The following is a 72,089-nucleotide window of genomic DNA, read 5'->3' as shown; positions in this document are numbered from 1 at the left end:
GACTCAGCAATTGTTGCATACCTACAGAGCCTTATTTATGTGGTTTGTTTAATGGATATCAACATTTTGTAAAGTAGACAGTGCAAACTATATGGAGCACATTTATTTTTCTAAAGTAAGCTTTTTTTTTAGGGCATACATGGGGAATCCATTATTGGCCTCCTCTTGAAAATGCTTATTTCCAATCTATTATCATTTATGACTTTCTGGCTTGTATATATTGGTCAGTAGAGTCAGTCATTCTTATGGTACTACTCCTAGACCAATGACTTACAGTTCTGAAGAGTGAGGATGACTGACAAAAACAGTAGTGGCATTGTTTCAAAGTAGACCACTACTAAAACTGGCTAACCACAAACTGATCTTGCCATTATACCTAACCATTGAGTAGATAATGAATTTCTGGTTTGTATGCTTTCCATTCTTTTGGGACATTCAAAAGCCAAACTAATTTGTTAGTAGAGCATACATTCATATCGTGTATGGTGGAATGGGCAATTAGTGGGGGTTAAGCGTGAGGTTTTCTGTTTCAGGAGATTGTTGGATTGAAACCTCATCTCATGTATGGAGGTACTGGCAACTTGTGAAGTTTTCTGTTTCAGGTGATTGTTGGATTGAAACCTTTAGAGACCTGACAGAATTTCTTTACCATATAGTCTACGCATAACTAACTCTGTCCAACTTGGTAATGGAAACACAAGCCCACTGCTCACACATCATACGTACTGTATGAATGGCAATCCAGTAGTTATTATAGTACTGCTCTCTATGCTAAGCATGTTCCATACACATTTACTGCAATGCAAAATGGTGGAAAGTGTGCAGTATTGAAATAGTCTTCTAAAACATGTTTTTCAAAGACAATAGCAGATAGTAAATTAGAGAATGAAACTCAGAGACATGTCTAAAGTGAAGTTGAGGAAGGACCATTCTGTCAAAACCACATGTCACACATGGATAACATGGTCCGAGATGTTTGCAGGAACATTCTGGACATCTAAAAAAAACAAATACATGGGTGCACGCTTTATACTAATAATTTTGCATGGAAATGTTGTCAGAACATGCTAGGAACATACTAAACACATGTCATTTTCTGTCAGGGACATACTGAACTAATGATGTGCTCTATGGGAGATATTTTAGGAACTTGACAGTGACATTCTGAACACAAGCTTAGCGCAAAGAGCATTCTGCTACAGACAGGATAGACACAAAAAAAATGCTAAGGACAATGGATGGAAGAATCCTGAACATGTGTGAATCTTTATTAGAAACATTTTGAAAAAAAATTGCTAGAAAGATCTATCTATGCACAAGATGCATGCTGTGTGGACACGTTCAGCACACTGGGCACCTCACTTTTAAAACTGCTTAGTACAAGGTCAGTCCATTAGGGAAATCATGAGCACATTTATACATTATTTTAATGAATATGCAATTTCACTTATATTAAATGTGTTCTATAAATACACTTACATTTAAAGAACTTTACATTTATGACCTAACTTTTCACCTTTAGGTACAATGAAAAAGTGGTAAACTCAAGTCCAGTGATGATGTCACCTTGTCTTCATGGTTCTTTCATTACACGAAGCAGTTTTAAATGTGTCATGGAAAGGAACAGGGTGGCAAAACAAATAATGTAAAATGCAATCTAGTACACAAAAATAGTTTAGAATGTGTGTCATTGGTATTTTATTCATGCAATAGGGGAGAATAATAAAAAAAACACTTTTGCTACTGTAAATATATTCAAAAACTAATTTTCAAATCTTTACCATGAACTATACATAGGATACATATATAATTATATCATACCTAAATAAAATTGAACTGAGAAGAAATAAAAACTATTTATATCCCACCTATGTCCCCAAAAGATTATTTGCTAACAATTAAGAATATTTGCTAAATGTTTTCATAGCCATTTATGTAAAAATGTGTCAACCCAGGTGACTGTTTTGCACTAAAGACCCCAAATAGGTGTGAAAAACCTTGTAGGTTCTCATGCGTGAACAAAAAGTAACTTAAATATACACTATGCAGTTGAAATATTACATTGGATCTTGTTTATTACTTACTTAATGATACAAGACCTGGGCAAAGCAATGGATCTATCAAATTATTCTTTACTGAGATTTACAATATATTGTATACATTTCCTAAAAGCATCTTTACAAAAACTGTCTTGTCTTCTGTAGCGTAAAATTAATTCTGTGCCTGATCACTTGAAAAAGAAACTGACACTTCTAACATAATGCTAAATACCTATGACCATTTCAGGGATAGGAAAATATGAAAAAAAGTTATAAATGTGATCATTATATTTAGCTTAGCATTCACAATAAAAATATATCTAGACCCCAAACAAAATGTTATTTATTGCAGCTTACCAATTCTACTTGCAATAGGTTTCTTCACAAGCTTTCCATTTTTTCACAATGTAATTCTACAAATAACACAATTTATGTCATAGGGCAGCTATACACCCTCCTCTACTTTATCTATGGGGTGAGCCAAGATTTTCACCAAGGCTAGGGCTCCAAACATGTCTGCATTAGTTCATCTCCTTTACATAATAGATTGATGGGACTTATAGTTTACACAATAAATATAAGGTGTTTGTTTTATTTTAAAGTGTATGTTAACCCCAGCAATAAAATGTATATATCATTGTGTATATGCACAATGCTTTATCTAAAACTCACTTCTTTTCTTTTAAAATACTTGGTTGTGCTGCCAGATTTGTTAGTTATGTTTGTTTTGGATCATGTCAATCATAGAAGCCGATCCTAGCTGCTTTGGCTAGTTTGCAAACTTGTGTTACATACAGAATGCCATACACATAGCATGCCTGTAGCTTCCATAACCCATTTTAGAGCCATATCTCTGCTAAGCCTTATGAGATGCAGAGATACAGAACACTGCGTGGATGCACTGCAAACCTTTAGTCAGTTTTCCAGGCTTTTGCAATGCAGCATTCACCAATGGGTCCTCATTTTGTGGGTAATGATTTACAACCGGTCCTCTTTCTAGGCAGATAAGCTCCTCTGTTACGTAGAAAAAGGGGTTAACAGTTTAGATACATATTAAACATTGGGGATTTCAGCAAACATTCACAATCTAATCTTCAGTATACATTTCCAGCTCTGTTTCTATGGACCGGATCCAGTTTGGTGAGTGGTAATCATTACATTTTTTCCAATCATGTATGGCTCCTTAATGGAAGGTTCAATACCAGTCTTTTATTTTGGTGCAATTGCATATTACAAAATCTATAATGAACAAAAGTATTATTGGCACTTCTGTATTCTCTTGCTTTATTCATATACACTGGTACCTTGGTATAAGTCCGCTTTGAAATAAGTCCAGCTTGGTATAAGTCCTGTTTGGACACAAAAAATGTTGCTTGGTATACAACCTTTGCTTGGTATACAACCTTTATGCTAGAACTTGTATGGGTCAAAATGAGTGATAACACCGCGTGCTACCCTTATTTACCTCTCTCGAGACAAAGCCACGGCTGCCCACGAGCGTCAGTACACCAGTTGCCACCATTCAGTGAACAACCCGCGCTATAACTCTCTGTGAATTACATAACATCTCCTCCTCCTCCCTTCTCAGCACCATCCTAGTAGGCACTCAACTCTTCTCAGCAAGGTAAAGTGAGGTTAAATTTCATTTATTTCATCTAATTGCTTTTGTATTTATGTATTTTAGTATTAGGCAGTGTTTAAATTATGTCATACAGCCCCATCAATGAATATTATGCCAATAACTATAGGATTTTTTTTTCATGGGACCGGATTAATCATTTTCCTTCTATTTCTTATGGGAAAAATTTGTTTGGTATAAGTCCTGTTTGGTATAAGTCCAAGGATTTGGAACGGATTAAGGACTTAAACCAAGGCATAACTGTTACTTTCACACAGCTATTCCTATTATGAAGTGTGTCACACGTACCTCTTCCACTGTCACCTGTCACCTCTCTCTGCTCTCTGCTCATACAGGAAGTTCTGAGCCTCCTCTTCCAAGTTTTATCAACATCACCACTACCGGGAGATAACCTCTTGATCGCCCTTGGCTAGTTAGTTAGCTCAGACAAAGCGCTCAGCGTTCACACAAAGTGTTTTCACTAGTGCCAAGCCCCCTAGCTCTGCTGAGCATGTCCCATTCACCTGCCGGTAATTGATTGCTTTCCCAGTCCACCTCCTGTGCTAACCGCTTGTTGCCCAGTCTTTTTTTTCATGCCTATTCCCCTGTGCTCTTCCAGTGTTACTTTTGTCTTCACCCCCTACTGTCTCTTCCTGTGTTCCCTTGCAACTTCAGTGAATCCAGTGTCACAAGTGCCTCCTGTCTCTTCCTGTGTCTTCTGTGTTCCCCTGTGTCTTTGGTGACCCCTGTGTCACCAGAGTCTATTTTCTGGATTTCAGGTTCCAGACCCCTGCCTTTGTTCTTGAACTCTCTTGTTTGCCCCTTGCCTCAATCCCAGCCTTCATTGACTTTTCCTTTGCCTGGCGATTTGGTACACAATGTTCTGCCCACCTTTGGCCCTACTTAGGGTTTACATGATTTTTGAGCCAGCCATTGAGCCCCCTAGAGCCTCCGTCTCTCCAAACATGACAAAGTGTACCTAAAACCAAAAAGTTTTTAAATAATTTACCTCACCAGTACCTAAATGTGGTGGCTGAATTGTGTTGAACCTTTCAGTATGACTGACATTACCTTTTATAGGATGATAACAATCACTCAACACACTGTATTTGTGGAAGAGCAGCCTTGTCACCCTAGATCAGCAATTCTTAACCAGGGTTCCATGGAACCTTAGGGTTCTTCAAAAAGTTTCTAGAGTTTGATGTGCTGGGATTAATTAACCTTTCATGTGGTGTTACCTTGAAAGTTTTTGAACCAACAGCAATGTTCCAACAGCGATCATTTTAGCTGTCTTGTAGGGTGGCATTCACCACATCTTGGTAAGTAGAACATTCCTCCAGTTTATCCTTAATGTATGGGACATTTTTCCTACTGACACCTAATAAATAGGTTTAGCGGGAGTTCACCAAGGCTTGAACATACATTTTAGGGTTCCTCTGCAATCATGTATTTACCGTGTACACAAGTTAGTAGGACACTGGATCTCTATTAAGACTTTTAGTTATTTTTCTGTACTTGCATGTACTAACATGGATATAACAACTAATGCAACCACCACATCTATTGACTATAGGAAATTTATAGATTTTTTGTTCTTGTTTTATATATACTTTAAACAGAATTTGACTGCAATATGATGTTGCCTGTTGCCCCATTAATAGTCGATAATATTTTAGCTACGCTAGTTTCTTTGTATAATGGCAAAATACTGGCAAAAACATTACAGCTTTATCTAATGTATTGGTCAATGTGATACACTCTTACCACATCTAATAATCCTTACATTTTGTCCTCCATCTCACAAAAGCAAAGAAATAATGAAAGCCTTCTTGAATAAATACAAAAACACTATTTGATTATAGTTGACATTTTACTAAAAGCCTCCCTTACACCACAATCATTTCTATATAATATTTTTTATCAACAACAAATTTGAATCTTTTCAGTTTTCCTTCACTTGATAAAATGTCACATCAAGTGAATAAATTACATATATACAAAAGAAGTGCCAATGCAAAATAAAGCTTTGATGTATAGTTTGTGTGGAGGTTTAGAAAACAATGTTAGTTTGAATTTAAATGGAAAGAATGAGAACACATGGTCAAAACTCCAGTTAAATATTAAAATAAATCAATACATGGATATTTTGAGCAGTTATGGGCATTAGGGACAAGTGAACTGATTTACACAAATAAGTTTTCTGTAAATTAGGTATTTTGAGTGATCAATACCGCTATGATTCATGGCATTTTGCTACCAGAGTGTATTAGTTGCGTAATAACAACATTACAGTTAAATTTGTGAAAAACTTGGTCATTTGTAAAGGTCAACACACTTTCTGTCTCCAAAAATGATTGCATAAACAGCATCTTCTGTATACATCAATAACAATTATAGGAAACCAAAGTATCTGTTGAGTTGTAGATTTATTGCTGTGCCTAAAAGTTAGTTTTTGGCTTGATTATGGTAGCTCAGAAGTCTCCAGATCCCCACTTCTGTCGTTCTGCCAACCTGTTCAATTTTCTAATCAAAATAATTGGGGGAATTGGATACAGCAGCCATAATTTTGTAAAACCAAAATGTAACATATTTATACATAAAACCATATAAAAACAAACCATACAAGCAATAATAAAAAAGCAACCATAACTATGTCATGCCCTCCCCAGAATTTTGACTGTCTCACAGACAACGGAAAATTCACCCTATCTGTCTATAGTTCATCAATTTCTTTCATGGCAAGACCTATGAGGTAATCACCAATAAGCCCATATAAGAATATGTAGTCTCATGGTCACAATTTATGAATGAACATGCTTTATTGAGATGTTTGTTTTCTAATTTTTCTATATTCGCTGAGGAAGCAATATTGTGAAATGTGTTGGGATATTAGGATTAGCTATAAAATAAAAACAATATATCTCATTATATCCCTAAAGTTGGACCCATAGTATAACTGCTGATGCACATGTAAGAAATAGTTACAAACAGTTGGTCATTTGTTTGCTAAAGACGTCTCTAATAAAGTCTTCTCTTATATATAGTCTTTTGTAATCACCCATGTTTTTGTTTTTACACTGACAAACAACTATAAAAGCTCTCTTTTTGTTCTATCAAAACCTGCTCTAGGTTTACTAGTCCTTTGAGTTGTGTTATTTTGAAAGGGTTGGTTACGTAAATACATATTTCCTAAGGTAATTCCCTCACGCTCCTTACTTGCAAATACAGATTAGTTAAAGAGGTACTTAACTTAAAACTGCCTAAAACAAACAAAAAAAAACACCTACCTTCAATACCGCAGGGCATTCCAATCCATCCGGAGTTGTCTTCCAGCGCCATCTTCACCTCTTCTTCCAGGTTCTTCCTCCTACATCACCTGAGCCAGACGCAAGATCAAGGATGTAAAAAAAAAACTTGCCGATCTCACTACGCATGCAACTTTTTCTTTTTTCACGAAAAGGCTTCTTCAGTGCATGCCGGAGATGCTCGGGCATCTGCAGAAGGAGCACCCAAGAGCCTCCCGGAATCTCTGACGTACGTATCCCGAGAGGCTTTGGGCTCCCATTCATTGGCGATTGAGAATTAGGGGGCGGTGCTGCACTTTTTTTTTTTTAAAAAAGGGTGTTGCACTTAAAAACAAAGAACAGACTTTTTACTTTACATAAAAGGGTTGTCTTATGTAAAGTGAAATTTCTGAGTTTAGGTACACTTTAAGTTTTTGCAGGATAGTTTGAAACTGTGTTGGGGACACATTTGGACCTAACATTATTGAATAATCTGCAGAAATACATGAACTGATGATCGGAATACATAAGATAACACTGATTTTTTGTATTATTATTATTGAACAGTAGTTAAATAGTGCCAACATATTACGCAGTGCTGTACATTAAATAGGGGTTGCAAATGACTGACAGATACAAACAATGTAACAGGAGGAAAAGACCCTCCTCAGAAGAGCATAAGATTTATTCTATTTAGTGCTCTCCTTGAAGTTGAAAAACTCTGATTCATTTGTGATAAAAAGCTAATCACAGATTTCCATCAAACATATGTAAAGATATATGCTTACATAAACCCATAAAATATATACATATAATATTACATATTAAATTTAGGCATAGATTTCTGTCTATTGGATCACTATTAATTTTTGATATTACAAGGACAGACAGAACTGAATTCAGGTAAATTGCAATCCTTCTGGAAATTCACACGTATGCTCTGTAGAAAGACTACATGTCATGAGATAAAAAGTAACATTAGTGTTTCAGATTTTAACAAATTCAGATCACCGTCTGTTTCATTCTTTATGATCCATGTGGTCTGCTTCTGCTACCTTTTTTCTATTCTTTTTTTTGAACATCTATAATGTCTATTATGTAAATATTCCCCAGACATCCTTCCTTAAAATCTCTCTATTATTTTTATATTATTTTCATTTTTGTATCTGCCATCTGTTCTGCAGCTTGGATTTTGTGTGCCATTTGTACTGAGTGTCCTATGGGATCTTTCCAAATGTCTATGCATCCGCCTTCTGTGGTCCCTCTGTTCCTTCCCAAGAAAATATTCTGAAACGCAGACTATGTGACAGTGCTCTTGTCCATGGCATTGTTCTCATGCCCTTGTGGCATTCTGTTACCTTGCACAGTGATAAGTCTTTGCTGTTTATGCTACAGCTTGGTAGACAATGAACTCATATTGTGTGAGATAGAATGCAATCAGCCTTTAAAGAAACTATGACCTAATCAGCTTTGATTATGTTAATTTTGTTCACTGAACATCCTGTAAGGGGAAAATACATCTGTATATATAACTTTAGTTTTTAATTGTGTTTGTGTGTGTTAAAAATACATAAGGACAAGGTTAAAAGGAAAGTAGAGTGTATTCTTAGCACATTTTGAGATGCAGTTGTGATCTTCGAACAGTTTCTCCATATTTTGTGTTAAAATGGAGATTTATAGACAAGCCATTAAAGACAGCAAATGCTTACAAGTGGTTGAAACTTTAACATGATGATATAACTATGAAAATAGCATAGTTTTTTTCCCCTCAAATAGTCCCTGTTTTTTGCCATCCTAGTGTTGCTGCCTAACTCCTTCAGCATTTTCAATCTACGTGCACTGTCTCCATTACCGGCTGCACATCAATATACTACGGTCTTTCTAATACTGACAACAATGGACAATGCCTGCACAATATGCACTGAAATTGTCACTTGTAGTGCTTGCTTGAACAAGGATCTAATAGTAGATCGCACTTATGCATCATTATAAATCATTTAGGTGTAGTTGCAAGCATGATGATCAGTAAACAATTTTTTTAGGTGATAAGACAGTAAATTCACTAAAGCATGGTATATGCTATCTTTTTATTACAAGGTATTAATTGCTATTTGCTACAGCCAATTACATTTTAATACACTTAAGAGCTGATGGATGTCTTAACAAGAAAAAAAAATCATATCACACATATTAACCCTTCAGCTGTTATTTCTGCAACTGAACTAAAACAAGAATCCTGATTTGCTGTTTGGATCAAGTACAGTTTTATGCATAAGCACCTCCAGTTTTCATCTCACATATTGCTAAATTTTAATTTGTGCACATTTTATTATCAATTTTTTATGTATAAAAGTTGATTCCTAACATAAAACACAAAGATAACCCCATGCATTTTTTTGCATAAAAATAACGTTAGTTTTTGACCACTGGTAATAGTTCCAATCAGTGTAGATTAGAATCAGCTCCAATCTGAGTACATACCAACTGTGATTGGAGCTGTTCCAACCTCGGATCAGAACTTGGAACTGCTGCATCATTAATAGGTATAGTAAAGCTCTGCTGTTATCGTCCAGAGACTAGATTGACTGAATCATACCATAGCTGTCATTGACAGATATTGTTCAGCTCATCGAAAAAAAAATAATTCTGACTCTGGATTTCTGAATCCAGCAAAATTTCAGATCAATCCCACATTATTTTTTTATTCTTATTTTTTTATTTTTATTATAAATGTCAAAAGAAAGTACAGACTGGAAACAAATAGATACCCAACATCCCAGGAAACAAAGCAGGTCTCTTAGGCACACCAAGGAGTTAGAAAGAAAGCAATAGCAATGTTCACATTAAAGAAATCAACTCAAAATAACATCAATAAAAGTATTGCATACATGTAAAATAAAACACCAAGCTTTTATCCCTTATTTAAAGTGCAAGTCAAAAAAGATGATGGAAAGAAAAACAAGTGAAAAGAAAAAGAAAGGGGAAGGAGTAGACAAGTAGTGACTCCAATGCAAGAAATAAAAAAACATTAGCTAACTAGTTTGTGGAATTCTGATGACTCTGCAAAAACCAGCCAAACAGTTTATGTTTCTGTATGGGCAGTAGGATGATCCTGAAGTCGCCCTGTCACCAATTCATGTTATATATACAAGAGAGTACAACTATCCATTTCACAAGTGTTGGCACTGTGCACACTCCCCAGTGGTGAGAATTAACCATCCTAGTGGCACAAATTAAAAAGCACAGTAGACCGTTCTTAGCAGAATCACAGATTCCGTAAGGCCCATAATAGTACAATTACAGATCAATCCAACAAGATTTGAGTTGAAATTTTACCTCTACACTTCTTGAGGGCCTCTACTTCTATTTGATAAAAATTAAGGAAACAAAAACATTTTAAGTGGTTATAAAATAGTAAATTATGGATAAAATAGAAATTCTTAATCAATAGGAATCTGCAACAACTGAACAATGAATACTTAAAAAAATACGACTTGTATACCAGTTGGAAATGTATGTTTGTAAACATACTTTGATGATAAAGGTTATTAGGATAAAATGATGAGTTCAGTAAGATGACTATCTATCTTAGTGAGTTGGCCCTTAGTGTTCTGGAGGTATGGTCAAATGTGTCAAAAGTTTTTTATGCTTGGTTTGAAGTCTTTCAACTAGTAAATGTAATCAGTATTTTAATAACATCATCCTAATGAAATATGGAGCACCTAAAATCAGTTGTATGGTTGCGCCACCATGATTTGCTTTACAAATGTCCTTTTTGCTATACCAGCTTCAAGACTCTGGAACTGGCACAGCATATAAAAAATTATTTAAGATTAAAAAACAAAAAAAAAAAATACAAGTAATGCAGAGCTTTTTTACCTCTTCGGCTTGTGAAAAAGAAAAGCAGGTCACATGAGCCTTCTCCAAGAAGGCTTTTTCTAATATAGAGGAGCTTCACTATCTATACCACAGTTTTTATTAATTAGCTATTGTGTGTATTGGGTGCAGGGGTTTTGCAAATAGAACAACAGACAATAAGTTAGTAAGTCATCCATCTTCTTCAGAAATCTAGAAAAACTAATTTTGTGAATTGCTTCTATTTATAGTAAGCTTTCTATTTAGTTCTTGGCCTGTTATTACATACAGATGATAAATGAACTAATGCTGAGATATTAAACTCTTTGATGTTTTGTATTGCATTAGAAGGGGTAGCATTACAATCCATTCTAACACTGGGAATATTTATTTAGAGTACTGCACATTAAGCCTAAAGGACTTGGAACTATCAGCAGGTGCTAGCTCAGCAAGAGTCATGCATAAGTTCAATCTATTACAAACACATCTACAAAAAGGCACTTTGCTATTATGACCATTTTTTGTAATACTTTTGTTTTTCCCCTTTATGTGTGTAAGGTGCCCTATACATAATAACTCTAGTCAGGTGCAATCAATGCTCTCTTAAAAGAGCTTACAATGTCATTTTTAGTACTGTGCACAGCAAAATGCAGTTACACAAAACTGGTGTTGTGTTCTGCCTAAAAGATCCTAATGCAGCAATAAAATGCCAAGGACATCCCTCTGCCCTGATCTAAATCTTTGTGTTTCATTAATATTAGTTATTCTATTCCTCCATTCTAACTTTTTAAAGAACTACAAAAAGTGTGGACAAAGCTACATGCTAAAGTATTAGGGGTTTCTGAAGTACACTCAACTTAGTCAACTTGTTCAGACCAAGGTAAGGGATTACAGTAAGTGCAATGCAAATGGCATGGTTTCACTTACAACTTTCAAAATTTCCTTTGTATAGCCTTTTTTTAGAGGACCCCATTCACATAATGAATAAAGAGGAGTGTCTGAAAAACTAATACAAACATAACACAAACATTTCCCAGCAGACTTACCAGCTAGCCAGCTAAAAAACAGCCCCTAAAACATCTAGGTATACTGTTTCAACAAATTGCATTAGATTTTTATTGTGTTATTAGCTGGAGATATTTGCAAATATGTATGAAAACGACAGCAAGTCCTCGAAGCAGGTGTATGTTATAGAAATAGGATTTTCCATGTTGTAACAAAGTGGAAGTATTTGTAGGACTAAAAGTGCCAAAAAGGGTTAAAGAATGACACAAAAATCCCAGACCGTGCCAAATTAAAAAATAGTACTTATTCTTATTAGAATGGTCCAAAACAGTTCCAATGGTTCAAAAAGCAGGATCACATGACTTGGTTTACCCCAGTAAGTGCCCCAATGCATTTTATTGGTTCATCACAATGACAGCATGTCTGACTGACCAATTAGAGTGTGCAGAAGAGAGAAGAACATCAAAGTACCAAAATTTAGCCAGATTAGCCATGAATTCCTTCACTTTTTACCTGAAGTTGATTTGTTTATTCCTAATGCCAAAACAAATATAGTGATATATTCATGCTGAGCATGACCTTCAATGCAAAGTTCACCAACTGTTACAGATAGGCTTTAATAAATTTCTATTACTAATACATGGATGACAAATATGCACTGACGTCTGGGACACTTAACACTTCTTTTAAATTTTACCTATGTTGGTAAATTTGTTTTGTAACTTTGTAAATCCTAGTTTACATTTTTTCCATTCTAACTTTTACATACAATTTAGCAAATTATCTGAAGTGGTAGCATGATAGTAAAGCTGCACTTTCCCAGAGCATGTAGTACTAATTGAAAGCAAAACAGGGAACTAATTATTAAAATGAAGTCATGGAAATTGTTTTAGTTTCAGCCAGAGAATCAAAAAAATGAGAAGCACCAATTAGGGATCAGAGTGACTGAATTATCAGCCTCTGATTTACTTCCCAGAATTCATCTCCCGTCTGTTCCACCATTAGATCATGGATGCATCGTTACTGTTTATCTGGTATCTGTCACTTCAAATCAAAGAGGATTGCAGGGAGATGTGTTTGGAAAGAAATGGTTTTAGGTGGATTTACAAATGTAAATGTAACTTTTTTATAAGTTTTAGATAGAGCGGGGAAAGATTAAAACTCCTTTCAAATTTGAATTGCTGTCTGTGCACATTTTTGGTGGATTTGCCAACTGTGCAGTATATGTCCTGGTGTCTAATGTTACCGGGACAAAAAGTATTAGGAGATTCAAAATCATCACCAGTTTAGTTGGTACATTTCAGTGCAAATTGACTGTGTCTTCAGAATAAGAAGCATGTTGCTTCTCCTTTTTATTGTCCAAGCACAGGGTGGGATGATGTTTGCCATCACACTAAGCACATCTAGTTTCAGAAAATAACGTACTGATATGAAAATGTCTGGAATAAAGAAACATATTGCAACAAAAACTTTTTTTTTTTAAATGTGATATGCTTTTGTATCTAGTTAATTTTGTTTGCACTAGAAAGATTGGTATGTTGTCTATGTAAGGCAGAATGACAGAGACTCTTGAAAGCACTCCAACCCTCCTCTTTCTCCATCCCACCTACCTTTACCTTCCTGGTGCTCCCATCATGCTTTATTTGTTAATTAGAGCCAGAGAGCAGAAGTTAGCTTCATGTCTGACAGTAAATGTAGGAGCTAGTACAGGGTTGACGTCTTCCTCCTAATTATGTGACAATGGCCTCATAATTATATGACTTTTTATAAAATTATGACTTGGTCATTTGTGCCCATTCAGAAATCTCTGAGCTACGGTTAAGTGATTCTGTCTAGGCCAGAAGTTGAGAAACCTAAGAGAATGATGTCATTAGTCTGTTGCAGAAAATTAATTTACCCCAGTCTCCTTTTCCCTCATCACTCATGCTGTAAAATGTTAACTCTGTAATCACTAAAATTAAAGAGGAAGCAGCAGAGAGCTAGCATTTGTAAGATAACATTTGTAAACACAGAAGGAACTGCACAGGACCAGGATGTATATAATGGTATCATCTATGGGCAAGGATCCCTAGAAGAAATGTAAACCCTGGATAATGCTTGAACAATAATGGCACTACATCTGTTTTTTTTGCATTCCGTTGGTAATAACCTGCCTGTATTAGATTTGCACATTTCATATAATGCCTGCTTTTACTGTACTGTAAAAATATATGCGGTGCTTGACCTTGAGTGATCTGACATCACAAATGTCCACTTTGTCACTAAACATGACCCATGCTATTAACTGCTGTATATCATAATCCACATACAGTACCAGCCACCCAAATATACCTTAGTATGAGAGCTAAAGTAGAACTAAAGTTTTGTTTGATCAGGCAGGTCATTATTGCAGACAGGAACTGTCAATGTTCAGGCTTTACCTGCCTGATCATTCTGGGTTTCGGCACCAGAGCTGAGCTGTGTCTGTGAAGCGTCAGGTTTGGTTATCTGGGAAACCCAGCAACTAGTGTTGTTGTTCCAATTCAGGTTGTGCATATATTCGACCCGAATATGGTTGTTCGAATTGGGAAAGACCTGACCCAAAAAACAATTTGACACATGTGGGTGGTCTAGGTGTGTGCTTATTGAATAAATTGTCCAGGGAAATGTCCAGGGTCATACATGTCACTGATGTGGATTCTAAACAAGTGCATCTAATATTTTAATTTAAACTGCACCTATGTGGATAACTATTGGGTGGAATACTATGTGGATGGCAGGAAAATCTTTTAGCACATTGGTCATAAAGGGGCTTTGTTTCACCCTAAAGCTAAATTTAGGATGTTAATGCCAACAAACTGTGAGATTCAAAAGCAAAAGTAATAGGCATTTCTAATATGAAGGATCTCAAAATTCCAGATCTAATATTTGTGACTCAAAACATTAAAATATGTTCATTTGTTTTAAACAACCTAAACATTACAAATTAATGAGAAATTAGGAGGCTTTTTGGAGGTTGAAATAAATGTATGTATTTATGTGCTTGTTTCATTTCCTGCAAAGCAATTTTTTTTTATTGGTATCACATTTGTAAACATTATTTCCATATGTCAGTAAACAGTTCCTCAGTCATCCAAAACCTTTACTTTACAAAGATAAACTAACAGCATGGCGGGACATTTGAGTGTCCATTTGAGCTTTTCTGGTTGTTATAGTTGGCACCGCTATGCAAAAAAAGAAAAAAAAACAGCTACAAATTACAAAAAGCTTTAGATGGCAGTTTTTCATTTTCTTTTTTTTATGTAAACTAGGCAATTTGCAATTTACATGTTCAGGTCGACAGTCTTGTGGCATTTGACAAAAACTTTTTTTTTTCATACAGTCAAGTGGTTATTATGAAAGTACCCTAAAGCTAAAACCAGACATGTTGGGAAAGGACAGTAGCAAGAAAGGTAAATTTAATTCAGTTGAACCGTCAGGTGTGGGCAGGATACATTCAGCTGGGACCTTGTTAGCTAAGATATCAGCAGTCTTTACAAACAGCTGACGTGGTTCCAGAGAGCTGCTCCACACATTCCCACTACTCTCACGGGAGATCAAGTTTTGATTCCGTTAACATGCGCCCTGCAGAACAAATGCAGCGAGGATTCACACAAACACAGTATAAGAATAAGAAAAGACATCAGCTTTGGAAAGTCATTAATATTGGTGTTGGAATCATAACCCCAGGAAGCCCTCCTCTACTGTCACATGCCTTTTTAAAGCTGTCTAGTTAATTATACACTTAGCTCTATCAATAGGAATCAGCAGTCTTTATTATTTAATTATCAACCTAGGTTGGTGGGTGTTCAGATTTAATCTATAGTTTACTGTCTTAGCAGGATTCTCACACCTTTTCTGATATTTGTTTTGGGGGGAAAAAAGAAGAAAAGCTTCTTGTGGTTTGATTTCTTTTTGATTTGTTTTACAAGGTTGCAAGATAACAAAAAACTTCTTAAAATAGAGACGGGCCTAAAATATGTTCTTATTTGTAGGCAAATCTCTCATATATTTATTTAGGATGCTCTGTTTTTATTAGGGATATCAGGTACTTTTTTTTTTGCTGCAAAAACAAAAAAAAATTTTCTGAGCAACAATTTTTTTTTTACATTAGGGAATATTATTCACACAGCAAAAATCTGTTGTAGGATTGCCAACTGTCTACTTCTGCATTCTACCCTAGTCACTTAATGTGCTCTATTGACCCTTTGTGCTCCACTGACCTGTATTTTTCAATGCCATTGGGTTCTATTGACAACTCTACAACAGTGAAGTTTATTTGTTTAGCAATTTTGCAAAACATTTCATGAAAATGAAATAAAGTTTTAAAAAAGCTACTGATCTTGCTAAACCTCATGTCCATTCTGCCTCTATTAGCTGGTATATGATACCATTGTTTGCTATTTCTGTGTGGACTACAGAACAGTTCCTTTGTATGGTAATGGAAAGAGTATCAAATACCCATAAAAAATTGCAGAGTGGAGCTGTATGGAGTAACCATTAATACAAATCATTACGCCGATTGGAGATGTATGTAACACAAAGCACATCATTCTTCAAACTTTTGGAAATTCTTTGTCAGGAATTTTCTAACACTTAGTAGTTTTGTGAAGAAATTTCCAGGGACAAATCTCCAAAATTTGTTACAAGAAGAACTAAATGGATAAATCGATGATAAATCTAGGTAATAAAGCAGATTTCATGAATGACCTGCCGCTCAATGCCTCAACATCATACCTATTCAGCAACTTGTTTTTTTAAACAGATGCACAGGATATGTACACATATCACAGATTTACATTACAGTAACACCTCGGCTAACAATGATAATTTGTTCCGGAATCATACTCGTTAGCCAAAATCTTTGTTAGCTGAAACAAAACTAAAATACAGCTCAATACAACTCACCGCAGCTGCAGTTTGTTATCCCACATCCACAAATGCATTCGTTAGCCTCATCCATTCATGAGTCCATCTGCACTAGCTGAGGCCGAAACTAAAAATCTTTGTTAGCCAAAAATATATTATAAATATAAAATAAAATATATATGCACAGCCGGTGGAATTATCCTGTCAGTGTGGGATCCCCGGGCACTAGAGGTTAAATGGGGACAAGTCTCCCCATTCATCACCTCTAGTGCTCTGTGATTGGCTGAGGAAAGGTAAACCCTGATGACAGCTCAAGCATAATCAGGACTTTCCTTTCCCCAGCGCAATCACAGAGCACTAGAGGTGAATGAATGAGGAGACTTGACCCCATTTAGCCTCTAGTGCCTGGGGATTCCGTGCGACTACTGTGTTCTTGTATAGAGAATCTCTATCCGGTCCCGGCCATCAGGGGTCGGCAACCTGCGGCTCCTGAGCCTCCTTGTTATGCCTTCCTTCCCTATTTACCGCAGCCGGCTTTAACACTTCCGCCGCCGGGGTAAGGAGACATTCACTCTCCTCCGTATGCATTAGGAAAGAGAGGGATTTCCCTTCAGGGGCATTCCCCTGAATGGGGACTCGAGAGAAAGACCGACCTAGTGTGCCTTCTTGACCTTCTAAAATGGCCTAGTAGCCAGAAAAGTTTGCTGACCCCTGCTTTAGATGATGCTTGGAATTAGGATCCTATTTGCTTACATAGTGGAACTGTCCAGTGGCATCCCGTTTCTGGTCTCCGGTCTTCCACTTCCTCTCTAAAGTGTTTAACAAACAAATTCCCATGGACCCGCAACATGCCCTCCTCCCTCTTAAACCTAGCTGTCTAACCCAAAATCAATTCAGACTTATGCAGCATATAATTATTGCAGCTAGGCAAACTATGGCAAAGGCCTGGAAGTCTCCTTCCTTAAACTTCAGGAAGGGTACAAAACGTGTTTCCTGGATTCTTACACAAGGAAAATTTAAAGCCCAATTAGAAGATACCATGGGCACATTTTATTCCTTTTGGTCACCTTGGATCAACACCTGCCAATCCCCATCTCATGACCCTGAGTATTCCTTATACCTAGTCATCATATACTCTCCTGTCACCCTCACCATTTTTTTTTAATTTTCCCCTTATCCTACCTTCCCTACCACCCCAATCTTCTGAATATTGTAAAAATAAAAATCTGCTCATGTTGCAATGCTTACCTTTAGTTTGAGTTATCACATACAAAACCTTTTTTACCATAATATGTTCTTCATGTTTTAGATGTCACTTACATGAAATACTAAGGACATACTGTGAATGCAGGGTAACCTGGGCTTGTACCCGGAGGGGGGCATCACCACAGTGCTCTTACTTTAAACTATAAATATACAAATACCCATCCTGACATCACAATAGTACCATTCCCTGCAAAATCCAGAACTAATACTGGGAATAAAAATCAGAAGAGGACCCTACATGACATGCGATAGGCAAGATGAGAGAGTTTACTCGCTAAAAGATTCTATTTTAATTTACGGATACATTTTGAACCTATTGTATCACCTATATATTTTGAACATAATGTATATTTATCAACCCATGACAGAAAGAAATTCCTTTTGAGCTTTGTTTAATGTAATTGTCATTTGGAATATCTTTGCACAACTTCCTACGGTTGACTTAATTATTGGCAACCTCACCTTGATTGGTTAATGATTCTACATTTCTGATTGGATTGCTGAGACTGGGATTCAATTGAATAATGAGTGTAACTAGCTTGTTTCATTGTTGGTATCATTGATTTGACTAAATGCTATCTACACAGTCACATCAGTTCCTGTTGCTTGAGGATTGATCATGTCTCCAAGTGACTTCAGTGAATCAGCAGTATTGGGCATTTGACTTTAAAGCACAAATTTCAAGAAATAGCCAGGCACACTTGAACTAGAAAGTTTCTGCATTATGACAAGATAATTGCTGGAAATTAACAAATTTTGTGTTGAATTCAGGGCCAGAGCTATCTGTAATAGCTCCTAAAAGCAAAACCATTAGGTCACCCACTGCTTCTCTACTCCTCATTCAATGGCCATTCCTCTAGTAATACAGAATACAGATGGCTTGTATTAAAATAATTAAAAAAAAAAATTATATTATCTTCATTTTATTCACATTTATTTGTGTAATGCTATTAATAACTGTGTAAAAAGCTTTGTAGCTAGCTATTGGTGGACCCAAAACACTTGAGTGGTCTGCTATGGCTACATTTAGAGTACTTGGGTACTGTGCCTAATTGCTACTACTTGAAACAATGAATGGAATTTGTAGGTTCTCCCAGTGATTGCATTTATGTATTCTGATTTCTTCCCACAGCCCAAAAACATACTGGGTAGATTGGGATACTCCTTTATCATTTTATTTTCTTGATGTCCCATTAGCACCACTAAGAACCTATTAAGTGAGGACCTAATCTTGCAGGTTTGACTCTGAATGAGTTTGCTGAGTCCTAAACCTGAACCCTGAACTCCACTGAAGCTTAAGGGTGAATATTTCCAATAATTTTGTGGCCATTTTTGGGGCTAATAGGCACACATCTGTCAGAAAATGAATAACAATCTAGGCATTATTATAGGGAACCAATCCATTTTTGGTGGGGAAAGAGATGAGAATCCTGGGTGACTTCAATGAACAAATTTGGCCAGTGATATAAGCATATTTTCTCAAACCTATTGCCAAGGCATTGAAGATCTGTTTAGTGTTGGGTTTTCTTGATTGAAACAATTTACAAATGATACCATGGCTGTTGTAGGTTTACATTGCTAAATAAAGTGATTGGTGTGGATTTTCTTCAGGGGACATAAAAAAGTTTATAACTAAAGTTGGTAAGCATGAGACCCAAGATTCCCGTCTCTTTCCCCAGCAAAAAAGGGCACTGCAGTTATATATTTTAGCTAACATTTTAGCTGCATGATACCAGAGGGTTCATAGGTTGACAATAATTTAGGAGAGGTATGCATGCTTATAATGACAAATTTACCATGGAATATCAGCCTAATGTGAAAGACTGGTATCCTTTTGTTAAGGATGTCAGTGCACTTTATTTTCCAATATGTGTCTTGGGTGAAAACATTTATAAATAGACCCCTATACAGTATGCAGCCATATACTATTTTTTTTCTAGTGATATGACCACTTATTGAGCGTTGCTAGAAAAAAAACATGATACATTAAAATAAGCATTGGCAAGAGACAAAGGTGCTGTGAATTTGTCATAGACATGATCTGCTCAGCATTTAGTAGAAGAATTATTTTGGGATTTGAAGTAACTGTCCCAGTGATCACAGAGAGAACAGACAGATGTCAGATCACTCATGGTGCTTAGGAAAGATTTGACAATGTATGACTGGCCTAATCACCTGCTGATTTCATGCCATGGGTTACTGCTTATCACTGCATGTCTCTGTGTTAATAAATATAACTTGGAATTTAATGGAAACAATGCAAAGCTGAGACATTATTTTTTTATTTTTAAACAGTTTTAGTTTAAAAAACATGTAAACCTAATTACAAAAATCTCATATAATCTATGTATAATCATGTAAATGTAATTCAGTTTTGTAATGACAGTTTTAGACATATTTACTTTATTTTATTTTCTTAAGGTTTTATTGATGTAGCTGTGTCCATTTTAATAAATGATAATAACTATATAACTTATTAAACACATTTTTCATGCATTACTGGATATTTAAAGCTTTGGGATTTGAAAATATTGCCTAAAACAAGGCATGTGTGTTCCTAATTAAATATTGATGTGCTTATTTGTGTAATGCAATGCAATGTAATGCAATGAGACTTTACCTGTGAAGTAGCTTCCTGTAATAAGCACCAGTCACTGCTGCTCTTTACATGTTTGGTCTGTATCCACTTATCCCATAGTATTCTACAGGCAAATGGGGGTAGGTGGGCCTGCCGGGTTCCTCCTACAGATCTGCCCTTTGCAGCACAGGTATTACATCATTACTACTTTTAAAAAATAACAATTAGGATTCATTGATGCAACAAAGTGGATTTATATCCTTCATGCCTGCTCAGAAAAATCATAAATACAAATATTTATGCTCCAGATTCAGCTTTATAGTAAACATAGGTATGCTCTTACTAACAATCATTTTCGAAAGTGAGCACATACTATAAACAGTGAACATTCACTTTACTAGTTGAACAGTTTAGAAAATCAGTCCTACTCAATATTTTCAAGCTGATATGTTTCCTTTAACATATAATTCACATTAAAGTTAAAATGATTATCAATTTAGTTTTCACTTGGAGCAACTAGATGTACAACTGGTATATTTTACATCTGGCACTGCTCCTGGTTTGCTTTTTTGTTTTTAATCTCCTTAGCAACAGGATATAATTATTACATGTAAGAATTCAGTTTGTAAAAATAGTCCTTACCTCAACTCATGTAAAACATATAAAAACAAAAAAGAACTTTCCCTCTTTTAAATCGAAGTCTTCCCTCTTTCCTCTTTCTTTGCTCACTATTTGGATGGCTTCTTACACCCTATTGTTATAAGAAAAAAGAGTGTTATTTTGCATTTGACTCTTACTTCAGTCTCTAAATGTTTTCTTTTTATTCCAAAAAGATAATATAAAGAAAAAAAAGAATTAATTTTTTTATGGTCTGCTAAATTGGGGTATGCAGGGGGATGTCATTTACCAACATAATTTGAGCAAAAATAGCCCCTCTTCACTATCTCCAAAATATGGAGGTATGTAAATAGCATACCAAACTCACCCAGCACAGAGCATACACAGAATACCCAATACACAGAGCACAAAATGTATAAGGTATACATAGCAATGGTAAAGGGGGAGTCCAACTGTAATTCAAACTCAAGCTCAAAGTTATCCAAACCTGGCATCAGAACTCGGAAAATGAGCAATCCAAGTTTCGCTCTGACATTACTATACCTGCCATTGACCGTTATATTAGGCCCCAGGATGATGACAGCAATTACTGTCTGGTGGCCAGATTGGCTAATCCTAATATACCTATCCGATGTCATCATATGCCATGGCTGAGCCATACTACTATACAGCCATTCACTGGTATGTAATAGCTCGTAACATTACATTTTAAGTTGAATCCAGCTGGAAATCATGGATGACCTAACCAAATTAGATCTACCAGATTAGATTAGAAATTGGAATTTTACTGTTCTAAGCAACTTTAGTTAGCATGTTGAAAGCTCTGGTGGCCAAATGATGTTATCAACATATTTATGGCAGGGAAACACTAAGAAATACCTTGTTCCATTTTTCATCAGGCAAGTCATTATTGTAGAATGAGACAGGCAGTGTCCCTTCTCCAAAATTTTCTCTGACCTGCCTTATCATGCCAGGGAACTATAAAAAAAAAGCTGAGCTGCTTATTGTTAGTCTTCCCCTACATGTGCACTGAATGCACTCCCGCATGCCTGTTCATTCAAGATGGCCTGAAGATCAGCACACATAGGAAAGGAAGGGAGAAAATGGTTGCACACTGAGATAGAATGGGGACGGGTAAGTAAAGTGAGTTTAGTTTTGCTTTAAGTTGACCCATTATCTAGTAATAGATCCCCTGGAATCAGATTCAATGACCTGTATGTGCCATCAGATAGTGGTGTTTGGATCACAGGATTGATAGGAATCTTTTGGCGGATAAAACATATTTTTATCGCAACTGCTTATATAGCTATTTTTCAAAAGATTTACTTTAAGGAATGTCCTGCAGAGACATAGAGATAATACAGCTTGTGTGAGTGAGCTCCATAGGCTCTCTCAAGATACCACATACTTGTAATTTTAACAGATAAACCGTCTTTGTTTTCCTGATTTACTGTCACACTCCAAGCTCTGTTTTACATAAAAACTCATTAAGAGATACAATGCAGCCCTTCATGCTATTGTTATTGAAGGCCTCTTGAACTGATTGATTAAGCCCGTCGAGATTGCTTATTCAGTTTGCCTATTTTTATAATAAGTGTTTGGTCATTTGAATTCCTGTTGAACTAATGTTTGTTTTAATCTACATATAAAATCTGTAACCAGTGTGAATGTATACTGTATATGTGGGCAGTTTTATGGATGATTACCTGCTGGGGGCTGCTGTGAACTAATACAAACTACACTAAGAAAAACCATATTTTTATTACCATTATCTCTGGAATATCCACCACTGAATATAATGAGTGTATGCCAAGATATGCATGTGGCTTTAATATATACTTTACAAAATATGCTTCCCCCTGTGAATTGGTCTAGATTTATCCTAGCACTGTTTTCCTAATATGCACCTACTGTAAAAAAGTTTAGTATACAAATAATGGATGGCTTAGGCAGTGTAGTGATTAAGTGATTCAGGTGCTGTAAGGTTCCAGAACACTCAAATGGTACTAATTCTACGCTCAAATGTTGTAGGTATGTTTTCACCCTGAGTAGCACCTGCTTCCCTAGATGAATTGCCCCTAGGGTTATCGTGAATAGGAGCTTCTGGCTGTTGAAATCATGGCTAAGCATGTTTGGCAATGTTTTTATAATAAATTGATCCTTTTTGGTTTATTATTCTTCCACCTAAGTTTTTGCTTTAATAAAACATGTCTCCAAAAGTCTTATAGGTTAAAGAGAGATTAACATAAACCCACCTGAGTAGGACGTTTCTCACTGCTTGGACATAGTGGTCTCTGTCCAACACCCCACCTGCTGAGTCTCACAGGAAATGTGTCAGACCTTTGCGGTGATGTCACTGCTTCACTACAAATGCCAACGGTCCTTCTACAGCACACTGGCAAGAGACAGAAAGCAATGAGGTTTTGCGCTCATTGATGCACTTTTAAGGTTAAAATTAAATTCGATTTGACTTTAATGAAAGCAATACAAGACAATATAACTGATTACTAAAGCAAAATATTATCAATCTGTATCTCACTGAATGGAAATAAATAAAATGAAAAAATTGTCTTTATTAATGTCTGGAAGCCAGAAACCACAGCAGAGATCTAAGCTGCTTAAGCAAGAAACTAGGAAACAGCAGTTTTTAAATTAAGGAGAGAAAAGGGTACACTCTACTAAAAATCATAAAGTATGTTTATTTTATTTGTATATTTCGCTGTTTAACTGGACTTAAACTTTAAACGTCTCTGTTTTAAACATATGCAAGGAAAAATAAAAGCTTAGCAGGGAGCAGAATGCATTAACAACTATCTAAATTTTTCATTATTTTGTTCCCCTGCTTTTTTTTATAACCACACAAATGTATTAAGTCACAAGGATAGTGCAGCTGTTTGCAAATCATTAGGGAAACAGAAATCACACTTCGACATTTAGTCCATATGTCTTCAAGGCAAGAGGAGGGAATATTCTCCAGTGGGACTTGCCCTGAGGGTCTTCTGCTTAGTACAGAGAAAGAAAGGTGAAAATTCTCCTACATAAAACAGACAGGAGTTTTTTTTTGTCCAAATGACTTAGTCATCACTTATTCCCCCAGAAAAAGCTGAGAAAGCAGAGCTCTGACCAAGCAGTTTGCGAGTCTCAGAGATCATCCATCACTAGAAAGACTTCCTTCTGGCTGTCCATGTAACAGAATTACTCCTGACTTTTCAGCACTCTGGAGCTGTCCAAAGAGTTTTCATTGATAGGCTGTATGCAAAGCATGGGTTAAAATTTCATGAATGAAAAATGGACATGCATACTGTGAAAACTTCTTGTCTTGCAGGTACTCTAAGCTCAAAGATGGGTTTCACTCTCTCTTTTAATGATACTCAGCTACTCTGTGTTAGTAAGCACTTGACATGTTCAAATGTTCTATCACAACACATTTATCATCCGTTTTGACTCTTTTAAGCCCTAAAGGGCATATAAAGCCAAAACATTTTTCCTAATTTTTGGATATATATGGGGCTTAGTTAGAGAAAAGTACCCTTACTTCCAGTCCTGCTGTGAATGTTTTGTCAGACCAGAAGCTTTCTCTGTTTATGAACATAGAAGTTCTTTCCTCGCTTCCTGTCTCGTGAAACTATCAGCAAGACAGAAAAATAGAGCACATTTCTGTAAAAGTGATGCAAAAACTAAACCCTACTCTATCCAAAGTATCAGGACCCATTTTATTGAACTAATACAACTGGTACCATTGCTCTGTTACTTTACCTTGATGTGTGAAAGCGGAAGAGGGCCAGGTGAAGATATTGGCACCAACTATGGAGAAGCAATATTATTTCCACTTTATATATCACATAAATCAGTATATTACCAATAACCAAAATTATTCAGGATTAGGAGAAGGGAGCAGAGCAAAATAAATGCTCTGGGTTCTACATGTGACTAATGCTTTAGAACAGACTAATACATAAAGTTGGTTGGCTACAATGGTTTCTTATAGATAACAGATTGAATAAAGGTGGAGATATTGGGCCTGATTTAATAAAGCTCCCCAAGGCTGGAGAGGATAAACTTTCATTAGTAAAGCTGGGTGATCCAGCAAACCTGGAATGGATTTCCTAAAATCATTTGCTATTTGCTAACAAATGTTTTGAATCCTGGACCAGATCCATTACAGGTTTTCTGGATCACTCAGCTTCATTGATGAAAGTGTATCCTCTCCAGCCTTGGAGAGCTTTAATAAATCAGGCCCATTGTGTAAGCACATTTTTTTTACCATGACATTAAGAAGAAGAAAAAAAGTCAATAGACTGTCATGAAGAATTAAAAGTAAACAGACTGAAGCCATTTAATATAGTAGCACTCATACATGGCAACAAAACACTTTCCCTGTAGCAGCACACCTAACATTGCTTTGCTCAGTTAACATGGCAGTGTGTTTAATACGAAACTACTCTGTGACTTTGGCATCATGTTATCATTGTGACAATAGCGATATAATGACACTAAATCTTGCCTCCAGTAGCATGAGTCTGGCTTTAGTAGCAAGACATTATCGGTTACCGTAATAGGTCTGCAAAATATTATGGATTGCAGTTGGCTTCTAATTTATCATGAAAAAATTATTCAGATTTCTACCCTGGAAGAAATGGTGTTGATTAGCATGTAGCTCTCTCAGGAGAGGTATTTAAAGTACCTGTTGCAAACTTAGACGGAGCACAGAATATACCAGGGGGTGCTGAGAAGTTCCTGGCTTTGCCCCGTTCTAGATGAAATAGAAAAATGAGTGTGGGGCCATATGACAGCCTAATATTTTAGTATGTAACTATGCAAATATGAAGTCTTTGCGATTCCTAAAACTGTGTTTTCTTTTAGTGAGAAGCTGTGATGGCAGAGGCACAAGCAAGTTTCACGTCGTTGGAGTTACAGATCGTCATGAAGTTTTTGTTTTTCCTGGGAAAGTCAGCAGAGGACATTCACACTGAGATGTCACAAACACTCTGGGAGAAGTGTCCTTCCTTTCCCTGGAGAAACAAAAACTTCATGACGGCCCGTAACTCCAACGACATGAGACTTGCTTGTGCCTCTGCCATCACAGCTTCTCACTTAAAGGAAAAACACTTTTAAGAATCATCGCAAAGACCTGATATTTGCACAGAGACATGCTAAGATATTAGGCATATGCCCCCACATTCATTTTTCTCAGCACCCCCTCGTACTAATGTAAAATCATTTTTAGAATCTGGAGACCTTGCGTTTTCTGTAAATGGAGTTAGTTTACCCCATTGTGCTTGCAAAGCCTTCTATTCATCCTTTAACGTGTAGGTATACTCTAACAACTAGCTTCTCTAATTTTCTGATTTTTGTCCTGGTAAATATATTACTGATAGAGATTTGTTGTATTGTTTGATAATTGAAAAAACAAATCTGTATTTTCACAGATTTGTTACAAAGAAGAGGAGGGGGGTGACACTTAATTTAAGCACATGTGAGCTGCATTATAATACATTTATGTTCATAGGTTTTAATATTTTTTCAGTGACCTCCCTGATCGAGAGGAGACTGAGCAAAGAAGGGCCAAACTTTATACAGAAAGGAAAGATTTGCACATTGTTATTATAAAGAATTATTATTATTAGGGGTTTTCAGATCCATATAACAGACAGACATGCCATTGAAGCCGGCTCCACGTGTGGACACTGCATGCTGAGAGAGCACATCATTTTATCAAGGGAGCTCCATGTGTGGAGAATAGATAGACTCATTCCTTTACGTGTATGCAGTAACTGCGTGAAGGGTAATGCAAGAGACTTCAATACAAACACTTTTTAACATACAATATACAATATATATGGGTTGCCACTTTCAATACCTTTGTGTCTGAACTTGATAGGATGCTCCTTAAGAGAGCAGATTTTTGAGCAGGTTTGTTAAACGCAATTGAAAATAATGGGCTTTTGGTTATAACAGGTTGATTATGACTTCAATTATAACCAAAAATATTGTTTATGACTGAGCAGGAGCCAGGGGAGCATGTTATTTTAATGTTTGTAAATATATGGTACCACATTTTATTTTTAGTCTGTCTGCTACATAGGTCCACAAACCTCTAAAAATAAAAATTCTTTATATGAATTGACTATGCTCAATAATAAATTGGACCTGGGTAATAATCTATATCCACTTAACAGCACAAAATGTTTAATAAAGTTTTGCGCATTGGTTGCTATTATTTCTAGATATAGTATGCTGTATATTTTTAAATGATATCTGCTTAGGCAACACAAGTGGCTGCAATGAAGATGTGCTATGCAGTCCATTATAGGAGGAGGAGTAAAATAATCTTATCCCACACCTTAAAGCCCAACACCTAAACTCAACAATTTTACTTTACATAGAAGGGTAGACAACACTTCTAAATAAAGTGAAAATGTTTTTGTTTTTTAAGATGCAACACCTTTTTTTTTAAAGCACTGCCCCTTTAAGCAGAGCCTCCTGGGACACCTACGTCATGCATCCCAGGAAGCTCTGGCTGCTCCTTCTGCACATGCCAGAAATCAGGGCATCTTTTCAACCAAGAGGAAAAAGATGCCAATCTCACGCATGCGCAGTGAGTTCGGCTCTCTTTTTTTCCCCTTTACAGTGGCTATGTCTCCTGATCTGTGCAGAGTGCAAGAAGACAGGAAGAGAAGGCAGAAGATGGCAGTGCCTGGTGCTTCCTCTACGCTGTGATAAAGAGGAATCCCAGGATGACAGGACAAGAAGGACTAGTGGGGTCTGCAGGATTAAAGGTAAGTGCAATTTTTTTGTTTTTAGTTTCTTCTGCTTTAAGCAGAACTCCTTTCATGCAGCAAGTCAAAAAAGTTAATAGTACAGTAATACCCACTTACATTTCCAGATCAAAATCTTCATTAGTTTTTAACTGCTTCCTTACCTGTCAAGCTCCCTATATTATAGCACTGGAGAAGGGTGACAGGTTCTCTTATGGGTTTGTTCATGGTGGAGGTTGGATTGGCACACAGGATGTGTGTGTGGGGCTGGGGGTGAACAATTAGATCACATCTTAGGAGCCAGCTGATCAATTGGTTCCTGTAATTATAAATCTCCATACCATGGTAGTTCTTCTGGCAACCTCAATGACAGATAAATACCATTCTGTTATCTGTTATCATAGATTTCCCTTTGTGAGCCTCCTTTGCCGCCCACGGTTTGATACATGTTTTAGAGCTGTATACAAACCTCTCTCATCTATTGTTATAGTTACAACGTTAAGAACAACAGACTGGTCTTCTTATGTTGAATCAATCAAGATTGAAGTCTAGCCATGCACACTCAATGCATTATACTGCCCAATTCAACAATTCTGCAATGCCAATGAATAGACATACATAGATAGATGTAATAGATAAAAGATAATTAAAGCCTAGGAAATGGTAATATATCAGTGAACATGCTTTGACATCTTTAGCTTTCCATGACTGACTGTCCAAGGAGAACAAAGTCTGGTTTAATATAAATGTATTTGTGTAAGAATTAATGGGGAGTAATTACACTACTCCTCCCATGACCAAGGGCGTAAACATGCATATTTTGTGGAAGGATAAATAGGAAGGAGGAAGGATATTTTGAAATATTGTGGACTTGATTTGACACATACGGCTTGATTTACTAAAGCTCTTCAAGACTGGAGAAGATAGACTGTCATGGGAGAACCTGGGCGATCCAGTTAACTTGGAATGTTTCTGGTCCAAAATACAAAGCATTTGCAAACTAATTGCAAATTATTTTTAAGAAATCTTTTTGTGATTTGCTGGATCACCCAGGTTTTCCCATGATAGTCTATCTTCTCCAGTCTTGGGGAGCTTTAATAAATCAGATATGTAGGATCTAGCAGTTTATGCTTGAGTTGTGGTTGTTGGTGTGTGGTTTTATTTGTCAAAAGATATTCAAAATACATTACCCCCATAGCAACCAATCACAATGAACTTTCTTTTAATCAGATTGGAAAAGGTTGGTACCTACACTTTGCTCAATATAAATGCTGTTTGCTGTCCTTAAAAAACTCAAGCAAGTCTCTTAAAGTAATAATAATTATTCATTTTAACTTGAATCCTGATCTACTGGCTGGTGCTTCGTTGGCCTAACAAGTCCAAGTCTAACCTATAACAAATATGACATTTAACAGTTGCACAAAACTTCTATCTCCCAGGTTTACACATGTACCATGACCATATTTGTATCCAAGTTTTGGTTTCTAAACCTAAATGCCATTTGGTTTGGGGACACAATTTATAATGCACCTGTAAATGGATAAGGTGTTATCTGTATATAACAGTTCTAGGTAATTAGCGGATGCTTAATTTTGAGAATATGATAAGTGCTGTGTCAAACCCACACATTGAAAACATTCTATGAAATTCTGTTGCTGATTATTCACGCAGCAGCAAATTAAATTTCTATTAAAATGTAAGCACCCAGGCATGAAGTATCTCCAAGTTATCCAGACATAGTTAAAAAGAAAAAAAAAGCTGAAAATAGATACAAGCTCTATGTAGCACTGTTATTTTATTATATTTAATAAAATACTAACTACTTTTTCACTGAAAGTCTTAAGAACTTAAGAACAAATAAATATTTAACATGTAATACAGTCATGTAAAAAATAATAAAATAAAAATAATGTATATGTCATTGAAATTGTCAAACTTTTGAACGTATTTAAACAAGCAAACTTTAGATGTCTGTCTACAGATACAGATATTATACCAGAAATAAAACAAAAATAATAGATGTAATAATGTACTCAGAATTGTACTCAGAACTTTCCAATGCTTATGGTCATCTTTAGATCCTGCCACTGCAGTCACAATGTGTGCAAACCTTTCTGAAGAACAATGATTTATTAATGGAAACACAATAAAGATTAATGCGTGTTGTCTGTAAGGAACAATGGTCCTACATATTTTATCAATTCTTGTACAGCATGATACTAACAGCAACTAATAGAGGCAATGATTAAACTTCATTACTAGATACAGAGATTAACATCCATGAAGGCTGTTATATATCCAGTTATATCATTTTATGATTTACACAGAATACAAAATGATTTCTTTGTTTTAGATGCAAAAAACGAATACCAAACTTTTTTTTTTTGAACTGTTAATTTAAATTGGTCATAGCTATGCTGTTGTGTATTTGTAAGATAGAACAACTCATCAGGGAAACCTGGGCTCAGGGGAAGACAGTTAAATGATTAAGAGAGGCCTCTAGCCGTAAGAATTTAGGCACAGGGCCACATGAGGAGGGTGGGAGGCCTAGCCCAGGGGTGTTACAGGTTAATAAAATGTAGTAAGACTAGAGGGGGCTGTGATAGTGTGGGGTAGGAGGGGATTAGGAATAGGATGAGTTAAAAGGGTCTGGACGGAAGTGAGAGGACCTCTTTTGGAAGAAAAAGTTTCCCGCTCACCCACCCCTTTTATAGTTATAATTTGAAAGTGTGGTTTTTAGTGGTTGGGGTCATTTTAGTGGTTGGGGTCTGGAAAAGGCAAGGATCCAGTGCATTGATAAAGTGGTGGAATTTGGAAGTGGGGACCCTTTTTGGTGGGTTCTCCCCCTTTATGGTGAACGGATGATTATGGCTCCTGAGGCTGTGCTGGGCGGCTAGGGGTCAAGGTGGAGATGTTGGAAGAATTAAAGTCCTGTTGGGTGCTGATTTTGCCTTCTGAGACCTGCAGCCTGGTTGTTTGGGTGTAAAACCGGGAGTATGGAGTTTGATAACAATATGGACATTCTTGTTATGGTTAGATATAAATAAAAGGGAGGAATTAGGTTGTTGGTTAAATAGTTTATATTCAATGTAATATGTTTGCATTATACTATCCTGGTTAAGTAATAATAATAAGGGAGTGTTAAATTATATTAATGTATGCGTGCATATCAAAAGTGTAAATGTATTTATTTATTTGTCATTTATTTATTAATGGATATTTGGTAATTACTTGAATGGGTAATTAATTTAATGGTGTTTAATTAAATGGCTATTTGCCAGCCAATTTAAACCCAAGATTGGTGTCTGGGTATTTAATGGTAGGGGAGTGGTTGGTAAGCAGGTGGGGGTCGGAGGGAGGCGGAGGTTCTGATGGTGGTGGTGAAGGATGGGCTGGAAAGTCCGAGTTACCCTGGTCATGGCTGTCAGCTGGTGGACATCTAGGGGCTGAAAAAGGTACTGCAGAGATAGACTGAAGCCAAACATTGCAACAAAAGTTTTTTTTTTTTTTTTTTTTCATTTTCACTATTTTAAGGGGACTAAAAATACCATTTGACTTATTAGATTGCCTAGATTACCTAGAACGCAAATATGATATACTATATAAGAGTTCACAACATGCAGTACTTTCATGTTTTTTTTTTTTCAGATTTCCTTGTCTGGTTTATGATACCTGCATTTTCTTCTATACAATACGCTGTATTTTCTGTTTCATCAGTTCTTTTCAAAGACATATAAGGGTTTGTATCAATGCATTTTCATCAGCATGTAAAGATGCTAATGTAGTCGCCTATTGCAGTCTGTAGTTCACACCTTTTGGATTTAAACATCACTTTACGACAAATTGTACTATTACAGACTATAATGTGATTCAGCTTTTCCCTTTCCTGATCCTTAAACTGATTTATTTTTATTTTCTTCTCCATAAAATCAGTTTCTATTTACTTAAGTGTTTGGTAACTTTACAACTTTCAATTCTCTAAGCACAACTGCGGCCTATGTAATAAATAGTTTTGTATCTTGGTTTCTTTGCTGTGTACTACCTTTAATTCTGTTCTCTCTTTATTCAAAAGGCTGAGCTGATTATGGAGGTAAATTTGAGGCTCACTATTCGGTGAGTTAAAGTTTATGCATTTATGAAAGAACAAATCTTTTTTTTAAGTTAAGTTAGTAAGTTCAACTAAGCCTTACTATGCATCAGTTACGAGAGTGGGGAAAATGTTTTATGCTCCATATACTACTCTATGGGCTTGGTCAATTTGTGGTTTGCTTGCCAGTTATTTGGCCCCTTGTTTAACCTGACACACAGTAGAATTTGGTGGTTTTAACAGCCATTTACAGGCAATTATCATTTGCCTAAGAACTGATAAATGAGCAATTTTATTGCTTGTCAGTTGTTTGTACTTATTCCTTGCCACCTATTATACCTGTGAATGACAGGTATGTTAGCAAATGTTTTCAATCCTGGACCAGATCCATTTCATGTTTGCTGGATCACCCAGCTTCACCGATGAACGTGTTTCCTCTCCAGCCTTGGAGAGCCTTGATAAGGTCATATAAGTTCTTAACTGAAATCAGAATATCTCAGATCCAAGTTGTAATCGATTCCAATCAGAACTTTCCAATCACCACTAGTGGTGCATTAGCTGCAGAAAGGATAAATGTAAGCAATGCAATGATCACACTTGCCTGGCTCTGTGCTGACAGCTCTAAACACACAGGAAAAAGAAAAAGCAAAAGGTAAAAATTGATATCCTTTCTTAGTGTCCCTGAATAGAGTAAATGAGCTTATGTAAAACTACAGTTATCCTTTAATGCAGTTTTTCAGCATTGTATACCCTCTTCGTAATCTTAATTGGTAGTATAAGGTCAAGAACATTGGCTAAATATTCACAACATTTGCAGCTGGAAACGTGATAACTAACAGCTAATGGGCACTAATTCAGCTGTAATTGCCGACTAGCAGCTTATATTAATTGATCAGTGAATCAGGAATAAAGCAATCACCAAATGAATGCCCCAGAGCAGTCTTGTGCTTTGAATCGATGTATGTTTTATGTGTAGGACTTTTGGGTGAAACAAACTAGTACAATGAATGAATATATAAACAACCTAATTATTTCTCCATAATCCTTTATTTTTATTGAACAGTAAAAACATTATTAAATATATATCAAACAGCCTGCATTATTAATAGCATATTGATGCAACTTCTTAGTTAGCAAAGAAGATAGCATGGAAAGTCAGATGTAATTTGTATATATGAAAAAAGTGGGGCTTAGTTGTGAAAACTGAAGGAAAGCTAATGGACTGTTGCTCGTCTCAGTCAATTCCGTTTCAATTATTTTATTCTCTAACAAGCTCTGCAAAAAATAAGACTATAAATCTAATTGGTTATAACAACAGCTTCACATTTATTTATCCAGTTTTATAAGATCTCATAAAAATAGGCATTGCTGCTGAACACCACTTTGATCTTGAAACTGTCCCTTGAATTTCACAGGAAAAACATTTTCTCCTGGTGTCCTTACATCCCTAACTGGTTCTTATTGCTGACCTCCACATTATAGATACTTGAAATGGTAGATTGTAACTTTCTACTGCTTGTTAAGACAGGCTTGGAACGAGCTAGTTAAAGGATTGGTAGGAGGGCAGAGGTAAGGGTGGGAAAAAAGGTCATAAAAGTTATGGGGTAGAGAGGTGAGGTCTTCAGAAATTTTAGCTCAGCTAGTGTGAGCTTCCCACCCATTCTCAGCTGAGGCAGAGGTTTAAGGTTGGTGCTAGTATTGCAGGTAATGGTTGGGTAAGGGTATGCGGTTTAGGTCCTTGAGGGCAGGGTTCCTTGGAGTCAGTATTAATGGGGTTGGGGACCTATCTTTGGTGTGGAGTCTCACAAATGGTCTAATTGGACCATTTAGGTAGGATTAATAACACTGGGGAACAATTTTGAACACATTTTTGTTGATTTCAATTTTAAGCTTATTTGCACTAAAATAGGTATGCTGATTCTGAAAGTGCAGTTAGTTTTCTTCTTCCACATCAGGTTTTTTCTCTACGGCTTATATTAATGCGATTATTGTAGCGTGGATTTGTATAGGTTATTCATTTACACGCAAGACAGTGTGGTCAAAGGTTGTGTGCTGCTCTATGTATTGAATAAGCAAAATGTATTTTTCTACTAACACGTATTTCCTTTCTTTCAGATCATGTCTGGCTCTACTGTTTCTCGTTGTAAGTGCCTAAACAACCCTGACTCATTTTGTTATATCAGTTTCACCATTCCCAGTCAAAGGGCGAACATCAGCACATTTGTAGAGCAAGCCTATTTGGCATATTTCAAAGTTAACTTGGTGATCAAGATAAGTCTTGGGCCCCTCATAAGGTGTGCAAACAGTGTGTCGAGGGTTTACGGATGTGGACAAAGGGAACGCGTGATAAGATGCCATTTGGTATACCTATGGCTTGGCAAAAGAGCCAGGAGATCATTTCAGTGACTGTTACTGTTTTATAGTGAAAACTTCAGGATATACCAAGAAAAATAAATGTAACAGAGTAACCTAGTCTACCATTGGCTATACGCCCAGGGCCTCATGATGAAATCTCTGTGCTGGTTTTTGTTACACTACCATGTAGTGAACATGATTATGGTAATGAACTTGGTGACAACAATGATGAAGAGTTTGAAATTGAAGAGGACTCTGTTCGTAAAGGATTTGATCAGCATGAGTTGAGTGATTTGGCACGTGATTTGGGACTATTGAAGAAGGCTTCAGAGCTCCTAGCATCAAGCAAAAATATCTGAAGCACATAACAATGGTTATTAGCTATAAGCAGGTCATTAGCAGTGAATCCCAATTTGATGGATTTGGTTCTGTGTAGCCGTTGAACAGTTGGATTGTCAATGTAGAGGCATGTAGCAATGTCTGATATTAATAGATAGTTTAACCGGGAGTAATAATTTGCATATCTACACTTTCTCTAAATAAGGAATAGACCTCTTTAGTTTTTAGAAGGTTGTATGGTACTCCAATAAGAAATATATGGGTATTGATCTCTAAGATAAAGACTTCAAATACATCATGTCAGGATGTGTGTTAGCACCGAGGTAATACAACATTAATAATTTTCAGTCTTCACAAACATCTTCTTGAAATATGGCACTGTTAGCCTTGCAGCATTCCCTATGAGCATGTTATTAATGTACACAGTGGGCAGTAGCTTGGTGCTGTGTACACTGAATGAGCTAACCAAAGTTAGTGCAAACAGATTTGTTTGTTCTATTTGTTGGCAATGCTACTGAAGAAAAAGAAAAGTGCTATATTCAATGACAGGTAATTAGAATCAATCTCAACTAGATCTAGGCACAATAATCCCAAATCTGATTGGTCACTGTCAGTTATTGTTTTCATCATTGCACTTTTGCTTTTGTATTAAATTATTTCTAACACTGAACCTGATATAGATATAAAAAGACAAATTAATGTGCTTCTATATTTGTTATATATGTTACATGCATATTTGACAATGCAAGCAGTGTAAGTATTTGGATTTGACTTGATAGAAGCCTCTTGCAGAAAAAGAGGGGCAGTGAAAAGAAATACAAGAAGCTAGCCGTACTGAAGTTCTCATGTGGTAACAAGGAACACACGGATCAAATAATAACAGAAAGATGAGCTTAATAGTTTGTTTATGCTTTATTTATCCAATCATAGGGCTGGGGAGGAACAAGACCAGTAATTGTTACATAACTGCAGCAGAAAAAAATCAGGTCTCCTGCCTTGCTACATTAGGGACCTACAGTGGGAAAGTGATATATAAATGTCAGGCCTGGATAATCACAAATACAAATCTTTTGGCAGGTAAAACTGCTTAAAGACATATATTTCATCTTTGCTTTTAAAAATTTTAACATTCTAATGACTTGTAGATCACTTTATACTCAGAAGACACTGTACAAAAAATATTTGGATTTACAGTACATTAGATTGGATTTGTTTGATTTTTGGTGGGGGGATAAAGCTGTAGGGAGAATTATTAAGAAAGATCCACTTTGGCAATTTCAGCCAAAAGAGACACATGAAGCATTAGGGCAACAGCACAGCTAGGATCGCCAGGAGCTATTGAGATGGCGGCAGTGAAGTCATTTATATGACATTTGACAAAGGATGGAGGGAACTTCAGAATGTCAATGAAATATATAAAATGCAAATAAAAGATGACGTCCCTGTGCATGCACTGTTTCATTTGTTATTTAATAACACTAAAACTGTCTTCACAAATGAATCTTTCCTTGCTGTTTCTTCGTTATCTGTGTTAAAATACAAGCAGTATAGACCACGGGTGTGGAGAGGTTGATAATGCATCAGCATAAATACATTGTAGGCTCATTTTTGGGGATTTTTGGACATAATGTAAATGTGAGCATGATCATTGAACAAAAAAAAAAAAACAAGAAAAATCAGTGAGCTGAATATGCTATTCAAGAAACACTTATGTGAGATTAAGTCATAAAATATACTAAAATGTAAATGTATACAGTCCATTTGGAAGTAAAATATGAGTATTTTCACAGTGCTAATCACCCAAGATGATGGACAAAAAACTAGGTTCTGCACAGCTGTCCCTAACTATAAATTAGTAATCCATCCAGACAGATCCCATAACGCCCTGTCCCATAAAGCAGAACAAATCTGTCTGATCAGTCAATTCAAAGTTGGTTCAGAAGTATTTCAAATTTAGATTGTAACTTTTCTGACTGTAGATTGGAGCTAACCCTTACTATTCTTATCATTATTCATCTGACTAGGAACTGTAATGTTCCAAACACAAAAAGAAAAGGATACTAATCAAGCACAAAAAGAAAAGGATACGTATCCCTCCTTCAAGTATGGCAGGTGCAGCTGCCATTAAGAAAAGGATAATACACTTAAACAAAGACCGAGAGAAACTGGGGTTTCTGTAGCGGCAATTGAAAATATATTAATATATATGAGTAAACACAGAGGAAATAAATTACGTGTCCCAACGTGTGAATAATATGAGTACTAATACACACATTATTACACATTACTAATATTATTACACACAACTGCTGCATAATCTTGTTATAACACTCATTTTCTACATTATCACCTATTTTACTTTTTATGCATATATGTGATATACATACATTATGCATATATAACACCTCCCTATATCAAATGTAAATCCTGCTTTACCTTATCCTGTTATCTAGTGCATTTACGTTCCCAATACATCCCCCGAGGAAGCCTGTTAGCAAAACACATCGGTACACGAGACGTTATTCTTGTCGACACTTTGACTAATTAGGGATTCCTATGAATAACAAACAGGTCCTATATCTCTATATCTATATGACATGTGGAATAAAAAGGACCACTTTAATCCACTGTATGCACTTTAATTTATTACCTATGTGTATTTCCTCTTATATAAAATAATATATTTTGAATTGCCACTACAGAACCCTTAGCTTCTCTTGGTCTTTGAGTAAATGTTACTAGCACCTCTGATAAGCTGTATAACACATCTTAATAAAATCACTCATGCACGTTAATGATCCAAATCAATGAGTAACTGATTCTATGATTGAGAATTTACGAGTTATTGCATGTATGAACTATGTTAGCAAGATGCAGGAAAGTAAAAAAGAAAAAAGTAAAAGCAGAAATCCTTTCATGTCTTTTTTGGATGGGTTTAATTTAATAAGGCAGCAAAAAACGGTAACAATTAGAAGGCAGCAACTTTTAAGCATATATAATAGTAAGATTCAGAAAAGTAAAAAAAATTATAAAAGCAAAAATCCGATAATGTCTTTTTTTGGATGGGTGTAGGCAGTAAATTCAGAGCAACTTGCAGTTATTCATAGCAAAGATTTCAGGTTCCTGAAATTAGATTAGCAAGAGATTAAATCTGATTGGTTGTTGTGGGTTACTGAACTTTGCATATCACTTTTGCTCTTTACAAAGCCTTATTAAATAAGTCTATATGAGTTTGGAGGAAGAAGTATATTAAAAGAGACAGAAAAAATGCTTACCAGAACAGGAATTGCTAACAACATTTCCAAAAATTCAGCTGCACAGACAATTTCTGCTTGAAAGGAAAAATACACAGGAAAAAAGCAATTGTTATATTAATTGGTTGTTTCATTTCTCAACTAACCTTGAAAAACTCAATAGAAACTCCAAGGAAAAAAGCCGTATCTAATTGCTGAATACTCTGATCTCAAAGAAATTATTTTGTCTCAGCTTTTTTTTTTTTTTTCCTGTTTGGGTGGATAGAATAGTTTATTTCTAGAGAGAGATTTTTTTGTCATAAACATTCACACTTAAAAAGAATCAGGAAGACGCATTTTAAAAAAAATGCAAACCCAATTATGAAAATCTTACATAAGCTTTAACGTGTTGAAGATATTTTTAAAGTCACTTTGACTAGTTTAGGTCTATATTAAAAAAAATCTTTTTTTGGGCTGTGTCCAAACAAGGAAGGTGAGAATTACGGAACCCCAAAGACGTTAATGGGGTTGTATTGTCCAGGTTCACGGAGTAAAAGAAAGTTAACAATCACCAGACCCAGTGCTTGGATCTTGGTAAATACCGAGTTGTGAAGAATGGGTCAATGGGGGTGGAGGAAAAAAGGTTTGTTTATCATGTAAACATGTCTACCTATTTCATCTCTGTTAATTGTCTCATAGATGTCAGATGAACATTAGAAGATGGAAAAAAATTATTGTTTCCAGTGACAGATAAAGAAATGTGAATTGTACACAAATAATTGTTATGTTCTATGTAGAGCGGAGGATGAGCAAGTGGCACTCTTCTGTGCTCTCCTCTATAAGAGGACATTCCCGATAGTGGTCATTCCCAATAAGCCAGGCATCAATCTGCCATGGCGGAATAATAATTAACAACGTCAGAGGACTGCTGAACATGTCGGACTTGAGGTTGTGCTCGTCTCATCTGATGTGTGTATGTAGCTTTATTTGGAAGCTAGTGGGTTAGTAGCTTACACATGGAAGATAAAATTGTATTGCTATCTGTTCATCCCATGGGAAGTGAGGACACCACGAATCAACAGGAATTTTGCATTGTTGTTAAGAAGTTTTTTTTTTTACCTGAAACGAAAGATACATAAGTGTAACTGTACATAAGTGCTGTGAAAATAAGATGGCTCGAGATTGAGTCTGGGATTAAGGAACAAAATTTTTTTTGTAATCTTTGGAAAATTACAGATAGCTGCATGTTTATTTGGAAATGTAGTTTTCATCAGCAATAAATAATGCAGTAAATGTTCATATTTTAATTATAGATTAGTGTTTTGGGTATTCCAACAAGGAGATCATCACCCTACCCCTATTAATAACTTTGCTCCTGTATTCCCGGGAAGGGTTTAGGTGCTACCTCTACCTATCATCATCTAGCTCCTTCTGTTGCATTCTTCATGATAAAAAATAAAAAACAATTACAACTAATAGATTGGGAACCTCATATTGATCGCATCAGTTGTTCATACCTGAGAACCTAAAAGCAGATATCTACAGAACTTAAAGTGGAACTAAACTTTGCTATACTCACCTTTCCTTATTCTGCTGCGGTGCGCCACCATATTCTTCACTTTCTCGATACGACCTTGGGACATCTTGATTAGCCATGGTGGGATGACCCTATTCTGGAATGCTCTAAATTCATTCAGTCATGTCAAGAGGAAAGCTAGGATTGCCGGGCATCGTGGCAACCAAAGCTGAGCTGACAGTTTCATGGAGCAATCAGTCATAAGGGATTATTGCTCAAGGGACATTATCTGTAACTTTCTGCAATATTGACCTGTTTTATTAAAACTTTTAAAATTATAAAACTTTATTTCCTCTTTATTAGAGTTCATTAGGTTTATAAAGAATTTTTTTGATCCTACAAAATAGGTAAATAAAACATTTTGGGTTGGGCTTTGTGTTAAAATCCAACAAATGTATTTACTTTGATGTTCAAAAACCAGTGACCTGTTTGAAATGTGTCAGATATAAGCTAATATTTCCCACTTCCCAACCTGCATAATAATAAGGGTCTACCTATAAGGCAGTGAATCTGTCATTCAGCAAGCACTTCTTGGTGAAAAAATCTTCTAGGTCCATGCATTTTCAATGGCAGTGATTGATTATGCACCAGAGAATTGGTGATTGTCAGAATACCTGCTTTCTGAATAGACCCCTAAAAGTAACAATACTGTGTATAGCCCAGCAGTCAAAGAATGTCAACTTCCATCCGAGGTATCTTACAAAGTTGTTTTATTTTATGACAGGTTCTCTAGACGTCATCCACATGCACCTACAAATACACACACGTGTTTTACTGTTGACTGTAAAGTATGCAGAAGTTTGCTGAATTCATATTATAATAGGGCTCTGTTATTAGTCATAGATGCTTCAACATTTAATTATTTATGTACTGTTCTCAATATTACCTTCCCGTTTTTCCTAACAATGAACTGCTTAAGGGAGTGAATGACAGTCACATTTGACAAGGGAAAAATATCAGGTGAATAGTCAAAATAAGAACTGTGAACAAAAAAAGTGTCAGAATCCTGTTAAAAATAAAATCAGTGAAATTAGCTTTAAAAAATGTAAAAGTGTGAGAAATGTATTTAATTGCTCATAAAAGTTTTTTTTTTTTCAATTATAGTTTCCTAAGAAAATATTACCTTTGTCCCTTCTTCTCTTTTATTTTCTTAAGATCATTAACCTTGACAAAAAGTCAGGCATTTGGTAAAACAATGGAAAAACATGGATGAAGTTCTTCCTTTTCTCACTGGAAAAAATAATAATAAAAATAAAATAATAAAAAAGGTTATTGTATTTTTTTCTTTGTTTTAATAAATAATGCTTGTTTGAATATCTTACTAAGGTTAACACGCATATGCAGAAAAAGGGGTGCCATAAATAAGTATAAATGTAAGGAATTTAATCTAAATACATTCCTGGAATACATACCTCAAAAAGAGAATATATTTTTAAAAGGTCACAAAAAGGTACCCATAGATAGGAATATTTTCATTAGCTGTCAGGCAAAACCTATTGTAGGGGAGATAAAATTGAACATACAATGTAGAAACATGAGGTGCAAGAAATATAACCATCAGTCCAATGACTAAAGAGAAATCTTTGGATAACAACGAGCGAACTGGTATAGGAAAATACCTATGTTTTTTCAGGACAGTATCCATTTCTTCAGTCAACTACTAAAACCATAATATAGAATAAAGCAGTAAAAACAACACTATATCATCAAAATAAAATACCAATCATAAAAAACAAACTACTGGTAATTGGTTATTGTTACCAGATAGGTAAATACCACGGGTAGATGCACTATGGTGTTCCCACTAGAATAGGCAAATATATGGTCTGGGTAACTGGATGACAACTGAAAAGGCAACCAAAGCAAAATGGAGGCTGCAAAAATTATACATTTATATATATATATATATATATATATATATATATATATATATCCTTATATATGCAATTATATATATATCGTCCGTGAAACGATAAACAACGCACACTGTACACACTTCAGAATCTTGTCTGATATCGTCCCTGAGCTGATTATCGGGTGCGAACCATTGGACGTATCTACGTTGCTTAAGACCATCATATCTGTTTGCTGTCTATATCTCATGTAGGAAAGTTTTTATTAATTCCCACCCTGGTGATAGGGTTTCACAGACAGTGACATCATACCTTTCCAATGACCATATTTATAAGAACAGAAATAACATTTATTGAGCATGCAAGGATTTTCACTGTCATGGTCTACCAGTTCTAGTGACAACCATAACATTTCTTTATCCCATATTTTGGTTTTATGGGGATACAAAGTGAAGTAAAATAATCCCCACAACATGCTCACAGACATCTCTAAAAACACCTAAAATACTATTCCTCTCCACTCTATTATATATTTAAAAATTGGACTGGAATTGGGCCTGTATGATATTAGTTGGCAAAACTAAATGTTTTTGAGATTCAAGACTGTCATATGAGCTGTTATACCATATATATATATATTTATATATTATTATTATATATTTTATTCTTAGTTCAGCGGTGACTCAGAGGCTGTTAGAGTTATGGGAAAAATAATTGATTTATAGAAGTGCAAATTGTGTACTGCCACATTTGGACATTCTGTTAAATTATTAGAAATGTTCATGCTAGTGGTTACAACCAACCAGGGAGTTTTTGTCCTACATAATTCTTTATCCGAGCAGCATTATTAGAAGTCAAATAAAGCAAATATATGCATTGCTTAGTTAATTCATTCAAGGTTCAATTTCTTACTGTTCTACCCCAGATGCTCAATCATGAAGTTTTCCCTCCATGCAGTTCAATGTCAATCCTCTGCATAACCTTCCTGAACTTCTCCCCTCCTCCAGTCAGTGTCTTTGATATTTCCATGTCCTTATTTTGCAGATTACACCACTTCTCACACCAACTGTTTTGATTTAAACCCTCCAACTAATGGTGCAGAAGCACTCAACATTTGATTTGATTTGTGTTGAAGGGGCATTCTACAAAGACAATGGCAAAGGCAATATCTGCTTGAAAGTTTATTTGCGTGAAGTTTGCAGAAATTGTGAACAGATAAAGTTCATGTTGAACCCACTGCAGAATGATCTGCAATCTCATTCCTATTGTACTTTATGTGAAATGGCATGTCTCCTTAAGGGCTTATTTAGATTGGCCATTATTGGTAATTCATGTACCACAACGTGGTGTGGTGAAGAGCTATTCATTGTGAATGGCACCCCAGAGCACAGCACAATAGTGGCTAATGCACAGTGCATTGCAGAACTCTGTAATTTAAATGGTGCATGTCCAATTTTTTGTGGATTAAGGAGCATTGCCTTCTCATTAAAAATAAATGTTCTATCCTAATACAGCACAACCTAATGCATTGTAATGCATTGCATTAACACAACACATATTTTAAATGGGGTCCTAATGAATTCTGGTAAAAAACTAAGGCAAAATAAACTGATCACATGATCATAAAAACATACAAATAATTTACTTTATATCAAAATGGCTGGTAGATTGAGAGATGTAGGCAGTAGATTTTGCTCTGGAAACTTCCAGCTTAGCTTTGCCCCTTTCTCTCTCCTGAGCTTACCTTTCTTTCCACCAATGCAACTAAATACTGTCTGCAAATAGCCCACATTATACAGTATGGAAACAAAATACCAATAACAATTCTACTATTCAGTTTTTTCTAGTATCCCATCCTAAATTTTATTTCTGGGATGGAAGTGATGCAAAGGATGTTCTAACAGTCGAAATAAACTCAGCCACTGGTGGGTTACAAAAACAAAAAAAAAAGCGACATCTACAGAAAAAGTGACTTTCCTACATTATTAGTTAAAAAGTTAAATTTCCCTTTACAATTTAAAAGCTCTGTAACTATTTCATATTTTATGCTGTCACAAAGTTTTTAATTGTTTAAGAGTAGCTTAAATTTGACATTTGAACTTTTCCATGATATAACCTTTAAACAAAGCAGATAAGTGACTTCTCTTTTGCAACCTTTTAATGAAATCAGAAACTGCAGCTTGTCTCTTCCAACATTAGGTACAAATTGCAAACATTAAAAAATATCTGTAAACCCAGGTTTGTATATTTAAAGGATCAGGATTTCACTATTAAAGTATCTGATAACATCAGAGGTCTAATTTTTTTTTTCAGTACAAAGTCATATTTAGGCATCATGCTACACTAGATAAACATAAACATTGATGCTTCACTCATTAGGCCTGGTTTATTCAAGCTCTCCAAGATTGGAGAAGACTGAAGACTATTGTGGTAGAACCTGAGTGATCCAGCAAACCTGCAATGGATTGAAAAAATTGCTAAATATTAGCAAATCTAATGTTGGGCCTGATTTATTAAAGCTCTCCAAAACTGGGGAGGATACTCTTTCATCAGCAAAGTTGGGTAATCCAGCTAACCTAGAATGGATCTGGTCCAAGATTCAAACCATTTGCATAGCAAACAGAGAAAATAGCAAATGACTTTGAAAAAACCCATTCCTGGTTTGCTGGATCACCCAGCTTCACTAATGAAAGTGTATCCTCTCCAGCCCTGAAAAGCTTTTAAAAGCTGGTATATTGTAATAACTATTGATAGAATGTGTTACCTGTTTTACGTTTTTTTGGACCTTTAGACTTCTTGTACAATCCTCTGTACTTGTTTACCCCGATAATTCTTTTGTTGAATTTTGCTGAGAATGTCTAGAGTTTAGTGGCAAAGGGAAACAAAACAGCAAAAAAGGATACAGATCAAACAAACACAGATCAAAATACCAAAATCACAACTTTAATGCTAAAACCTTGGTGCTGTTCTCTTTATTCTTCTGCCAAAGGCAATGGCCCTCAGGTGTTATTATGATGAATGCAGACCTCCAAACTACAGGTTACCTGCCTAACGCTGGGATGGTGTACAAGGGAAGATAAGAGTAGACAGAAGTCACTTTTCAGTTTGGGAAACTAATAACTTTTCTTTTTTTCCCTTGTTTTTGATCTGTTCAGTTGAAAAGTAGCTTTTCATATAAAGAAGAGACAAACTTCTTGCAATATCACATTTTATGTGTTAAAAACTCCCTTTCTTTCTCTATGTATATATATATATATTGTAAGGGGGTTAAGCTCTCAATCGCCTTTGCTTTGTTCAAAGGACATCTGATTCAACCAACTTATATCACACCGAGGTATAAGTGTCCAATTGACTTCCCGCCAGGTTTATTAAAGGTTGCACAATAAAACAAAACAACAAAAAGAAAACCTTGCCTGTCCGGCACTCACTAAACATTAGACTTTCCTGTCTATCAGCTGGAGGGCTTCTCCCTATCAGCTCCAAACACCACTTGCAACAACCTTTTCCTCAGGTCTGAGTTCCTTCTCCCAGTCCACCTTCCTCTGTCCCCAGGCAGACAGACTTCCTGAGCCTCCAAACTGAGCTCTCTCGCTCACACACAGTCCGCCTAGCTGTGTCTCTCTAGGCCAGGCTGAGCCTCCACAGACCCTGTCTGTGTCTCTCCAAAATTAGGCTCTTGACTGAGCTCCTGGCTCTGGGTTTTATCCCACCCTCAGTGCTACTTCTCTAATTACCTCACAGGTGAGTTTTCCACCTGCTACTTCACATAGGAGGGGAATCTTGGGCAACTATACCTCACATAAAGAGGCATCCTGGGCAAATATATCTCCCTTCCACCTCCAATCCTACATTGGTATCACAATATATATATATATATATATATATATATATATATAGACACATCCACTTTATTAGGTGCACCACTTCACCTGCTCACCTGCTAGCCAACACATATATCCAATCGGCAAGGTGTACCTAAAATCATATACATCAATATTAGCAGCATTGTCAGCCTGCCATCAGTTGGACATTGGGCTGTCTGCCTGGTCTGCAGGAGTCAAGCCCTGTCCTGACAGGCAGCCCGGTGACCTACTGTCGGAGCATGCATGGCAGAAAGCTATGGCTCATTTACAGATTGTGACTTTTTATTGTGACTTTCCATCCAAAGCTAAAACAAAAATTGTCTTTATTTACACATTAAAGCTTTCAGCGTTATATATAATGCAGTAAATCTAACATATAGCTAACATTCTCTGGTGGAAATCTTTCAGGTCATTATGTGTATGTTATGGCAATAGAATTGATTGATTCTTTACCATAGACTTTTTTGTACAATTCACTGTTTCATAACACCCCTACTCTTTATGAAATTATTGTAGTTGGATGTAATATTTCCAATGAAAACATACTTAAGCCTTCAAAATATTTTGAAACAATGATGTTTTTGTGAATGGGGATTTAGAAGGAAAGACCCCCCAATGTTTAGTACATAAGGAGGTCAGGATATACATCTGAAAGGACATTCCCTTCATGTTTTCATCACCTTTTAGACCGGTTCATTTATATAAAGTATTGATTAGGTTTTCATTCATGCAGAGTCAAATTCATTTTACTCTTACTATCCAGTTACGCTGACAAAACTTTTATAATGCAAGGGAAACACCATCATTGTGACCTCATTGTAACCACCTTTTATTTCCCACCATACTGTACATATTACCAAGGTCAGACTATCCTTTCACTTATCACAGATTGCCAGTGGTTACAATAATGCTGAATATTTTCTTAAAAATGGCTTTTAGTTGCTCTAAAACAAGGCTGGGCGCCTTTTGAAATTGATACAAAGAGGTGAATCACACTAAATGTATGAAATATGATACAATGTGTATAAAGTGCCATCCAAACTTGTGACAAAACACTGCCGATCAAATTTAGCTGATGTCCCCGAACAGCCAAAGTCAACACAAATCTGAAAGTCAGCTTCGCAATAAGATGTAGATTTTGTATCTTGTCATTATTTAATTGGCTATTATACAAGCCAAAATGTTAAGTAGCAAGCAAACAAGTCTAATTAAGTTTCTTCTTCACATATTCCTTGAATCAATATGAGAAGCTTTTGTACAGCTGGAAATTTGAAAAGGCCTAATAAAAAAAAAGGGTGAGGTAGATGCTTGTGAAAACTGTTTGAAGTGTTTGCAGGAATTTAGATATGGCCCACCGGTCATGAGAATTAAAACGGTGTCTTAGGGCCCATTTAGACCTGCAGTGTTAAATTGTGTGGCTAGCATATACACATAGGTATGAACCTGCAGAGACAGTGGGAATATGCTTAAAAGTAAAACAGCATTAAAACAATGATTTACTTTCCGTGGTCTGCTTTATTGTATTGGTTTATTGAAAAAAATGGGGAACTATGTAGATGGCATTTTGGATCTATTTTAATATGTATATTTTCACCTTATTCACCAGTAGCTAACATCCAGTGTCTTCATCTTGGGTAGGCTTTCCTATGGAACCCTGAAAACCTCAATTGTCAAACTCACTTAGGAAGTTGGCTATTACTAACACAGAAAAGGGACCAAGAAAAAGCCATCAAGGTTTATTAAATATTTGCATAATGCCTTAAAATGCCTAGGTTTCTGGAAAATGATAATGTTCTAAGAAAAAAACTAATCCTGACTTTAGGTACCCTGAGGGGTCTTCTAATACACAATAAAGTTACTACAAAAAGGAAATTAAACAGTACTGTTCAGTAGTGGTGATTGGATAATTCCAGTTGTCAATTCAGGCCCACATTGGTACTAATATGAACATGGATTGTAATTTAGAATTTGAGATCTGATCCAACATCATTATCATTGACAAGTAAAGTAGGGTTCAGTCTATCTAGTTGCCAGAGTGGGACACTTGACTATCTGATGACTTTACCAGATTTGTTCTGTATAAATTTTTTTATGTCCTAAGCACCTCTAAACTGTTGTTCTAAGCTCAGCACACAAGATGTACAATAATTCATTCAAACAATGTAAAACTACAATACAAATTCAAGGCACAGATGCACTTTTGAAGCAATTTATTTTAAATGATGTGATAGAAAGCAAAAGTGGCTATCTTCTCCATGAAAGCAATTATGTTTATTTATGCTGGAAAACTAAGATCTTAACTTTCATTCTGCAAAAGAAACAAAACTGTTGTAAATACTCACTGACAGTGGACTTTTTAGAACACATACTGTTTTAGATTCCACCTGGAACAGTTTCAGTCTAAACAAATACTTGTAACCTATTGTGTAAGATAACTCTTCTGATGACAGCTGAGCCACTCAGATACAAACCTATTTAAATGAGACCAGACAACAGAAATGACAAAGTCAAAGCTCATGATTTGTAGACGTTAAAAAATTTGCAGTAAATAAAGTAGGGCTGTCATGAAGCAAACATGGAAGCTGTCAATGTTGATCTGTAATTTTAACAACACTTTCATTCTGGCTTTCATGTTGACCCATTAGATCCAAAACTTTTCTGTTGTTGACCCAAAACAGTTATCCGTATTGGGAGTTCTAAGCTGGTGCATGACTTAGTTTGCCATGTGATTGTTTCAAACTAGACACTAAAAGAGAGGATTTAAAAACTAGGTAAGAATTTTGTTTCAAAAACAGTCACTAATGGCAGGCCACAAAGTTATTTCACATTTTTTGACATTATCTAGTCACCAAAAAGGTTAGTTTCAACAAATGTGATTAAACAAAATACATTAAAGCACAATACCATTTTCAAGTATTTAGACCTTTTTTGGGTTCACACATATTAGCACCCCACTACTCTGAAAATGAGAGAATAAAACTTTTAAGATAAAAAGTAACCCATCAATTCAAGGTAGAAGCTGCAAAAGAGACCCTTTCAAGGAAAACCTTCCAGCCATTAGGATTCTTTCACAAAGATATGACACTACCAAGAAATGCTGAAATACCGCCTTTGTATTATACCCTGATGACATGATGACAATGTTTTACCAACCAGCGAACTGTCCGCAGCTATCACAGACCAAAAAAAAGATGTTTTCCTTTAGTAAAGTAGGGGAAGGCTAGAACCCCTGTGAGATTTTGATTGCTGTCTTACTGTATGTTTGATAAATGAATTGTCAGCAAGACAGGTAGGGAGAGAAAATCTCAAACAACAATGCCATATTCTATTAACAATGTCAAACTCAATAAAAGTTGGTGAACTGTCCTTAAACAATCGTATACAAAGTTAATCATAAATAAAAAGCAGCCTTCCAGGCTATCAGAGATGGTGGGAAAGATTTTTTTCAGTTACAATTATATTTCTTATAGCACAATTAAAGAAGAGGCTCAGACAAGCCCTTATCATGTTTCTCAACCTTATTAATATAGGTGAACTCTTCTTTTTTCAGGTTTTGGGGAACCCCTGCTTTAATACTATATCCATAGCTCACAGTACATTAGCCAAGTGGTCTGTGGGAAGAAAACCTCTTACATTGCTTGCCAGTGAGAAAAATGTCACTCTTACAGATAACCAAAAATATCATTGGTGTCACTAAAACTGACCTGAGAGGCACACACTGGTCATTGCTGAAGGAACCCTGGTGGAGAAACAACTGCTATATAGCCACAGTTGGTTCTCGAGGCTCCACTAAATCAAACAAACTGAAAAAGTAGGAGATAGAAGAGTCGAGATAAATTTGAAGATTAGGTCCACAACTTCCTGCCAGAATGAAACAATCATGGGACAACACCAAATATTTGGAGGGAACCAGACTGAGATTGGAAATAGCACCACTAGCGAAAAATTTCCTCGAAGTTCCGATTGGTTTGCGAAATTGAAATCACTATAGGAGGATTATCACGGCTGCATTCATAAATACAGCCGTGGGAATCCTCCTGTCAGTGAGCGATCCCTGGGCATTACAGGTCAGAATTAGGGCAAGACTCACACTGTGTTCCTGAATAGAGATACTCTATTTAGGAACAGAGCAGAGCAGAGCTGCTCCACTCCCCTGATTGCTCTTGCAATGTAGTATGTGTTTCTGGTTAGAGTTTCTCTATCCAGGAACACAGGACTCCTGTGTTCTTGGATAGAGAAACTCTATTTAAGAACACATACAACTCGTAAAGGACTGCAAGAGCAATCCGCTGGCCAAATTTACAAAGGCCATTCTTGCCTACATGTTTGGTAAGCAAAAACTTGCTCATCCCTAAGCACTAATTGGTGGCACTAGAGGAAAACATTCTAGCAAACTTAGCCAGAGTGAAATAGATCCTGTGAACAAACTTGTAATGGAAGAGGTTATTTCTAGTCAAAACTAGAGACGTAAAAGGAAAATAATAAATGTTATCCTGATAATCTTCTTCTATCTTTGGAAAATCATTGGCCTTGGCAAACCTGCACTGGTTTAGAAAGCTGGTAGGATGAGAAGAAATGTTTATGTATCATGGGAGCACTTAACTGAGGGAAAGACACCACAAAAGAGATTCAAGTGTAAAAACCTTTAGAGATGCATTCTCAGGACTCTACTGAGCCCCATATGCATGGCACAAATTGAAGTATTGAAACAGATAATGGTTTGGTAACTGGAAGGCATTCTTCAATTCATCAAACAAATTCAGCTGGAATCTCTTGCACCCAAAGCTTTCAGACAAAAAACAACCTGCACAATCTTGCACTCATGAAAGCTGGTACAGTATATCCCAAATAATGCAATTGTTTTATTCTTCTATTGTTGAGCAAATATTTCAACTGATGCATTATATTGTGCAGAATATTTTGTAAGGTTTAATGCTAGCAACATTAGTGGATAGTAGTCACGTATAGTTCCAATGTCAAAGGCAAAATGCCGCTATACTTAATTCTATGAGGGTCCATTTATAAATATTTTTACCACAATTGACCAAACTTTTTCTTAACCTCCTTGCAGTTAAGCCCGACCTTCGCTCGGGCAAAAAAAAATTGCAAGGATGGTTAAGCCCGAGATTTTTCACTTACCTGGTCCCCCTGTGCTCATCCAGTGTCGTCCTCCATCGGTCATCGTCCGCCGATCTCTCCAGCGTCGGGTGCCTTCGTCGGGTGCCAGCGGGACCGGTAAGAAGCCGGCCGGCATCTTGTCGGCCGGCTTCTTTTCAAACATTTTTTATATTCATATTATCTACTAGAACCCCTGTTCGGACATATTTCTGTAAGTTACAGGTCTACAATTTAAAAAAAAATTCATGAAAAACAGTGGATCACTTTTGGTACAGAAATCTAGACCTCAGTGTAACGCTTAGGTGGTTAAAACTCACACTTCTATCACAATGGATTCAATTAGAAATTGTGTGAAATAACTTTTACTGATGTTTCATACATTACACTAGAATTTAAAGTAAAAATTGAATAAAACAATTAAGTTAAAATACAACAAAAGAAACAAAAAAGTTAGTAATTAGTAGCTGCTCATCATTACTCCCTTTTATTGCTTTTAGAAGTATTCAGATTGGTCTCTATGTCTGAAGCACTTTTATTTGGTGACTTTCCTTTTTTCACAATATGTTAATGAATTAAACTAATTATGAAACCCTGTAAGAATTGGGATATGTCATAAAATTGCAGGTGAAGCTGATGTATATGGACTATTTTCAATCTAACCTACTATTTTAGATGCATTACACATTTTGAAATTAATGTACTCATCTGTGATTTGAACTTAGGGTAGAAGTTTTCTGTATAGCTCCTGCACATATTTACTGACTGAAAGCCATTTAATATACTCTGCAAGCAGCCATTGAGACCTTTTGCACAAACACTGTAACTAGTGTATTGGATTCCCCTTCATTAATGTGATAGTTAATCAAAAAGCTAGCTATATTCAGTCCTCCTCAAATCATTTTTTTATTATTACAACAGCTGTGATAACAAGATTTAAGTCACATTTTATTGCCACTGTCTGCATTTCCCCCCTTTTATTGCACACTTATAAATTAAGCATGATTTGTAAATAGCAGCAGCTTATACCAGTTTCATTTTAAGTATTTACTGCTCTTTAATGAATTGTTTGTTGCTACCCCTCTTATTTTCAGAATATTAAAATAACAAATTCAGTAATAATGTATTTAAAATGTAAGAGAGTATATCTGATCAGTCTATGAAGCAAAAAGTACCTAACATTTTCCTGTCTATAAGTTTATTGTATTTATGGGTCAGATGTCTAGTTAAATGTGCACAAAGGGTTTACATTTTCATGCCAAACAAGTTATTCTCCTACAAGAAGTGCATAAAAAGTGTGGCACTACATTAAATATAGTGGAAAAAAATCCCAAACATCTCTTACTAAATAAAGAAAAACAAAATATAAAATGTATTAATGTGTCAACACAGAATGACACAAAGTCAATGCCCAACTATATCACAAACTGAATTAATCATTTTAAATAATATGTCCATAACTCCAAAGTGTTCACTTGAATCCACCCTTCAAGTGCTTTTCTTCACTCCTCAAGAAAATTACTCCCCCAGTATAATAAACCACTACTATGTATCAATATTGTCACGGCCATAAGGTCAGAAAATAGCTTCTTAGCTTGATTTACATTGTGAAACATATAGTACAATCTATTGACTGTACTATGTAGACCTATTGGTCTACTTTTGGCCTGATTTATTAAAGCTTTCCAAGACTGGAGAAGATAGATTATCATGGTGTAACTTGGATTATCCAGAAAACCTGTAATGGATTTCTTAAAAAATCTTGGTATGCATATGCTTTAAACCCTGGGACAAATCCATTCCTGGTTTGCTGGATCACCCATGATAGTCTTCTCCATTCTTGGAGAGCCTAAATAAATCAGTCCCAATATGTGCAGGATTGACAAGTCAATGCATGTTAGAGGCTATAACATCTCACCTTCATATGCTATTATAGCCATAGGTTGACTTGTCATTTTAGCTGTCTTTGGAATTCTGTTTGTAGGATTCTAAATATAACTGAACAATTGATACATCAAGAGTGGGACTTTATTCTTCCCACATGTTCCATACTTCCAAGGTGCCTTTAAGGTAAAACTTACCAATAGGTTTACTTTAACACTAAGAGAACAAAGTCAATTTCAAGTCCAGCACTACACACCTACATCAATTATGGGGATCATACAACATCAGCGGTTTCTTAGTCACTGACAATTTTCAAAGAAGTCAAGACACTGAAATTGCATAGATGTTGCAAGTCATTAACTTTGTAGGATTTATGAAGTCATTGGGTTGGCAGAACAGTCAAGGAATTTGCTATATTATGATTACCTCAGAAGGTTTCATTAAATTACCCACTGTACCCCAAATGATCAGGAACCCTATCAAACTGTTGTATTTAGAAGGTTCTGTGCTTCCAGGCAGTGTCAGTTCCTCCATCTACTGCTCATATGTTCCTATAGACAAAGTGTAATGATGGTCAGCTTTACTTGCCAATATTAAACCTGGAGAACTGACCTTTTGACTGTTTAGCAGTACAGGACAGCTATTCACAGGTAATAGATGAAGTGCATCAGACTGCTGATGTCCAGAAGTAAATCATTCATCATATACTATGTACACAGCTCCAAATGGGTACTGATCTGTAACAGTCTACATCCTCAGTCTTTCAATGCATTTTTCACTAAAACCTTCCCTTGCGATATCCTGCTCCTCAATTCTGTTTGAAAATCCTGTTAAAGTTAATGTTGTGATGGATGAACATAAAGGGACAATCTCTAAATAACAATGAAAGTAAATAATACAAAAATACAATTGCTTTCAAGGGTAACGCACAGAGATCAAAAGAACTGGTTGACAAGCCAAGTGAAAATCTAAAGGAACAGGCAGATTACCATTGAAATCAAAGCAAGATAAGAGTGTTAGCATTTTAATATTACTTTCAGGGAGTTGAGCAAGCACTGAGCACTATGCGGAATTACTGCCTTCTCATTTTATCCAGGATTTAAAATGACTGTGTTGTCAAAGTAAGGGCATTGTGATAGCCATGTTTTATTTACGCCTATTACTACACAATACACAACATGCTTCCCACTGCATACATACAAAGCCTTTGTGTTTAAAGAAACTCTTGAAAGCAGCTTTGGAACATCTATTTTATCCTGGCCCACTACAGGTCCCATTCAGCAAAATATCCTAAATAAACCATCTAGGAGCAGCCTGTCACATTTAAGGTTGCACCACCAAAAGTTAAGAGTTGAAGAATATGAAAATGTGGAATCTGGCAGTATGTTTTGATGCAAATCAGCCTGAAACTCTAGTTTGAAGTGAGCCCCGCACAACCTATTCCTCATATGTTTCTCGTTTTCTACATGCATTACCAGGGGTTGTCACTTTGCCTGTTAGAATTTTATTTAGTTTATATTAAAAAAATGCAAGAGGAGAACACACATAGGCGGGTAGAAACATCCAGTACTGCTAGAGGGCCAGGGTTGGCTAGTATTGCAGTTAGCGTATCTGAAACACATAGCAAGCCATAGTCTAGATCAGTTCACCATTGTGAATGTATAGCTAAAATATAATCTTGGGGTAAATGTACTCTTTATAGCACTTTAATAAATAAGGACGCATGGCATTACAATAAAACCTCTGGGTTTAAACATATTCAGGATTCATAGTCAGCACGGTGTAGCCCTCATTTTCTTCCTGACGTTTAGTATGTGGAGCTTGCTGTCCCATTTATTAGATTGGTATAGTCTCCATTATTGTCTACAAATTCAGAAAGGTCCAAAATCTAAGCTTGTTAAAATGCAGCTCATCTGCTCTTTGATTCTGAGCTTGTCCTGTCAGAGAGGAAGGTTGGATACATAGAATTCTATCGAAAGAAGCTCTGAATTTAAGTAAAAACTACTAAGTTAACACTCTATCTGTCTACAGTTGATATTATGAATTTGAATTGTATATAAAAGGGTGGGTTGTTAGTTTAACCTCCCTAGCGATAATCCCAAGTAACCCCGAGCCACACTTGGGGTGGAATTGCCAGGAAGTTTTTAAGTCTTACCTGGTCCCCACAATCCTGCTGCGTCCTCCAGTGATGCCCAGTATCTGCTTCTCCTGGCGATGCCGGCCAGCATCCGTGTCCCCAGCCAGTGAACGTTGGGGACGCAAGGCCAAGGGATGCAGATGCTGGCCGGGCCAGGCAGTGTAAGCGCGCAGCTGGAGGGCGGGGCCGTTCGGCTGGGAGGTAGTATTTTTAAATGTACCGTTTTGAATTATTATTCAGACTTATTATTCAAGTGTTAGTTTGTGTAATGTGTTAGTTTAACCTTTTCTTAGATGTGTTCTCTCTAGTCAGATTCATGCATTTATATGAATCCCGATGACCATTGTCATGTGGAATGAATTTATAGCATAACCCAAACTTTCAAGTTGCCACCAGAACAGGTTTAAAGGAGAAACGGGGTGGGACACTTGTTTCAATGATAACTGTCTAAAAGTCTATGCTATATTTGCTGCATACTATTATCAGGTTACCATTTTAGTATATTTGTCTTACAAAAGTTTCTCTTTTATGATGATACATAGAAAAGACTTTGGTTGATCAGTATTAAAGTTGGCAGGTATAACATATGGCTGCATACTGCCTGGTGTGTCCCTGATAATGATTAAATATAAACAGATACAGCACAGATATCCTAAATGTATTGCTCATCTATAAAAACAGGAAAGTAGAAACAGATACCATCCCTGTCTTTGTTAAGTGGAATACCACAAGACACTGTAAAGTGACCATTTGGCAATTAAAAAGAAAAATATTGAAAGCACAGCTTCATACAGCTTTACCCAGAATTTATACATTCCATACAATCCTTTTAGACAAGTGAATTTCAGCGTAATAACTGTGTTAATATTATGTGTAAACATGTAAAAATAAATCCCTTAATATTCAGACACATCTAAAAGTCTGATATTTATTGGTGTAATGCAGTGTTTCCTGATCTTTCTAACATAGAGGAACCCATCGAAATAAAATTTAGGTCTTCAGGAAACCTCTGCTATGATTACTATATCTACAGCTCATAGTACATTAGCTTGGTGACCATTAGGAAGAATTTCCGGACAATGGGAAGAATGTCACACTTACAGATAATAAGATTTAGAGCACTTTATTTCATTAGTTTTGCCTTCATTGTTTTGGTCAGTTCAACAACATGGAAGTTGTAGGACCAGAAGGTTAGGTAGACTCAACCCTTGTTAAGCTTTTTTAAGAGAAATTTATTAGGAGATTTTCTACATTGTGCTTTGGGGTTTCTGAAGGTGATGATATGGCATTTTTATTTCTAAATGACATGGAAACAACACAACTGGCAAGAAGTTAGTATACCAATTCAAGTATTTGCTGTAATTCACAGTATATCTAGACAAAAGACTGGATGTGATTAGAAGCAAAAATTCAAGGTTGAAAAGAACATGGGGAAAAACAAAAGAGGTGTATTCAAGTAATATAGTAGACAAACAGCACAGTATACACAGCTAACCCAGCAATCAGAAGGTCATGCCAGCTGAACGTTCTCCAGACAGGGGTGTCTAATGATGTCTGCTGATGTATCCATAGTCATCACCCAATCTTGTTGAATTAATAAAGGAAATAATTTTAAGGCCTTCATTAAAATCACAATGAACAAAATATTTTGTAGGTATACTTACCAGAAAGAACCTTCTTGTACACTGTAGATGCCTCCAAAAGTTTCTTTATAATTCAAAGAAGTGTTATTCCAACAAAGAGTTTGGGCATTGTGGAATTTGTAAGATGGTGCATTAAGTGTATAAACTATCTACAGTCATGAAACCCCAGAGAATTGTATTAAATAATTGGTCTAGTGATGGCTTTCATGGCTTTTTCTTGAAACCTGCAGCAAGATGCTCTGCTTGTTAAAGAGAGACACTGCATGTGTATTCTTCCGTCATCACAACACTACCTATCATAAATAATACCATGATCTTTTATGTCTTGGGTCATAATTATTCCAATAATGATTCACTTGCAGCAGCTGCTACAAAGACTCTTGTGGTTTAACCTTTACAATCCTCCCTGCAGGCAATAAAAGGTTAAGATACATACTAAACAGAAGGGTGTAAGACACGTTAAATGTGACTAAACAATTTAACCTCATGTCACGTCAGCAGGTGTTACTGGGGGATTTAACCACTACTGACAATCCTTTAAGTACTGCAGGGTGCTTCTCAGGTGAATTGGGAGAATTGGATTGGCATACACAAGAAAAAAGAAATACAGGCATTAAAAGTCCCATTAAAATTGAAAGGAAAATTCCAAGAACATATAACAAAACAAAAACAAACAGTTCATAAATCTAAATATCTGTACAATCTTATCTATGCTATTCATGTGATTTAAATGATTTAGTAGGTTTATAATTTTTTAATCTTGCAATTATTTCTTTAGAAATATTTAGTTCCGACCCCTGCCTAAAATCTCCCTGAAATCAGATGCTATGTAAATTTCTTTCACTATATATAAAATAGAATACCTAGAGTTTCTTTTTCTTTAATTCAGTAGCCAATCCCTGTTGTCACAAAATAGAAATAGAAAAGTTTGTTTGCAAAGGAATTATGATTCCCACCAGAAGCATCTGTGCAAATTTAGATCAAAGAACAAAGTAATATTTTTATTTGTATCTATTTAAAGCAGTTTTTGAGTAAAGATGCTCCAGATAAATTTTAAACTGAAGCAGAATTTACTATAGAAGCCTTAAGGCCAGGGTTAGAGGTAGAGATGCACTGAGGTGAAAAAAAAAGTGTACATAGTTGGAATGTTTATAAATCCAAGTCCAAATTGGCGGTCTGGGTTGGAGTTCATATTTGTTTTTAAATGTTCAAACTTTTATGTTGGAAAAATCAAAATGTGCTTTTAGACAATAGGATGAACCTTGTATGAAATGGGGGGAGACTGAATCAGTTGTTGTGTTTTGTTCACAACTAACTGTGCAGTGATTTTTCTGCCACAATAGAAAAACAAAAAAATGCCTGTGTAAACTAATTGATGTGATTTCACTTGGTTAACAGTCACAAATAATTTTTCCCATTGTTGCATAAAAAATAGCATGTTTTTTTTATATCTGTTATGTTTTGGTGAAAAGTCACTAGGGATGGTTTTAAGAGCCACGTTTAGGAACCTTGAATAACATTGACCTTGAAAGACTGGATATTACTTTTCTCACCCAGACTGACTAGATGGAGTATTTTATGGCAGCACCTGAGCTTGTACATGCCTTAGGAAGAGGAATAGCTTTGTTATTTTCCTGTCACGAAGAGTGGTACTTTTGTGAAAATGAAGAAGAAACAGAAGAGAAGCCAACCCTGTTGCTCATCCTTCTAATCACACTACTGGTTGATCACTGATCCCACAGTGCAAACTGTGTCAGAGCTGCCCAATACATTTACCCAATTAACTGTGAAGACATGCACAGATCCTGCCCATTGCCACTGACATCCCATATATCTGCAATGGTATGGTATGCAATTGGTTTGTTCGGTATCAACCATTTGGGTTAAGCATGCTTCATAAAATCTTGAAGGAAGGGGACTTCCAGCAGCTTGTAAAGCAGGGACTGCGCCCCCAGTAGCTTGGTCAGCGGGGTGTTCAGTTGGCTTGCCAGAGTAGGGCTGGGATTGTACTTTTGTTTTCTGGACAAACATTCTCCAATCGAGGACCTGTGACTACAAGTTCAAGAAGGAAAAGGAGGAAAAAGACAGCAGCAACAGTGACAGGAGTAGCAGCATTCCTCTCTGTTCCTGACTAGTAGTAGAAGAAAACGGTGCCTTGGCCCTTGGCAAGCTCTGTACCCCCCCCCCCTTTTTTTTTCCAAAGCTCCAACATCTCTCCCTGACTAGAAGTAATGGACTATTTTGCCTTTTTTGTTTCTTCAAAACTCCCTATTAGCTGATCCAAGCTCTGTACTGTCCCTGACTAGCATTAGCAGAAAATAGGACTTACAGTGCCTGCTAGCTGGCTCCAGCTCTGACTAATAGAAAATGGTGTATTACCTAGCTATGCATCAGTTTATAGGGGGCTACATTGAATTCAGTTCTCTGTAGAAGACGAAGACAGGCAAGGCAATATGCCTGGCCTGTGGCTGGACGATTTACTCTTAAATAGCATATTCAAACTCAGAATTCAGCTTGGATTGTTTGAATTCTAAATTCCAATCTGAGGTTGGAATAACTCAAATCTAATCCAGAATCAAATCCAGGTTGGAACTGTCTGACCACCTGTAGTTGGGTTCCTGGAAATGCTGTGGAGCTGTAGCTGAAGGTTTTGTTGCTGCCTGTATCAGTTTACTGCTGGCACTAATGGTATACTGCTGGGGCAACCTAGGAATCCAGAGCTGCTAAACATTGAGACGTGTTCACCTTAGATCAGACTATTGATCCCCTTGTAATTAAATGAAAAGCAATTTATCAATTAAAATCCTCTAAACAATGTGTTTTCTACCAATACAATTCATTAAAATGAATTGTATTGGTAGAAATAAAATTGTTTAGAGGATTTTTATTGATAAATTAGAGTTGTGTAATTTTTGAAACACACCTAAAAAAATCCCATTTATTTGGAAAGGAGAGATTTTTCCTCTTTTCTCTTTAGAATCTATATGAAACAGGGATGTGGTATATAGAAAGAACTTTTCTTCTCCCAATGTAGATTTCTTCTATGCTAAATATAAAGCAACTCAAAGCATAAACTTTCCATAATGGTAAATTGGTTCTGATAAAAATACACTGATGATTAAACTAGATGTGTATGTGTTTGTTAAGCCATTTCAAAACTTTGAAGTGTATAATAAAAACAATGCTGTATTAAAATGCAAGACATATTCTTAAAATAAATGACAATCTGGCAACCAGCATTTTGAGAATGGAAGGTTAGCAATGGCAGCCTACATATTTTTTTGTCACAGACTTCCTTTCACTAACTGCACGGTGCTCAGATACAAGCCTCTTAATGATATCTATATGTATCTAAAATAAACATAAATTGAACATGAAAACTAAAATCTGCCTTAGGAAATCTTCTGCAAACTATGAACTGTAGTGCTATAAATTCAAGTGCTTTACCTATTCCTGACAATCTTTTCTAATAGGATCATTAGAACAAGCTTAATTGCTTAAAGCCTAACTCCAATAAAAAAATGGTAGTTTTAAATGCTAAATGAGGGGGGACAAATACGTACCTCACTCCCACAGGCTCCAAATCCATGAAATGGGTTGTCCCATGTCCTGTCCAGGCCTAAGCCACACTGTGCGGCAGCCATAGGTATTGACATCATCCCCTACAATTTAGGATCTCCAGCCCTTGTCAGTGAGGATACCAAGGGCCCACCTTAATTTAGAGGGATGTATGCTAAAGAATCATCTCTAGGTGAGAGAGGTATAAGGTCAGTAAATCTCCCTTCCTTTCCCCTAGCCATTAAAGAGTGTTTAGGGTGAGTAAGAGTAGAACCATCAAGATATGTTTTTTTTTTTAGTGCAGTTTTAGGATACTTGGTGTTATTAAAAGGTAATGCTAAAATGCAGATGACGCTATAACCATGGACTTCAAATCATGCATTAGCACAGCAAGCCTTTCTGCGATCCGCTTTTTTTTTTTCCTGCAGTCACAAGAAGAATAATGAAATCTTGTTTGCAGGGGGATTATGGATTCCAGCAAAATGCAGAGAATGCAGAAAAGGAGACTGTGAATTATGTTTGAATGCTAGCTCCAGTCTACCATGCTCATCCGGGGAATACATGCAGCACTGGCAGTTTGCATTCTGCCAGCTGCGCTAAGAAGAACAGAGTAATTAAGGTAATTGGAAGTGATGGATTCACGCCCATCATTTAAACAGAAAAAAAAGAAGTATAATGCACAAAAAGACTCATCCCATTACTTAGGCTTCTGTAATGTAAAAAAAAAAAAGACACAAGCCTAAATGTGCATCAAGATGAAGAGCTGTTGGGTCAATCAGACAAAATCTTCCTTGCATTGTACGTGGTTTCCCTCTTGTGTGTAACTCTTCAAGCACAACCATGTCACTGGCGAGCTGTAGGGATCGAGGTGTGAAGAACAGCTGGTGGCCCTCACAAGTTGACTGCTACTGCAATGCATTATTAATGCAGCTCAAAATTAAATGGAATAATTTATTTGCTTTGGCTTCAAAAAGGTCTTCCAATGAAACTTAAAATAAAAGAATAAGCCACACAAAGTATCAGGTGTAACTTTTAAAATCAGTGGGGATTATATGCCCTGGAATGACTGCACGAGGCAAGTACAGGGAGTAGGTGTGAGATCTGAAACATTTGTAAGGAGAAAGAAGCTTGAAAGCTGAAGAGTAATATTTTCCCCCAAGTGTTTTCTTTTTTATTATTTTTTAAAACATGCTTGCTAAAGAATAAAAGTTTTATCATTATTTAATACGCCCTTGAGAGGACAAACACACATTACGATGAATAGGTACCTGAATTAGAGGCAGACTAAAGTTATGCTGGACAAAGCAGTAGTTTGGGGTGCTATAAATGGTTCTCATGTGTCAATGACCATCTTTTTGTTCACAGCACAGAAGTGCACTATTTAGAAGGAAATTGCAATAGCAGTGCAAATCTAGCTCCAGTCTACCATGCCCATCATTGAAATACCTGCAGTACTGTCAGTTTGCATTGTACTTCTAAAAAGAACAGAGAAAATTAGCTAATTGTAAGTGATTTTTTTTAATTTGAAGAGAAGACCCCTCTCTTTCCATCTTTCCTGTGGCAGAAAAGATTAAATGAGAAGTCTGCAGTTTCTTGGGGATACATACGTCACAGGAGGCTGTGGCTGGTCCATCTGCTCATGTAGAAGGGGCTTACCTCTAATGTAAAAAAGTGCCAATCTCACACAGGAGAAATCACATTGGTACTTTTTCATTTTCTGGAAGGTGCATCACCCAATCTTGCATAAACACACTGGAGGTAGAATGAGGTTATAAAAACCCAGAAGAAGAGCAAGAATATGGTGGGACAGCTTGGGACTGGCTGTATTAACTTTTACTGAAAGTTCTATTTTAGGCTTTACAATGCTACCTCAAACATAGTTTTTAAAGGATTTTTGGTGTTGAAAAAGACCCTCTTTTAGATTTCAGATAGAGTTTTTGCATTGGTACATGTCCCCTATGATATTACCTGACTTACCATCACTTTCTGTAGTAGTAGTTTGTCAGTTATGAAAAGAATTAGTCAACAAGACCTGACCTCCCCCCTCCCCCCAAAAAGGATATGCCACAAATTATGGGTTTGGTGAATAAGGAACAAAATTTGCTGAACCCATGACAATTCATGAGAAGATTTGGAAATCCCTAGTGGCCTAGTGGCCATAGATAGATAGATAGATAGATAGATAGATAGATAGATAGATAGATAGATAGATAGCAAAAAAAACACATGGAGGAAAAACAGGATTTGTTAGATCTCACATCTATTTGCTGTGTTGGCCTCATGCAGTTAGTCTAGAGGGTATGATCATACTGGAAAACAGTGTCTTTACATCAGTAAAACCCATTCTTTCTTACAATATTTGATAGAAAAATTAAATACACAAAATATTGTAGGGAAGTACACTACCTATGTAAGGCCCTGGTCCAGCCCCAGTACTCATCAGACACCAGTCCCCCAATCTAACACTGCAGTCTTCGTCTGTCTTCATAGCAGGCTTCCACTCAGCCTTGGAAGATTGGTTGCACACATTTGCCCCTAGGACTTAGTTTGCAAGGGATGGTGTCTGGGGAAGGGCTGGCAGAAGACTAGGAGCCCACAGATGAAGCAGTACAATGTTCTTACAAAGGCAAATCCAGAATACTAAGCCAAAGATCATACACAGGTGAACAATCCACCAGGTGAGGTATCCAACGAGAAACACAAAGCTGAGCTGGGATCACTAGCAAACGGTCGGTACAGGCAGCATACATCTCAATGGTCAGGAACAGTCAGCAACAGTAAATCAAACAAATGCATACACCACCAGCAAGTTAGCCTAGGTTAGCGCTAAAACAGGCACAAGTTACTATAAAGCCCCAGCAGCCAATGACCCCTTCAGCTGAACACCGAGCAGGGAATGCTGATAGACCATTTATACCCAATGGGTAACCGGAGATGTTGCAGACTGCATAGCAGAGGACTGACAGCTATTTGCCTGATTTTCCCTGCTGCTGCAAGCGATGCAGTCAAACAAAGTAAACAGGGCATGCTACAGCACGAGATCACCGGCCAGATAATTGTCTCCTAACAACCTTTAGTTAGGAATTTTGTTGTTGTGGAATAAATATTAAATTGGTAATAGTAGTTACACTGCATTGCACTGAATGGACATATCAATGGTAACATATGTCCTTTTCTTCTTGATTGCAAGGTGTATTTCAGTAAAAACATGCATTTTGCCATATGTTACTTCAGTAGACAACAATGTGCCTACCACTGTTAAGATGCAGTGTTATTTAGATTGAACAACATCCTAATGCACAAATAAAGTAGAGGGCAAGTAACTAATGCAGGTCACATGAAAACATTATTTACACTTACCATTTAGTATGAATATTATATCAACTGGTTAAAAAAAAAGTTAAAAAAAAAAGTTAAAAACAATCATATAATTCATGCAATAAAACTAAAACAATTTTTTGTTTTGGTAAAGTATTTAAAAAAGGTTAAAAAGTCATAACGTTTTTATGTCTTTGTATTGCAAAGAAGATTATTTTTTACATTCTATTTGGGAGATGATATTTTGGGAAGAAGGAGGAAATCTCCCCAAAGTATGGGGGAATTCCCATCTGGACAGTTGCCACCAAAATATTAGCAACCATTTGAATATTTTAACTAAAGGTTGATAAGAATGGCCATCAGGACATATAGAGACTATCCCTTCCATACTCTATGAAAAAAAAAATGACAAGTTCTTACTAAATGGTCATATTACTTTAAAAATGATGAGTGGGTACAAGTAGATATGCCTGGAGTAGATGTGAGCCAGCTGCATACTTTGATTATGAAGGCTTCAACATTTTGGGGCTGCTGCTCTTCCTTGCTTAACTTATCCCACTCTGTTCCAAGCTTCCCACTGATCTCTCTTAAGCTGTCCTCAAGGTATGCAGTTTTTAACATGGGCCAATGGATTCTGACCCAAAACATAAATATGTTCATAGGCCACTTTATCCTACAGTCCTAGCAGTTGTTAAAAAACTAGATATTAGCAACTTATACTGATTACTGTAAAGGATCTCATTCGTACATTGCCATAACTCTATAGTCTAGTCTTACTATGCACACTAAAAGAATGTAACACCACTCAGTTAACATGTTATCATTGAGAGGTATAGCATTGCTCATCTAATATGGCTTACTGACTATGACTGATCGTTTGCAGACCAGATTGGTCACTCACTGAATCAACCTCAATATTGGGCTCATTTCAGACAAACTGTCGGCTAACCGACAGAGACAAATTCAATCAACATTAGTCTGTACACGATAAAGAGTATTGGTAAGCAATCCCTTTTATTTCAAATTTCACCTCTCCACTAGGGATGAGCGATCTAGCATTCTCGCGATAATTTCCTCAAACTTCCAATGGTTCCGCAAAATGGAACCGATTTCACAAAACCATTGAAAGAGGAAATTAAAACAGGAGGATTTTCCAGAGCTGCATTCAGTCCTGGCAATCCTCCTGTTTGCGATCCCCAAGCACTAGAGATTAACTAACCTCTAGTGCCCTGGGGATCGCACACTCTTCTTAATGAATGCAGCCACAGCTGCAATTATTGAGAAGATGCCTGGCGAAGGAGAACCTCCTGACATTTTAATAAAAGTATCTCTTACAAATGATACATATGTTACAGATACAAATGTTTTATTTGTAAGTGATACTTATATTACAATGTCAGGAGGCTCTCCTGTGCTGGGCATCTTTCCAATGATTGCAGCTGTGGCTGCATTCATTGAGAAGAGTGCGCGATCCCCAGTGCACTAGAGGTTAATTAACCTCTAGTACCCAGTGATCGCAGAGGATTTCCAGGGCTGCATGATGCAGCTCTGGAAATCCTTCTGTTTGGCGACCTCTCGGCAAATCAGAAGGCCGTTCTTGCTTACATTTTCGGTAAGCGAGAAAGGCCCGATTCTCAGCAAGATCGAACTTAATATTCTCGCTCACTCATCCCTACTCTCCACCCCCCACTCCAATAGTACACTTTGAACACCTCAAAAGCCCTCCTGTTTTCTTGGACTTCTTGGCTACTGGTCCCAGTGTCCATTTCTCTACTCATCTGTATTAAATATATTTAGTCTGTGAGTCATTTTAAAATTTACAAACAAAAGAACAAAGGCCTATCCCTAAGGTACAGCCCGTGTAACTAACATTACTGGTCGTCATTTTTAAATGTTCTTTCTTACTGTCTAAATCAAGAAGTCGTCTTTGGCCTAGATATTTCTTTTATGAAAAATGTCCCCTCAAAATTATGAGCAAAATGGGTAAACAGTGGAGTTACATAAGAATTTCTACTATGTATTAATAAAACAACTTCACTTGAAGCAAGAGTTGTATTACATAAATGTATATATTTATATTTTGTTTCAGGAGAATTTATTTTAGCGTTATTTTTAAAACTCTGCAAGAAAATTCAGCAGAGGTGTTAATTTTCTTTAAGAACAAGCTGGATTCTGATGAAGACTCTAAACCATCTGTGCAAGGTTGCAAGCAGAATACTCAGAATAATAGAACATGAGGGTGGGGTGCTGAGTGGAAACAGCTGCAAATCTTTAGGTCTGATAACCTTAGACTGTCTTATACAGAGCTTAACACTCCCAAAGACTTCAAAAATTTTCAGACTTTATTGAGTAAGTAACTCAAGCATCTTTCAATAAAAAATGGTGAATGACCAACCATCAGAAAAGGTAGTATTTTATAAATTGATTCTTGCACAATATTGGATAGTTAAAGCTGGATACACTTTTCCATAGATTGCAGAGTTCTATGCAGGTGAACCATAGTCTTTAAAAGTTTATCTTGAACCTGCAACAATTTTTTTAAAGCTAGGCACAAATAAAAACTCAATTAAAGTAAAATTTTCACCTCGGATGAAAAGCCTTCTGTGTTTTAAGTGTCTGTCTCCATTCTTCAGCAATTCTTGTGCAAGAGATAATCCAAAGCTAACTAAAGCCTAAACTTTATGGTCAGGGGACCAGTACCTTGTGTGCAAAGGGACTGGTCCACCTAACTGGGATCACACAGATGAATTGCCTAGTGACAATAATCTCAATGCTAAAACAGACATCTAATGTATGGACCTCAATAGCTCTTCTGGGTAGTATAGTACAGTGGTCGCCAACCTTTTTGGTCCCGCGGACCACTAAAATCACCGGCTCATGAGTGCGCATGCGCGGGGAGCCGGGTGTCACTCAAAGAGGGAGAAACCTCCCCCAGAGTGACATCATTATGACTCAACCTTGCCCACTTACCCATCGTAGATCTGAGCCTACAATGGGAGAGTGGTCGGGTTGTGTCCAGGGACCTAGCCCACCCACTTCCTTGAGGCTGGGAACTGTGCGGGGGTCCGTGGCTCTGGCCGGTGCATCCCCCCAGTGGGGTCCTTCTCCTAACCCCGCACAGGGGTGGACCAGCCAGAGCTGCTGACCCCCAAAATGTATTCAGTTAACACGCCCTTAGCCACACACATAAATGTGCAAAACTCATCTAAACAGAAAAATAGGAAAGGCACATAAGTGCTCAAACGCACGAAAAAGGCCTGGAGTGAAATGAAAGGTAGACAGGGCAGTAGTAACAGCAAGGGAGCATGTGGAAGCAAAAGCAAGTGCCAAAATCTTTAGGAACCACTTCCACAACATGGAACAGAAGAACCAACAGGAGGACACTTTGCATTCTATTTATAAAACAGGGAATGTCAGTGAGAATGTCTGATTCCCTTTAATAAATAGAGCCCTATGAGAAGACCAAACTAGCATTCAAGCTCCCAATAGCAAGTAACCACTTGGAGGGTGGAAAAGGAGGAGAGAGCAATTACTGACCACCGAGCGAAAATACTTATTATTTTTTTTTATTGATGTACAATTAAAGAATATAATATATAATAGATATTAAGATGTGCCCTTTATCTCTATGTTTTATATAGGATTTACATTTTCTCTTTGACTACCTAACCATAATATTACATTTTTATTAACCAATATGAATTATTTTAAACAATATTAGGCACTAGTGGTATTTTAGGTGGCATTTTGGGAAGCACATTTTTAGTATACATTCAACTTGCTATGTCCAAGAACAACCAAATATCTACAGTAGTAAATAAAAAAAACATATCATCCAAAATTACCCACCTAACAAGTTACATAATTTTGTTAGGTGGGTAACTTTTGATTCTCCTATATAAAATGACCTTAGTCAGAGTTACCCTGCAAAAAGTAATTTGAAAGTAAAGAAAGGCTTACATGTCATTTAAAATTACATGTATTTCCATTATTTCCTTTTCAAAATCCTGCACTCCAAAACCATAACGGAGAGCCGCAGTACCCTTAGCTTAATGGTTCATGTTTATGTACACTTTATTTCCTATTCCTTCTGTTTTTCATAAGGTCACAATCAGCACCAACTATATCATTAGATAAATTGGCAGACATATTTGAGACTGCATGGACTAAATGTATTGGGCTAGAAGTGCCATTGCCATTTTTGTAAATGTCAGTTGAGTAGTCAGAAAGTTAGTATTCAGTCCCTTATGAAATGGGTCATCTTGGAATGACCTCACACAGCTATAGACTATAAGATAATGTCAATATGGTAAATGTTTTATTTGCTTAACTATGACATTTATATAAAGGTGCTAATTTTATTTCAGGTTTTACTATACCTATGCAGTAGTACACTCTTGAGCAGGTAACATTTAATGACTACGTGTAAGTTTATTTTTTTAAATATAAGCACGTACTGTATGTCTTAGGTGTCTTTATTTTTAAAAGCTTTCTTTGTTTTCAACAGCAGTTCCACCTAACCACAGGAACCCAATCTAAGCATTTCTTCAGGGATAATAAGAAACTATTGCTAGTAATACTTCCTCTATTAAAAACACGGGAAAAGCCATCTTCTACAATGGCATGTCAATCGATACATTTGAAGTTATGGTACAGAAGACATAAGCAATTGTGTTGAATCCGTAATTGATTTCCCTAGTTAAACGTTAGGAAAAATAATGTGTTGGCTCCACACGTCAATTTTATGTTTATATCCAGATTACATTTTCTTCAGCAACGTGGTTCTTGTGTTTATAATTGATCAAAATGATGTTGTACTTATATAAACACATTTTTCAGGAATGACGTGAGAATATGTGAAGCTGGAGCTAAATGGCTAGCAGAGGAAAGGTTTATGAACATGAAATAAATTAACATATTTGTCAACTATCCATTAATTTTTTAGGGACTTTCCCATTTTTTAAAGATCTACCCCAGGAAATGTATGGAAATGGCCATTAGTTTTCAGAAATTATATCTGTACAGTACAAATCCACTACTTTACAAAGCTCAGCTGTATGAATACTTTTCAAGTGTTCTAATAATCTAAAATCACATCCAATACAGAACACCATAATGCTTAGTAATGCATTACTGTGCATTGCAGTGAATGTGTGGGGTTGCCTTGGTTCTTTAGGGGTTTCCTTCGACCTATAATGCACAACAGCACTGAAATGCAAGCTAAGGGAAGCAGAGACTAATGTGAAATTATGCTATCCAGGCGTCCAACAATTATGTATTAATATATTAAGATTTCATCAACATTTTCTATTAGACTGTGATTTTTTTTGTTTCTATAAAGTCATACACATATAGTATGCTTGTTATTCATTAGAGTTTAAAATAACAATTGACACATAAAAACTGATATTGTTCCAATAAAAAGTGAATTTATTAGATATTTTTAATACTAAACAAATAAAAATAAATATACTCTATACTCTTCAACTCTATTGCAAGTAAAAATGCTACAAGCTATCCAATTGTTTTAAATTCACTCTGGCAATCTTATCCAAGAAAAAGGAAAACAGCTGGACTTTTCATAGGTGAATCGGGTTTTCAATCAGTCAAGCTAAAACCTGAGCTGTCAGCCTGGGAAAAATATATATTTCTCTATGTGATTTATACCAATAAAAGAGATAATATCAGATTACTGTATCTGTTAAAAGCATCGTGATGAACATAATGTCATGATGTCAGCAAATTATATTATTAACTTTACTTGGCAATAAAAATAAAAATTCTAGCAAATAGAGAAGGTGTCAAATTCCAACCTTACATTGAACCTGTGCTCAGTCTATGCACTTAATTACCACCCTGCCTGCTAAAATATATTAAATGACAGGGGATGGTAAATATATAAAATGATAGGGGACAGATGTATAGCCTGCAGATAAGTAAGATAAAATGGATATAATATTTAATTTCAAAGGGTGACAAATACCATGTTTTTGTGTTATTTATGATCAGTGACCTAAAATTTTGTGTGTGTATACGTACGGTGTGGGGGGGGGGGGGGGGGGGGGGGGTTAATCCCTTTTCTCAAGAGAGAGAATAACCAAGCTTCGACTTCCTTAACATGGGGGAACCTTTGAAAAAGCTTCCAGGTCTTAAAGGAACCCCTGCTATAATAACTATATCCACAGCTCACAGTATATGTAATGGGCAGTTGGAAGAATTACTTTTACATTGTTGGCCATTGGGAAGAATGTCACCCTTACAGATAGGCAAAATAATCGTTGATGTCATTAAAACTGACCTGAGAGGCACACATTGGTAATTTCCCAGGAATGAAACATCCTAGCTTAGAAATACTGGTATAGAGGCCCTGATTTAAAAATTTATTAAAGCTCTCCAAGGCTGGAGAGAATACACTTTCATCAGTGAAGCTTGGTGGTCCAGCAAACCTGGAATGGATTTCTTCAAAGTCATTTGCTAGCAAATGTTTTTAATCCTGAACCAGATCCATTTCAGGTTTGCTAGATAATAATCAGCTTCACTGATGAAAGTGTATTCTCTCCAGCATTGGAGAGCTTTAATAAATTAGTCCAAAATCAGCACAAATTTCTAATGGAATCACCCTATGGATGTATACAATTAACTTTATTTTACACCTATGGCTTAAAGCAGACCTAAACTCAGAGTTTTTACTTTACATAAAAGGGTAGACATCCCTTTTATTTAAAGTAAAAATTTTGTTTGTTTTCTATTTAAAAAAAATGCGCATGACCTTCCACAAAATGGGAGCGCAGAGCCTCCCGGAATACTTACATCACGTATGCTGGGAGGCTCTTGGCTGCTTCTGCGCATGCCCTTATCTCAAACATGCGCAGAAGGAGCCCTGTCATCAATAGAAAAAAAATTGCTGATCTCATGCATGTGCAGTGAGATCGGGTGATGCAGGAGGAAGAACCCCGAAGAAGAGAGGAGAAGATCTCAGCGCAGAAGCAGATACAGGGACGATACAGGACTCGATGGAAGAAACCTTCTGATGGATAGACTGATCTGCGGGGTTAAGGGAAAGTGTTTTTTTTTTGTTTTTGGGTTTACATACGCTTTAAGATTGTACCAGTTATAGAGATTGTAAAGATTAATTTACTGAAAACTATTTGCTGTAACTATATTGTTTTTATACCTAAGAATTATATTGGTTAATCAATAGGTTATTTTTATATTTTGTGCCATTGATTGAATAAAGGAAACTTTTTTCAAACTTGGGTAGATATAGGCTTTTTTGGGCAGATCAGGATTGATTAGATAATTGACCGGTTTGCACTGGGTCCACAAAAAGACAAACTGGCATGAAAACATTCAGGGTTTAATGAGGCTTTCCAATTGAATAATGCTTTACCCATTTTTATCTAAAACACAAAATCACAAGGCTCTTGTTTGCATTGGCCCTGAATTAGTAACTACTTTAATATTTCCACATTTTTTTTTTAGGAAAACAATGCTGATCTGATACTGTCAATTGTGGGCATCTTCAGGTAAGGTTTAGGAGCCTACAAAATCAGGTCCATCTCATATATAGTAAAATAAATAGTGGAAAAGGCAGACAGGTCTTGGTTGCTATTAACAGAGGAACCACTCCACTAAGTTTTTACAGCTCTTGCAAATGCCTGAAAGAGTCTAGCAGTGGTGCTCTATTACTGCTCCCGTGTTTGGTTACTGGTATTGTCTGATGTCACAACTCTGATCATACCTTGATCACACAAATACATATATTGTACCTTAAATGTTTTATCTGCGAAAAAGATTGGTAATTTTCTTTAGTCAATCTTGTGATCCACTCAGACATCCTTGTCTCAAAACATTTCCAGGTGTACGAACACACTGTGAATAAGGAATGCACCTTGGTCCAAGGTTCCCTGCAGATCAAGCAATGAAGTTGCGGTACTTTGATAAGGTCAACAGTAATATTTTGCACCCCATAAGGATAGGAGCTTACAAATTAGTATTACATAGTTAGCTAGGTTGTAAAAAGACATAAGCTCACCAATTTAACCACTAGGGAAATAAACATATCCCAGATAAAAACCTTATAGACATGGTTGATCCAGGGGAAGGCAAAAAAAAACCTGATTCAGTTTGTTTCAACAGTGGAAAAAAATCCTTGATCCTGTAATGTTCCCTGGATCTCCGTTGTCTATACTTTAAATCTGTATTCTGTGCCTCTTGAAAAGTTTTTTCTTAAAGTACCTGTTGAAACTACTTCCTGGGGGAGCCTATTCCCCATTTTCACAGACCTTACTGTGAGGGATCCCTTACTTATCCTGAGTTATGAAAGTTCTCCAAGACTGGAGAGGATACACTTTCATCAGTGAAGCTGGGTGATCCAACAAACTTGTAATGAATCTAGTCCAGGATTGAAAACATTTCCTTACAAAAAGCAAATGACTTTGAAGAAATCCATCCCAAGTTTTCTGGATCACCCAGGTTCACTGATAAAAGTTTATCCTCTCCAGTCTTGGAGAACCTTGATAAATCAGACCCAAAGAGTCTGGAGGAATCATCTTCTTCTTCTGTGTCAGTCAAACATAATAGGGGGCTAATAATGTTTAGAACTGGGAATTTGTCACTAGACCTGAGCACTGCTCCAGGAGAAAAGGCCAGACACTCCCATACCCAAGTATGAGAATATTTAGTAACAGCCCTAATGGGGAGTAAGTAGAAGGTGGTTTGGGGAGTGCTTTAGAAATATTGCCCCTGATTCATCAAGCAGAATCGGATGATCGCTCGCGCATTCGTATTCGCGATCCGAAATCGTATGCCGTCACGCTATGCAGCAACTGAAAAAGCTCGCGGCCGGAGCCGCGCATTTCTGGCAGCTTTACACTGGCGAGCTTGCATTAAAAGTCACTGTTCCCCTAAAAAATCATTCTTTCTAATGGCACACACATTACCCATAGCCCTAAAAAAAAAGGTTTGTGCTGTTTAAATGTTTTAAACATTTATGTGCACTAAGAAAAAAGCATATTTTTAAATCACTAATTTCTTTCCTGTTAGGCAAGAGTTAACCGAATTGAACACCTCTCCATAGGCGCCTATATAAAAGCTTCCGATGCCTTGTCGGATACGTGTGCACGAGCGCGATGGCCTTAATTGGCAGATTCGCGCCCCCTATTGCTCATTATTATGAAGGCAGGAATCCGGCTGGCAGTAAGGAGGCGAGTGTACGCGC

The 72,089-nt window shown here is 36.5% G+C and overlaps 1 long non-coding RNA gene across 1 annotated transcript; it reads right to left on the bottom strand.

The window, feature by feature from the left end:
* Positions 1–21,183: 21,183 nt before the first annotated feature.
* LOC140325034 (uncharacterized) lies at positions 21,184–56,343 on the bottom strand. The gene is made up of 4 exons (XR_011919632.1): positions 56,015–56,343; positions 44,116–44,209; positions 23,406–23,545; positions 21,184–21,283 (listed from the first exon to the last, which is right to left on the bottom strand). It is a non-coding gene; the product is annotated as an uncharacterized lncRNA (long non-coding RNA).
* Between the last annotated feature and the right edge of the window lie 15,746 nt (positions 56,344–72,089).

Source organism: Pyxicephalus adspersus, chromosome 2, assembly GCF_032062135.1.
Source record: "Pyxicephalus adspersus chromosome 2, UCB_Pads_2.0, whole genome shotgun sequence".
NCBI classification, from domain to species: domain Eukaryota; kingdom Metazoa; phylum Chordata; class Amphibia; order Anura; family Pyxicephalidae; genus Pyxicephalus; species Pyxicephalus adspersus.
Note: the sequence above shows the minus strand (reverse complement) of the source record. Positions and strands in the feature narration are given on the sequence as shown.